General features: G+C 42.7%; 1 protein-coding gene and 2 pseudogenes across 1 annotated transcript; all 3 read right to left on the bottom strand.

Annotated features, from left to right (window-relative positions):
* Nucleotides 1-26,640: 26,640 nt before the first annotated feature.
* On the bottom strand, nucleotides 26,641-28,073 carry LOC143402183 (fos-related antigen 2 pseudogene; annotated as a pseudogene).
* Nucleotides 28,074-30,574: 2,501 nt separating this feature from the next.
* LOC143400872 (short coiled-coil protein pseudogene) lies at nucleotides 30,575-30,808 on the bottom strand (annotated as a pseudogene).
* Nucleotides 30,809-47,027: 16,219 nt separating this feature from the next.
* On the bottom strand, nucleotides 47,028-66,302 carry LOC143402182 (PRAME family member 12-like). The gene is made up of 5 exons (XM_077109742.1): nucleotides 66,016-66,302; nucleotides 65,070-65,387; nucleotides 63,580-63,980; nucleotides 47,325-47,349; nucleotides 47,028-47,268 (listed from the first exon to the last, which is right to left on the bottom strand). Exons 1-5 carry the CDS (start codon nucleotides 66,300-66,302, stop codon nucleotides 47,028-47,030), a joined length of 1,272 nt encoding a protein of 423 aa, XP_076965857.1.
* Between the last annotated feature and the right edge of the window lie 5,787 nt (nucleotides 66,303-72,089).

Here is a 72,089-nt window from a genome sequence, read left to right as displayed (position 1 = left end):
AAAACACACATCCTGGGTTAATTTAAGATAATAAGCCATCACCTACAAGACAGATAGGATAATACAGACCCCAATTAATAAAAAAGATAAATAATTATAAAGTTATAGACATTAAAGCCCAGTACTCTTAATGTAAGGCTGTTAAAATTTATTTACTGGATGTTTAAGATGAAGATTTAAAATTAAAGTTAAATCAAAAGGGCCAAGAAAACCAATATTTGGCTCTTGCCCTCTGAGTCAGTCTGAATCCAGGGAATATGGGACTTCTCTAAAGAGCTTTGCAACTCTGGGCCACATGACCTCTCCATCAGGGAGATTAATGAGTCCACTGGAGAATAGAAAGCCAATCAGTGCATTTGCTATGAAGAAGAGGATCATAAGAGAAGGGAGACATCCCTGATGCTTCCGAGGGAAGACATATGGTGAAGCAAGACCTAGACCCATCCTGGTTCAAATGGCACTAACAGAACTGATAAGCTGCTGTAAAGTTTCCACAGGAATGACTCCCATAAAAACTCAGCTGACTATTAATAATAGATAAAAACAAAAGTCAGTTTGACTGCTTCATCTTAAACACTCAGTAAAGACAGTTAAAACCAAAACACAGCCATTCCTGGGCATTTTAAATAATAATAATAATAATAATAATAATAATAATAATAATAATTTAAGTTATACACCTTATGTTAGCCTGAGATAAGTAAAATAAGTAAGACTGGAGGCTACAAAGAAGGATTCTCAGACAGAAATGTCTGATAACTATAAAAAGAGACTATCAAGAGGAGATGCCAGAGACAGAAGTTTTTAGTTTATGGCCTACAGATATTCCTTTTTTTTTTTTTTTAATTAATTTTTATTGTAGGTTATTCAAAACATTACATAGTTCTTGATATATCATATTTCACACTTTGATTCAAGTGGGATATGCGCTCCCATTTTTACCCCACATACAGATTGCAGAATCACATCAGTTGCACAACCATTGATTTACATATTGCCATTCTGGTGCCTGTTGTATTCTGCTGCCTTTCCTATCCTCTAATATCCCCCCAGATATTCCTAATCTACACAGGTAGGCTTGGTGTTTGCTAGTATGATTATCCAGCACTGAGTAACAGAATTAAAGGTTTCTCTATTAGATGTTAGGGTCTGTAAACAAGCCAGGATAGCGCCTGGCAAATATTAGAGTCTGTAAACAAGTCTGGATGGCTCCTGGCATTTTGCCAGAGGGAGTGGTTTGTGAAGTAACTCCAGTGAGCCATTAAGTGTGGAGATTCCTTATTGGTTGACTGCTATATAGAGTTTATGTTAATTAAGATAAGCTGTGTGGAATCTATATATACCGCTCCTGTCCTACAATAAACGGCTCCCACTCCTGCTGTATCAATGTAAACAAGTTGCTCGTCACCCCCTGGTTATTTTGCTGCAGCCAGACTGCGGCAATTAGACACAAAGGTCATTCCACTTGGTGAGAAAAATGCTGCTGCTGATTTAGCCTCCAAAATGTCTGTCTGCCTTTCCATCTATGGATCCCCAAACTTTACATTCTCAATTTCACCATAATGCCTCTTCTTTAGCTTATCATTGTAAAATTTCTCATGAAGTGGCTTCTCAAATTATTCACGATTTTTCCCACTACTCTGCACAGATACACTCATTTAATTTTGACATTAATTTCAGAGGCCTTTTACCGGGTCATTTATGGCAAATGGATGTTACTCATTAACATTTTTGGCAAATTAGCGTATGTTCATGTGTCTATAGATACTTACTCTCGTTTCATTTGTGCTTCTCCTCATTCAGGGGAAAGGGTCAAAGATGTACTTGCTCACTGTATGAAAGCCTTTTCTATTATGGGTCTCCCTAAACATATTAAAACAGATAATGAACCAACATATACTAGTACATCATTTGCAAGATTTCTTCACATTTATGATGTAAAACACATGAAAGGTATTCCTATAACCCTCAAGGACAAGGTATAGTAGAACGAGCTCATCAAATTCTGAAAGCATATCTGTCAAAAACAAAAGGGGGGAGTAGCGGCAGTCCTCACTCTCATTTAGCGCATGTAATATTTAGTTTAAATTTTTTAACTGTAGACCCAGCTACAAAATTGACAGCTGCGGATCGCTTATGGTATGCTAAGGGACAAACAGCCCATCCACTTGTAAGGTGGAAAGATGTTTTAACAGGACAATGGATGGGTCTTGTTCCTGTATTAATGTGGGGAAAAGGAGCTTCCTGTGTTTTTCCTGCAAAATAATCCCACACCTCGATGGATTCCTTCTCGTTTGATACGGTTTGAATCTTCTAAAACTACATCATGTATGCTCTTACTTCTTTGGTTTGTTTTATATCTTATAGATTCTGTCCCTAAACTTTTTTCTCCTTTTTGGAGCTATGGTAGTTGCCTCTTTCAATCATACCAATGTATGGCTGAGATTGGCTCAATTGGCAGGGACTGATAATATCTGCCTAAAACAAGATGTCCATTTGGGAGCAGTATTGCATTCCTGTTTACTACCTGTCTGTCATCCAGCAGAAGAAATAAAAAATATGACCTTTTTCTCCAATTTTGATAAAACTATTACTTATGCTGATTATTCTAATTGGGGAACCCCTTCTTATCACCTACCCTGAAATTCAGTTCACGTTATAATCACTACTGTTATTGTAACAGATATTGACACCTGCACTGAGCTTCACAATTGTGCAACTAAGTGTAGATCTATGGGACCTTCTTTTGCATGTAATAATTCCTTTCCGGTTCCTTCAAGTTATGGACATGTGCCATTTCCAAAAGGCTGTTTGTTTTTCCTGTGGAACTTATACATTCAACTATATACTGGCAAATATGACTCATGGAACATGTTGCTGTCTTAGTCGTCTCACAGTTTTCCTTGCCTCCATTGATGATTTGCTTCCTGAACATCCTTCTTGTCACTTACGAAGAATGGCTATGCTAACATCAGACTGTAAGGATGATATAAACTTATTATCTAAAGCAGAGTTTGATGCATTGACTTTTTCCCTTGTAGGGATCCTTGGATTGACAGTAGGAGCTTATAAGACAGCTATGAAATTGGCATGTGTAAAGGCAAAAAAAAAATTAATTGTACATCTACTGCTCTAGCCTTGTTGAATAAACAGCAAGGATGTTGCGGTATGGTTCACAACCTAAGACAGGCACAATCGCCGTCATTGTTATTTAAGGGGGGAACTCTGTGCACACGCACACAAAGTGTTAAGTTTTGTGGTGCTTAGCAAAACAAGGAGTTCTGTGAGAAAGTATGAACTCTTTGAACTGTATCCCTGTTGATGTCTTAAGAAGATAAAAGAAAAGAATGTTCTACCAGGTATTCAAAACCATTAATATCAAGTTGACTTTGTAAGATGGTGGTATAAACTGGGGTAAAAAGTCCTATTGTGGGGTGTCCCCCAAACTCTCCACCAACTCCTGTCAGTGAAGATAGCAAATAGACTGTCACCAATTCACCTGCTCACATGCTGGGTGAATAGTCACTAGCTCAGTGACTACTGTCTCACAGCAGTATATTTTTGGTCTATTTTTCTTAATAATAATCTAGACCTAATGTTAGTATTAAATACCCTTGTCATACAATAATGATGATTTTTGTCCCCTGCTGTACTAGGGGTTTCAGGGCCTCTCACATGCTAGTAAGTACTCTGCTACCATCCTGTATCCCCAGCCTCCTTTAAATCTTATTGTGAGATGGGGTTTTCCTACATTGCACAGTTTGGACTCAAAGTTGTAATACTCCTGCCTCAACTTCCTGAGTCACTGAAATTACAGGTATATTCTACCATGTATGGCATGATGAGCCAAATTTATTATGAATGTTCAGTAAAAGCTTGGCAAGTTTTTAAACTTTCTATACTTTACTAAGCATGGAGAAGTGAATATGATCTATAGTCATCATAAAATGATTAGCAACATATCCACAATGCAGATGTAGGAGGCACCTGGGAAATCATATCAGTTAAGCTTGGTTTTTAACACTACTATGTCGTTCAATTGGCCTTTAGTATCATAGTTGCCTTTAGGTTAGACACAAAGATCTGAAAATCATTCAAACATTTCAAAATCTTGAGTATATTCCAAGTGTAAAATGGAAAACAATTATTTTGAGAAGATCAGTTAAAACCATAGGCCACACTACTATACAAATGTAAACTCTAGTTAGGTGAGTATTTCCTTCCAATAATGTCAGGTAGTGAATTACTTCACTATACATCTCTACCCTTCAGCCCTGCCTCTCGTTTTTGTCAAATTTCCTGCTGCTTTCCAATAATGATGAGAAAGGTATGATTACTTTCATAATTTGTAAATTTGAGCCTGTTTTCAGAGTGACTAAAAGTCATATTCCTTTTTTCCTTCAGTGTTATCTGCAATAGAGTAGATTATTTCAAGAAGTCAGTTTATATCTCCCTATGATAATATGGCAGAACACAAACTCAGTTGCATTTAATCTGTGAGACAGCATTCAAACTGAGAGCATGTAGTTTTAAAAGCAAGCTCATACAGTGTTGTTGCATTTTATGTGATCAGGTACTACCAAGATCATAGATTTTTGAATGATAAGTCAATGATTAGGCTTTCATGTTGACATGATAAAGTGTGATGTTGGTTGTCATTTCAGGAGTTCATTCACTGAGCAGGGAGGAGGAAGAGAGTCGAGGCTTTACCAATCAGCATGAAATAAAGTTTGCTGATCATTAAAATCCAATAAAGATTGCTAGGATGTGACTTTCAGAGTGGAGGCTGATAATCTCTTCTCTGTATTGAAATCATCATTTTCACCCTGCCTGCCTCTCAGAGGCCTCCTGTACATATTGGATTAAGGAGGTAAAGTGAATTCAGAAGGTGTGAAGTCCCTGAATGAATTGACAAGACAGTGACAGTGACCATGGGAATGAACATGCAGCCAAATGTTCCCATATGAATAGAACATGGTCCACATCGAAGAGAATGAAAGGCCTCCCACTGGACCTTCTTCAAAAGGATCCCATGGTGCCCTAGCAACACATCAGGTTGTCAATGCTGCCTGGGAGCCACTGCCCATTTCATCTGGGGCAGACGAAGAGTGGTTGAGGGAGATTGAGAAGAGGTGTGAGAGGACGGCAGGAGGTGGATGGGCTCAATAAGCCTTCACATTCCCCTCTCCTCCCTCCAAGAGGACTCCTGCACTTCCCTATCAGAGGCCCAATCATAACTTACAGAGGTGGGATAGCTGGGGTCACAAGCAGTTCAATGGACATTTCTGGTGGGAGCAGCAGTAGCAGTTGGGTGTTAAGGCCTGTAAACAAGTCAGATTGGCACCTGTTATTTTGCCAGAAAAATGTTAGAGTCTGTAAACAAGTCTGCATGGTGCCTAGCAAAATGCCAGAGAGAGTGGTTTGTGAAGTAACAAAAGCAAGCCATTAAGTGTGGAGATTTCTTATTGGTTGACTGCTGTATCTATTTTATGCTAATTAGATAAGCTATATAAAATGTATAAATACCGCTCTTATTCTACAATAAATGGCTCCTACTCCTGCTGTATCAACGTACACAAGTTATTCGTCACCCCCCGGTTATTCTGCTGCAACCGGACTGCGGCAGTTGGGTACCCCACAGGAACACAGACTCCTAGATGTTACTCACAGACAGAGCTCAGATCTTCTGCCCTGTGTGTCCACAGCAGCCAGTGAGGGGGAAGGATCCAGACCCATTATTGTCTGATTGTGAATTCAACTCAGGTCGGCAGCATCCTGGGAGCATCAGATGTGTGTCAGCACCGTGGGGTGCTCGAGGTCAAACTGAGCTGGAAGCAATGTGCAAAGGCAAATTACAGCCTGCCAGAGCCAAGAGGCTTACTGGAGATCATTTTCCCCCAGAGACCCAGTGTTGATGAGAAAGGAGAAGCCCAGAGAAGAAAAGGAATTTTCTCCAGACACATGGTGAACTTTAGATTAGGCCTGGAATCATGCTTCTGATCCTTGCTCAGACCCAGCTTATATCCTAGAAGACTCCCTGGGTGACACCTGCTGGCCAGAAACACTGTAGGTGGTGAAAATCCAGACAGGACTTTCCAGGGGATTTTGGTATACTAACAGCTCCAGAATGGCCTCCAAGGCCACATGGGTATGCCCTATTTCTCTTGCTGAGCACATCTCCAGCTGCTTTTCTCCCTACTGCCCTGCTATTTCACTAGCCACCTTACCACACCTCTGTAATCAGGAATGTGCACATCACAGACTTTGGGACAAATGGGCTTTCCACTGGTATTTTAAGGCCTTCCGTCTCAGATTTTCTACTTAAAATCATGCCCCCCCCAAAAAAAAAACCCACTAAATGATGACAAGAGAAATGATATGAAATTTCTAATTCAGTGTCCTTTAAAAAATCATTGTTGGAGCACATTCATACCTGGTCATTTAGGGGTTGTCAATGTCTCTTTTTCAATGACAGTGACAGAGTTGAGCAGTTGCCACAAAGGGCATATGTCCCTAAAAAGCTGCAGTATTTACTATCTGGCTTTTGAAAAGAAAGAGTTGACCACCTGTTCTCTGGGAAGCCTCTACTTGTTCTCATATCAGGAGCATTGGAATAGCTGCCCTCTGCCTGGGACACTCTTCCTCTGATTGACACATGACCTTTCCCTTACTTCCCATTATCACCTCTTCATAGGATCTATCTCTGTCTACCTCCCTAAACTTCTATGTATCCTATTAGATTATTTACCCCCTTTTCTCACATGGACTCACCCACCTGCCTTTGACTTCCAAAATTTGTAGTAGTCCCACTAATGTCTCAGTTACTTGAGACAAGGAACATCATCATTCCTCAGGAAATTATCCAGAAACTAACATTGAACTTATAAAGAACAAGTGCTCAGTGAATAATTGTTGACCAAATAACTGATGTCACAAGACAAAAGGTGCAGGCCTAGAAGCAAGGAGCCAAAGCCAAATTCAATCTTCACAAAAGAAACCTAACTACACTGTGGTAGTGAAACATATGTATGATGGGAAGAAGTGCTGCCATGAAGAATTCCTCTGTTAACAGGAGACAGTGGGGTGTAGGATGTCAGCATGAGTAGGCACAGCACATAGGATACAGCATCTCAACTCTGAACCCTGCTCATAGGCATCTCCACCACGAAACACAGTGAGATGTTCCAAAGGCACCTGGGAGGTAGAAAGTCACATGAATGCAATCTTACCAATCAGAAGAGACCATCCTCCCAGGACACAACGATTGATTATGGCCTGTGACCAGTCAGGCTACATAGGTTAGGACTCAAGGTGGAACCATCAGGGAAGGTTACAGAGGGAGTTTGTTCATCCTGTCACTATAAAGGCATATTCTTCAAAAAAAATGACACCCAATCAGAAGTCAGCAAGCAGGTCAGGAGAGATCACTCCTGCTGACCTCACCAGCAACCAGATGAGCTTTGCCTCAGGCCATCTGCCACTGGACTTCTTAATTTCTTAGATGATTCTCCATGCATTCTTTGCCTGCTCTGCCATAACAATTTGAACTCATTTCTGTGTCACTGTTCATCCAAAGATTCCTGAGAGTTTCTACCAGCTGTGTAAATTAAGAACTCTGGAACATTAATTACCACCAATAAACCTGAATGGTAGATTCAGCAATTGTCAATGACAAAAACAATCACCATGAACTAGACCTTTCTTTAGTAAAGCAACCTACAAGTGTGTCAACTATATCATCCACAGTAGTAGTGACCGTATTAGCATCAATTGGGGGGCAGTGTTTAAATAACCCCATTAGTGCTGAAGGATGGTAAATATACATTTGATTAGGTAAAAAGAAAACATTTTAGAAGTTATAAAAGAATCTTCAATTTCAAAACATGAACAGAGAATGCAGAAGAGATGCAGCATACACCTTCTGTATGGAAGAAATAGAAGCAGCAAGGTATTGGGAAACAGGGAAAGAACAACAGAATTTGGCACTTAGTAAAAGAAGAGAAAAAGAGAAATAAGAGGAAAAAAAACCAAAGGACACTAGTACAAAACAAAACCAAAATATATAATCCAAAACCCAAACACCAAATAGAGAATGCCAGGAAACAATAGGTACATTTAAAAATGCTAAAAATTAGAGAAGAAATAAGTATATATATATATATATATATATATATATATATATATATATATATATATATATGTCCTTGAACCAATCAGCATAGCCAGAATTCACATGAAAATGCACACACATTCCAACCACTATTTTTTTTTGTCAGAAAAAAATAATGAAAACGTAAAAATAAATGAAAACTTAGGAAACCCAACATCTTAGTGTAGAATGAAGAAACTATCTTCACTGAGGTGGTCAAAAGAGTTATTTGGATTCAGTGGTCACTTTCTATGCCCTAGTGTCTTTCTTTCCATTTATTCTGAGTTAAGTACTGACAGAGCAAGGGGTGGGAGGTGTTAACACCATTCTGTCTTTGTGTTGCTCTGTGAGTTGCCAGTTGGAATGACTTGAGAATGAGGTGTTTGATATAAGACTCAGCTTCCCTTCTCACCAATATGAGGTGGGAGGATTTATGAAGTACTGTGAGTGGTATTTTCTTCATTTACCCCAGTTTTGTACACAGTGGGGTATTCAGTTTGGGTATACTCAGGATACCAGTTCTGCAGCTCTTGGTGAGAGGAGTTCCAGAAGATGGAGCTTAGGTATTTATAATCAGACCTAATGGGCTTTGTTAGGTGGTGCCACCTTGGGATGGATTAGATTGACTAGGACCTAGATTAGACATTAGCCAATCTCTGATGTGGGTCTGGGTCTCCTTTTCTAGGAGACTCCCTAGAAAACCAATTGTGAGGAAGAGGGGCCAATCCTCTACTGACTGATGCCCATGAACACAGAATTCATGGGTTTACCACCTGAGGTGTTCACTCTGCCAATTCAGATTCCCAGCTCACTTTAGCTGGTCACATGAGCCACCAGACACAAAGAAACAATGAGTTGAGCTTCACTTTGCCCTTCTTACTTCAATCACACAGAGTGAAGTCCACTCTGTGCCTATTTCACTCAATCGGCCACTCCTTGATCACTCTACAGGTGTTGGCAGTCATATTGCATCTGTGGTCTTATTTTTTCCCCACATATCCCAGTCACCAGGGCAGTGGTCTCACCCAGAGATGGCCCCTGCTTCTGTTCCCAGAGGCCAGCTGAGATACAGAGCATACTTCTCAACCCCAGCACACACTGAAGTCTCTTCATCAGCTAAGATCAGGCAGCATTTTGAACATCTCAGGCTTTTCTGACCCCAAACTCTGTTACCTCTCCCTCTGTTTGTGGTGAATAAGCACCAGAAACACTCATAGGGCAGCCAGGCCATCACTGATGTAGTCTCTCATTTTTGTTTATTGTACCAAAGTTTCTGAGTCCTTAAGCCACTCTGAGTGTCTAATATGAAATTTTTTGACATCCCTCCTTCACAGACCATGCTGAGGAGCTGTACACCACTACTTTGATCCTAAGGCACATCAGAGCCTGGAATACAGATTTCTTCCATTCCACCATCTTCCATCTCTTAGTCTGTACTCGATATATGTCATTTATCTAAGGTGACCATTGACATGAGTCTCCAGACAACAAACTGCACTCAGACCCATGGTCCCTGAAGAGAAATTGCGGCCTAGCAGGGGAATGCAGAAACCATGGTAGAATGGCAGCCCCAGGTGGGTTAGACACAGTTGGTTAGTGCAGGCATGAGGCACAGTGAGCCATCCCTGCAGGAGTGCCAAGGCACACTGATCTGTCATCTCAGCAAAAACCAACTCCAACTGGCCCAGTGCAGAATCCTGCTTTAGGAAGGGCTGCATCTACAGAACCTAAGAACCCCCTGCTCCACCCACTGAGCCTATGGGATTCACTACATCAACTTCTTGCCAAGAGAAGAGGCCAAGAGAAAATGGAAGCAAGGAAAATGTGAATGGGATTTAGGGCTAAGCAATAGCATTAGTATGTTTCCTAACTCTAATTACCAAAAGTTTGGATCAGCAGAATTGGCAGTTTGTTCAAACCCTAAATGGTATAAGTATGGAACAATAGCATTTACCAAGTGCTGTACACTCCCGCACACTAGCACAGGAGGACGGAAAACCTCTCACTGGTTCCCCTCTCACAAATGGAGAGTATTCTTCCTGTTTCTATTCTTCAATAAATCCTATCTTACTCTCATTCATCCTTGTCTGTGGATGTCATTTCACTGTTCAATTCAGAATAGAAGAATGCAGAAAGCAGTACAAATGGACAGTGTGCTGCTGGAATCTGCTGCAAAAGAGGAGGGCATGGCCCACCATTAAGAGGTACAATACTTTGCAGCTTAGATGCCTGCAGCTTATGCAGACCTCACTTGCAAGCAGAAGTGTAAACATTCCAGTTTCACAGTCACAGCGATAGAAAATTTATTAAGGCAGAAAATAAGAATGTAACTGGAAGACAGAAGAACACCCACATCTCACTCCGTCAAACCACCCTCCCATCCTCAGCCCCTTCCTACCAGAGTTCAAGTTCTATGAGAGTGAGTCCATCAGATAAATTCCATTGAGTAGTTCATCATTTGGGAAACAGCTGAAGATAACAGGCCATCCATGCATGAGATGTACTGGCAAATGCCTAGAGGCAATGCATCTTCAGCCCTGAGTCTCTCAGGCAGATGGAGGCAACAAACCAAGGACCTGGAGGAAGAAGAACAAGGATCAGAATCTGCAGGAGTCAGGGGGAGGAATGTATGGTCTACAGTTTCTTTTTATGTATTGTGAAGTGACACTTCATTTAAGTGGTACCATAAATGGTCACCAAACAGCAGAGTGCAAGTGCCCACACACGTACAGGTTCAGTGGTCTCCATAGTTAGTTTCACACCCAAGATAATACTGTGGCAGAAATAGATCCACTGTTTAGGGCAACCACATCAAAACACAGAGAAGAAAGTTTCCATAGGTGTTTCACAGTCGTCATGGACCTGTGAGATGGCATCTGATTTGGACCTTGCATCTTATTGGGCATGAAACAGTGCTTCTTGCTTATGCACTTAGCAAGGATTCAGATCAAGTATTCAAGCCCAGGTGGTGAGAATGTAATGAGACCTGCCCTTTTCTTTGCTATTCCTTGATCAATATTTATATATGGCACCACTACTCTGGCTTATTAGGGAACCATAAAACAGACACAGATTGTATGCAGTATTCCAACTCTGGTGCGTCACAAAAAAAAAAAAAAAAAAAAAAAAAAAAATCAGAGGTACTGAAAATCTGATGTCCTAAGTGTTCACTGCAACTTTATTACAATGACTCCCAACTGAAAACTACTTAACTTAGAACTTAAAGCCACCACCAGCCACTCATGTGCACTGAGCACTTGACATGTAGCTAGTGTAACATAGAAGGGCAATTTTTAATGTGTTTTAATTTAAACCTACACAGATGCATGTGGCCATTGGCTACCACATAGAAGTCCATCTCTCAAGGACAAGAGCCATCTTCCTTGCTTTGCCAAGGTCCTCAAACTTATTGCATAGCTGGGCTCCTGAACCTGTCTCAAGGCCCACAGAAGACTGCCTCTGCATGGAACTGCTATGGATCTTTTCTGTAAAATAGAAGTTATGCAAGCAACAACCGTTGCTGGCACACTGTAATCTACATAAAGAGAGGGCCAGGTTCTTTTCTTTTTGGTTACCTCAGCTTCCAGAAAAGGGACTAATTCATGGTCAATTCTCATTGCAGTTTTGTGAACTGAAGAGAAAAAGGCTATAAGAAACTCATTAATCAGGGGAATTCAAGTTGAACCCTCCAGTACTGTGGAACTGCATCCTTAGGCCTGACCTTTGTTTTCTGACACTCATCAAAGACATTTCTATGTATCAAAATCCAAGCTAGCAGCACAGCCTTTCTGCTACAGATATTTCAAGGGTGCCTGATCCAATTGCCACATGGTGCCCATGGGCTCACTTACCCTCCAACACCAGGCATCAGAACCATAGTTTCACTGTACCACAAACTTAAAAATGAACCAAATGAGTACCCCCACCATCACCAATATTGAAGACCTTTAAAGCCAGCTTGGAACCTGAATCATCCAGCAGAAATTCACTATTTAGTGTGAACATCATGGTGTGTTCATTCATGTGAATTATGCAACCCACAATGTCACCTGCTTGCCAGGAGTGCTCAGAGTGCTCATTGTCCTGGTGCCACTGCTGGGCCTACAGGGACCGAAGAGTCCTTGTCACAGTAAGCCAGGAAACAGAGTGCACCCACCACTACCTGGAGTGGCTTCAGATGGTCCTGTCTGTGAACACAGCAACAGATGAGCTGCAGCCTCATCAGCAGCCCTCAGCAAGGTTCTGACCCAGGTAGAGATGTCCAAGAATCCAGAGTTTCTGATGTTCACATGGTATGTTATTGAATATTAACAAAAACGCAGTTGCTAGTTCATGCTTTTTGGACTGTATTATTTTAAAAATCTAACTCCACATATTTTCTCTTTTATCTATCTATCTATCTATCTATCTCTCTATCTATCTATTATCTCTCTATTTTTCTATGTATCAATCTATCATCTATCATGTACCATCTATCTATCTATCTCCATTTACTTGTTGATGATTTTTGTTACTGGACAATGACTACTTTCCTAAAAGTGGGTAGTTTTTCTATAATTCCACATATACAAAGAACTATGACCTGGACATCAAGAAGCTGTGAACTTACAATGGAAAATAACATTCTAAATTTTATCCATTTCAAAATAAAATTTCATTTTTTAGAAGCAATGACAATGATAGTTAACAAAATAAAAATTCAGAAATAAAGAAAAAAATTGAATTGAACTTAAAAATATTCTTTTTCCCCAAACCTAATAAATTCTGAAGATATCTGCTAAAATAAGAAGATAAAAATTGAATACAGATATCAATATTTTATATATAAAAGTAAACTCTCAGAAATGCAGTGTAAACAGTTTTGAATTGCGGATCTGCATATGTATTCCATTGTTTTCTACATACTCCATCACTTATACTAATTATTTTATCAGATATTTTAAAATTTTGCTCAGCATCACCTTCACTGTGGGTTGACACAAAATAGGATACAGTCACCAATGTAAAACAGTGATATAATTCTCAATATAGCATATTGTAAACTAAGTATTACATATTCTAAACTAAGTATCAAAAATCATGTAAATTTAGAAGCAATGTATCTAGCTCTGGTGACCTCTTTACATCACCCCACTCTGTCCCCAAAGTAAGAGTACTTTTTTGGCCAGGAGTGAAGGGGTACTTTGACACCCCAGGGGCAGTTTCTGCTGTTACTGACAGCTGATCTTCAGCAGAAATGAAAAAAGGCTAATTTTTTATACCTTACTTTGTTTTAAATAATTTTTCTTTTTGTCAAAAAGGAGGGTGTGGGTAAAATTTTCCATCTGAAAAAAACAAGATTCAAGAAATGAGGTTTCAGAACAAAGTGGACCACCTGTCCTGATTTACAGCTTTGAAACATTGTCCCACAAGGGACATCACACAGCTGAAATATCCAAGTGTTAACTTCTTCATGATTATTTACAATAATTTTCTTTTTAAAATTAAAAATAGTCTCCCTCCAAGTGAAGATAAATACAATTTCACAAAGAACATGTTAAAAAGAATTTTAAAAATCCATAATTTTGTTAATCCAAAGTGACTATATTTATCCTATTGTGCTATAATTATTGACATATTTTAAAGTGTAAAACATTTTATGTGTGTAAGATGATCTTTAAACATGTATTTTTAATAAAATAGGCATGTGATCAGTTTCCACTCAGCTTAAGGAATAAAAATTAAGAATAATGTTGAAAATAAGAACTGTGATTATAAATAACCCCACATGCAGCATTCTTGAGGCCACTATTTTTTTTAACAAAGTAACACATGCATAAAGTTGAATGAATAACTTGGCAAAATTATAAAGTTGGTATGATCCACAATGGCAATGGGATGTTTTAATATATTTCAGTAAATAAAAAAGACAACATTTGTTAGCATACAAATTACTTAAACATATTCAATAAAATATTACTAAGAAACATGTACAGAAATCCTGCTTGAGGGGAGGTTTTTCAACATTTTAATCAAAGAATAAAATAAAACTAAAAGTAAGCAGAATGACCATATTAAGCAGTGAGGAATAGGAAAACACACAGAGTCTTCCATCCAGTCTCCTCAGATAGAAGCAGTTGCAGTCACTGTACATACTCAGCAGTGCATTACCACTGAGCTACAACCTCAGTCCCTCAAGTAGTTGCTTTTTGTTGGCATCACTGTAGTTGCCATACAATCAGAAACAGAGTAACTGGCACTGAAAACACAGATATTCACTATACAAATCAGATCTTATATCAATTTAACCTATAGGGGGAAGTCAGAGACTATTTTCCAGAATGACTGGCTAAATTGGCTGGCTGACATACACATTAGGGTTTTCTGGGAAAATTCCAACTGAGGGATATTTCATGTGGAACTGTTACAAAAATGTATTGAAAACTTCACCTGTGAGAACAGGGAAACCAACCATTTGTTTTTGTTTGTTTGTTTGTTTGTTTTTTAAAGTTGTACATGAACAAAATACCTGTATTTATTTGTTTTCATGTGGTGCTGAGGATTGAACTCAGGGCCTCACATGTACAAGGCAAGTGCTCTACCACTGAGTGACAATCCCAGCTCAAAACCAACTGGTTTTGATAATGGTTTTGATTTGCAAGACAACCAAGCAGAATAATGTGCTGGTAGAAAGTATTCACATTTAAATTTATTTTTTAGCTGACACATATAAAAAATTGTTTATGGGGTACCTCATGACATTTCCTTACAAGTCTACAATGCCATAAATTTGAAGTTTAGTACGCCTAGTGATGAACCCAGTCTAATTCCATTTTAAGATTGGCAGCCATCTCATCACAAAGTCATGAAAAGTTAATTCCTGTTTTACTATAAATAAAAGCGATTTCTAAACTAGTTTGGAATTCTGCTAGTGCCTTGAACTCACCCATGCCTGGTCTTCCCTGAGCAGATAACAAGCCTCTCTAAAACCTTAGTGGCAACTCATAAATTCTGGCTCCCCCTGACCAGATAACAACTCTCTCTGAAATATCAGCAGTGCCTCAAATTCTGATGTAGGGATCTAAATTTATTTCCTGATTTTAAATATTAAGCCATCTAAATCATTAATTTTCTATCTGCCTTTGTATTATGCTTGTCAAAATCCTGTTATCTATAAGTTCTCAAGACATTCCGCTTTGCAACTTTTTGTGCTATAAAACCTTGTTCCTGGACAACTGCGGTGCTGATCTCTAACCTGGGTTGGGAGAGAGATACACAGATCAGCTCTTTTTTGTGTGTGTGTACACAATGCAAGCTTGCTTTAAATTGATTTAAAATTTGCGTTGGTGGTCTTTTCTTTGTGTTGGGGTTCAAACTAGATGCAATTTTCTTAGGCAAACTAGGTTCTGAGAAACAGATCTAAGCCACATGTCATGTTTCTAAAATTTAAACAGAATTATACTGTGCCAACCATAGAATTTTATTTTTCTCTAGGCAATGTATTCGAGATATTTTTTTTGCAGCCTCAGTTAGCTATAATGCATTTGTTTTAACTACTCTATAGTATTCCAATATATACTTCTGAAAATTAGTTTTATATTCATAAGACATTTAAGTTCTTTCCAATTTCCTGCCCCTACAATCTATGCTACAATAAATTGTCTTTGGGGGTTACTTTCTATGCAAAAGCCTCTGTAAAGCTCATGTCTGGATGAGAAATAACTGTATCCTCTGCAGCTTTTTGAGATCAGACTACATTGGTTCTCACAGTAGTTGTACTAATTAATAGTCCCACCAATTTACTAAGTTTTTTGCCAACCTTTTGTGGGTAAAATAGCTTTTCATTGTGATTTTTATCATACACTGTCTTGATATTAGTAAGGCTGAGTGTCTTTCATATTTATTAAATGTGAATTATTTGTACCCTCTGCTAATTATTCTATCAGAACATCTAATTATTTTTAGGAGTCTTGGTGTTGTTCTGCAAGGTTTTTCACTTAGTTTATCAGCTCTTTGATGTACATAAGTTTTTCAGTATAGTCAAATTTATTAGATTTTCTGTTTCTCAAGAGTATCTATGGAGCAACTAATCACAAGCATGGGGTTTTACACAGAAGAAAGCCAGGGTGGAAAATAGTCAAATAAGGATCACCACATCACAAGTATGATTGAAAAGATAAAGCAAGGCAAAGGAAATGACCACACATTACACAGGATATGGAGAAAAGGCCTGTCCAAGAATATTTTGTTGAACTAATTTTTTAAATGAAGTGAAGATGAGTATTTATTCTGCTTTCAAAAATTCTTCCTCACTCCCAGGTCTTGAAGATAGCTTATGATGTTGTCTTCAAAACCTTCTGTCTTATGCAATTGAATCTTCTCCTGAAAATGTCTGTATATGGTTCAAGGGAGAAATCTAGTACTTTTCCCATTTTGAAATCAATGATCTGAGCTCCACTGACTCAGTAGTCCATTATTATCCTACTTACCTGCAAGAGCACCTTCAGTATATAACAAATTTCCACATGTGCCCGTATGTATTTTGTGACTGCCTTTGTATGGTGTCTTGAATTTATATCACCTGGTGAGATGATTTTTCTAACCTCAACATAATATTTTATGTCTGCCTATGTTGGCATGTACAACTATAATTCATTCATTATATTAAGACTATATTGAAAATCATTCATTTTCCTACTGAAGAATATTGCACCCACCCTCAATAATCTGCCTTTATTTATGTATTTATTTATTTATTTTTTGCTAATGCAAATAATATCCATAAGGCAATACTTGAATGTCTGTTGGCACACCCTTTCTCCAGGGCATCTCTCCAAGGGTGGAGCTGCCTGCCAAGAAGGTGTGTGAATGCACAACTTGGTGTGGTGATGAGAAAGTTCTTTAAAATGGTTCTGAAACTCCAACATTTCTGGTTATGCTGACCTGCATCCATGTTGATGCCAGTTACTATCAATTCCCTAACTGTGGCAAATTGAGTAAAAATTTAATGGTGTCTCATAGTGAATTAAGAAATAACACAGACTGCAGATGAGAAGGGTTTTTATTTAATACCACAGGGAGAGGACTGGGCTTCTCTAGAAGACATACTGCAAACACTGTCAGAACTGAGTTAGTTCTTACATAAATATATATTAATCCCTTTGATTCAACAGAAAAGAAAGTCAGACTTTCTATGACAAAAGATAATTATTTTAACTATTTATTTTGAAAGTGAAAGCCAGCTTTTACCAACTAGGTTACATGGGGGGGAAAATCCACTAATGGAATAAGGTAAATTGGACCCCAAGGTTTTAGTGAAATACAAACACACGTAACACACACAGAACAGAATAAAAAATAATTATATTATGCTTGCAAAATAACATGAAATTAATATTTCCATTTTATTTTTCAGGTTAAAGAGAAACATAAATACTTACTTGTTGTGTTTGGGTTTTTATATTTTTAAATCTTTTTAGCACTAATAATGCCTATTTCATATACACTCGAAAAAAATTAAAGAATATAAATGGCTATAATGACAGGATAAGGAATTCCTTTGTAAGTTATGTGGCTTCTAATAATTTTGTTCTTAAAAAATTTAACAAAGACTTGATTGAGTTGTCATAAGAAAGATCATTAAACAGGTGTTTTTGTGATAAACAGTAGCGATTTTTAGTTCAGTGAATAGAATGAGCTTTTTAAGAACAAAAATTGTGTATGTGAACAAACACTATAACTGGACTTGCCATTTGACTCAAAGGCAAAAACCGCAGGACAAAAGAACATCACCCAATGGCATGATCTAGAGTGGGCAAAATAGACTGGAAATACAATTCACAGAAAAATAGACAATGTAAAATTCCTGGTTATCAATGTTTTCGTACGGTTTTTTATTAGATTCTGATAGCAAATAGCTCATCTGTTACCATTAGATACACTAGAAACTGAGCAGAAAGTATCACTTTAAAACATAAATGTATGAAGCATACCATAAAATTACATCTTTGAGACTGTCCACACATTTGCAAACACGTCTAGAACATAAGAATGTGCAAGGTCCTGATACAGCTTCCATCAGCTCTCTCTGGAAGCACTGAGCTTGATGTCTGCAGCATGCTCAGGTAGGCCCTGGTTGGTAACGTTGCTTTTTCAGCAGGTACAACATTTCCTCTTGGGTTTCGTGTTTAGCTGGATGAGCTTGAGGCCTGGGGATACAACAGAGATAGTCGGGGTATACTTTGTTTTCATCTCCATGATATTATTCACCACATTCACACACCTATTACTGATAATGAGTAGTTTTCACCAATAGTACAGAATAAAAGACATAGAAGCAAAGTCACACATCTGCAGAAATCTATCTGATCTTTGACAAAGGCAACAAAACATACATGAGAGAAAAGACAGAATTTTTAAACAAGTGGTTATCCATATGTAGAGAATAAAACAAGACCTTATCTCTCACCCTGAACAAAAATCAACTCAGAATCAATCAAAGCCCTAAGAATTAGAACAGATATTATGCAACTCCTAAAAGAAAACATAGGGTTAGTACTTCAATTTTTAGGCCCAATGACTTTCTCAATAGGACCTCTAAAGCTCAGGAAATAATAGAGTTAATAAAAGGAATGGCATTAAACTAAAAAGCTTCTGCACTCCAAGTGAAAAAATGAAGAAAGTGAAGAGAGAACCTACAAAATGGGAGAAAATCTGCTAGCTACCCTAGCAGATTTCTGATAGAGGATTAATATCTAGAATATATAAAGAACTCAAAAAACTTAACACCAAAAAATCAAATTACACAATTAATAAATGGGCAAATGAATCAAAGAGGCATTTCTCTAAAGAAGAAACAAAAATGACCAAAAAACATGTGAAAAAAATGTTCAACATTATTAGCAACTATGGAAACGCAAATCAACTACACTGAGGATGGAGAATTGGAGGGATGATGCGATATAAATGGGGGGTCATGATCTGAAATTGAATTCCATGCATGTGTAAGTTCGTCAGGATGAATCCAACTACTATGTACAACCATGAAGTTCTAATAAAAAAAGGAAAAAGGAAAACCAAAAAATTTCACCAAGATTTCATTACACACCAGTCAGAATGGTAGTTATCAAGACAGCTAATTATAATAAATGGTAGAGAGGATATAGAGAAAAATAAACACATTTACACTGTTGGTGTAATTGCAAATTAGGACAAGTAAAGAAATCTGTATGGAGGTGCTCCCCAAAAGACTAGGCATGAAACCACCATATGACCCTGTTATACAACTCTTCATTATGGATGGAAGAATTAAAATCATCTTACTACAGTGATACAAGCATACCCATATTTATAGCAAGACAGTACACAACAACTGAGCTATGGAACAGCCTAGGTGTCCATCAATGGATGAATTGATACATAAAATGTGTTATTTATACAGGATTATTATTTCTTTTTGGTACCAGAAGTTGAACTCAGAGGCACTTAATGCTGAGCAAAATCCCCAGCCCTTTATTTTAATATTCTACTAGAGGCAGGGTCTTGCAGAGTTGCTTAGAGCCTGGCTAAGTTGCTGAGACTGGGTTTGAAAGTGTGATTCTCCTGCCTTAGCCTCCAAAGTTGCTGGGACTACAGGCATGCACCACCTTGCTCAGCTATATACACAATTTTAATGTACATTTTTCTTTATGCAGCCATAAAGAAAAAAGAAATAATGTCATTTGCATTAAAATGGATGGAACTAGAGACCATCATTTTAAGTGAACTAAGTCAAACTCAAAAGGTCAAAAGTCATCTGTTTTATTTGATACACAGAAGCTAGAGAGGAAAAAAGAAAATAAAGGTAGGAGTGGATCTCTTGAAAATCAAACTGAGACCTATAAAGGAAAGACACCAAGGGATAGGAAGTGTGGAGGTATGGGGGAAGTGCTGGGGAGTGATATTGGCCAGATGATATTGTTATATTGTGAGCATGTGCAAATAAGTAATAGCAAATCCCATCATTATTTACAAATAAAATGTGCCAATAAAAAATTATGGGAAAAAATAATGTATGGCCTGCAAATAGTGGCTTAAACATTTAAGTAAGAAAAAAATGAGAAAATAATGACATCACAAAATAGCTACCATTCATCATATACCTGCTCATTTAGTATCTAACACTTTCCCATGAAGCAGGTAACTTCAAGGACTGTTAGCAGTGAGCATACAGAAGTTTATAAGGCTAAGCATTGCCACAGGTACACATCACAACACTGCAGGCAGAACCACTCAGCATGTGTCTGCTTGGCTTTCTCATCTTTAAACAGGAATAAAAAAAAAAAAACATACTTTATAATTATTCCTCAAACATGTTTTCTTTATAAAAGTAAATAAAATTATAAACAATTGATAAGAAACAGAAAGTCACATAAAGTCATAAATTTGGATATAAGTGCTCTCATACATACAAACATTAGAAATAAGACTCTTTTTAAAGAGAGAGAGAGAGAAAGAGAGAGAGAGAGTTTTAAAATATTTATTTATTAGTTTTCAGTGGACACAACATCTTTATTTTATTTTTATGTGGTGCTAAGGATCGAACCCAGCACCCTGCACATGCCAAGTGAGCGTACTACTGCTTGAGCCACATCCCCAGCCCAAGACTCTTTTTATAAAACACTCTGAAACACACACTGAGCTTTACTCTTCCTCTCAGCAACCTGAGTCTACTGTCCACCATAGATGTGAAGAAGCACATGTGATTCAGCTCATATGAATTTTTGAATCTGTAGTGCATGGTCAAGTACAAGCAAGACACCCAGGTCTCCCTCAATCTGCAAAGGCCGCACCAACTGCACCCTGCAGGTGGATACAGCCTGTCACTTAAGGGCACAAAAAGGAATAACTGGAAAGTTAAATCTCCCACCAGGTCCTTCTGTTTAGTGCCTTTTCCTTTTCCAGAGGCACCGACTGCTGCTGGTTCTTCTACATTGCTGAACCCCAATGTAAAGAAAAGACTACCAACTCCATTTTTATTTTATTTATTTATTTATTTTTATTTTTTCAATCTTAATTCATTTTATTCTACAAAATGCTACTCAACAGAAAGTGGAAAAGCTAACAACAAAAAATAACCGCAAGGGAAAAAAAGTTGTAATATGTTCTTTCTTTTATAGCAGCAAGGTTTTTCTAACAAGCTTTCTTTAGTGCAAATACTGTAGGCTTGTGTTACATACAGTAAAATAACAGGACAAAATAACAACAACAACGAACACACCAGAGATGCTTCAGAGCACAGATACTCCTCAATTTTCAAAACTATACAGAGATTTTTGAGTTCAGGGTCCTGCCTAGAGAGGTCAATGTACGAGATCCTCCAATGGGGACCATTTCACCATTACTGAAAAAACAGAAAAAGATATCCAGAAAGATCATTAAGTTCCCCCATAGAGTGACAAAAACCTTGTATGACTTGTTTGCCTCCAGGGTCTAGTAGCAGACTTCACTCCACCTCATTGACATATCTCAAATACAGATGCACAGAGCTCATGTGTTTCCACTAAATACCAAAATACTATATATACATCTCCCACTGAAAAAAAAAAAAGACACCCTGATACCTACTCTTTATACACAGTCAAATATTTTTCTCCTCAAAATCAAGTAACCACAAAGTAAAATAAATGGAATAGGTTTTTAATAATACAGAGAAAGTAATTTTGAGGGACAGAGCTAGATCTATCATTGTGTTCTCTTACAATATAGATTTCTTGGCAGCCACTGTCCCAGAGGAATGACAATCCATCTTTAAAAACAGAACCTTTTTATACAGTTTATACAACACAAGTCACAAATCACTTTAGAAACAAAAGGCATCATTATCCTAAGTTAAAAAAAGGCGGGGCGGGGGGAGAGAGAGGAATTGAGTATTTTAATGCTATCCGTTTCTATTCAGGCTTAGTACAACACAAAGAAGATGTAAACATTTAAAATAAATAATAAAATAAGTGTCAATTTCTTCTCCCCCCTCCCTTTCTATGTCCCCACCCCTGTCAAAATTTGACTCAGCCCGCAAATTGTCCAAAAGAGTAAAAAACACTATTTTTACAGGTCTAAGTCAGCCAAGGGATTCTAGATTCTTGAAAAAAACAAACATGAATTTAGAGAAAAAAAATATATCTAGAAAATATTCTTTAAAGATACTAAAAGCAGAATATTTAAAATAAAGTTTAAAGCAGGATCAACTTTATACTCATGTATTCTTTTTTTCTTGAAAGCACCTTCTTTTTTTTTTTTTATTGATTGTTCAAACATTACAGAGCTCATGATATATCTATTGAAGATGATTCTAGACATTGAGACAAGAGCTCCAAAAAGTAAAAATTCATTTTTTTATAAATAATTTTTTAAACACGTATGGATTTATAGTTCTCTATAAGTTGTTAAATTCATTTAGTTTTTAAAGCTTTAAACATTTGTGTAATTTTAAAACTAATGAAGTGTCTCTTAATATACATATAAAATGGCTTCATTTCTACAAATGATCTGTTAAGTATTAATTCTGCTTTCTACATTTAAATATATATTATTTTTGAAAGCACAGTCTCTAGTAAGTGGTTTGTGCGTGTGTGAGTGCATGTGTGTGAATGTATGTGTATGCCAAGAAAAAAAGAGATTATGATTAGTGTCACTTGATTAGACTTTTTATTTGTTCTAAAGGATACTAGGTATCTAAATAATTGAATGAAATAACAAACATTTTGTAAATATCTTAGTACTAAAATAAATGTTGGTTGCTGTTGTTTAAAAAAAAAAAAATTGACTCAGACCCTCTGGAACATGTCGTCAGCTATTAAAACGCTTTGTTGATGCATGGCCAAGACACTCCTGGAAATGTGTACGCACATATGCGTGCACACACACACACAGAGACACTCTCTCTCTCTCTCTCTCTGTCTATCTATCTATCTATCTATCTATCTCTCTCACACGCGCACTCCACAACCTGTCAATAAATAGTGAGATGCTGGCTTTTAAGATGAATGCCAAGAAGAATCAATAAACAGAATGCAGTAAGACCCCTTGACCTAAGTTTCAAAAAGAAAGTTATGCACAGCACATATTCTATGGGCCCACAACTCTTTAGGGACTCGGGTTACCCCTCCAGACATCAGAGGGGTGCAGATGATCACAGGCCAAGGAGAAAGAGGGTCTGGAGGTGGGCAGATGCTCTGGGGGGGTGGGTCTTTGAGAACAAACATCAGACTGAAGCCGATCTTACTCGTTCTTTGGAAACTTCTCACCTCCAACTGTTTCTTTTTAGCCATCATTTGGGGGCCCTTTATATGGGATGCCCTCATTTCAAAGAGGATAAATAGAAAAGTGCCTAACAGTGCCTGGCACATAGTAGGTGTTTATTCTTTCTGTCCCTAAAGGTGCCTGCAGATGTCTGAACAGGGAAGGAAGTTACATGGTGAGATAGCAAGGTTCATTGTGGGTTGGGAGAAAAACCCCCCAATGCTCCAGAGTGGGAAGTCTCCCACTTCCCTGGAGTTCACCAGGAGCAGAGGGAGATTCCTCTCCCCAAAGCTGGAGAGAGAAGCAGCAGCCAGCTCTGATGGCTCTCAGCTCTGAGATGCCTGCGCGACTGTCCTCAGCGGCCCACCTGGCCTCCACACAGAAGGTTCCACTCATTCTGAAAAACCTCCCCAGGGACTTCTCAGTTTGGAGTTGGCTCCAGCAATTCCCTAAGCTTCACCTACCATCTCCTCTTTTCTAGGTCAGCAACTGTCCCCATCAACTCATCCAGGGGCAGGACCATTCCCAGAAAGGCCAACCAGGCAGCCACAAAGACTGTGTGTTTCACACTGGACCCTGAAGGGGTGTCTCCACATGCCATCCCAGTCACCTGCAGACCCACCCAGGTCCATACCAGCTGCCTCCTTGCTGGAGACAAGGGGAGGCACAGCAGTTCCTCTCCTGAGCACAAAGGCATCTCCGCTGCAGCTGTCCCCTTGTGTGGAGCCACGGAGGGAGCAAAGGCTGGGTGTCTGGTGGTTCCAGAGCAAGTGCGTGTGTGTGGCGGGCAGGAGTGAACCTGGAGAGCAAGCCAGAAGGCAGCGACCTAGGACAGGCTCATGACTCAGGAGTGAGTGAATGTTCGGCCTTCCCCAAAAGACCTCTGGCTTTGGGGAAGCCAAACAACCTCCTAAGACACAGCAAGAAAATCGTGAAGGTCACATCTCATAGGCTTCTGAAGTCCCTGGGGCCGTGCCTCCTGCAGGTTCCGATGCCAGCAGAGCTTGAAATCAGAAGCCAAACTCTGGCTCAGGAACGTCCAGCGTGGCTCCAAGTCACAGACCATGACCGGTGTTGGGGCCCATGCTATACAGACTGGGGTCAAAAGGGGATTTTAGAAATAAAAGATCAGAAAGCAGCTTCATTTAAGAAATATCTATATGCACAAAGACAAACAGCTCCCACTTGGCTCCCAAGACCAGTTGAGATGATGAATCCTTTCCAAGTTGAGAGCACCCAGCTTCCTCAGCCATCACCTGCTAGCCTTCCTTCTTTGATTAATTAATCTAAGACCAGAAACACCGCTGCCCTTTCTTCTTAGAAGCACTTTCCCAAAGACCCTGGGAAACCAGAGCGCAGCGTCACTGCCAGGGAACATGGGAAAGAACACGTTTAAAGTGTTTAGAACAAAATCCTTTTCTTTTCATCTCCTCTCTCTGTGGCTGACCCCTGTGCACGTTCCTTCTGGTCCTGCTGGGCTACGGATCTTCAGCCTAAGTCTCTTCCATCCTGCATTCTAGTGCATCAAGGGGGAGTTGGGGGTGAAATTAAATAATGGCCAGCACCTGTGACCTCAGGTATAATAAGAACAGGTCTGTAAAGCTGTTCCTGGTCTCTCCAGAGTCGGACTCAGAAATGTAACTGCCACTGGATTTAAGTAGCATTGACATCATTTTGAATGGATGGACACTGATCTCTCTGGAGCTGAGTCACCAACAGTGAGACTCCCTCAGAGTACCAGCTCCACAGAGGCCAGTTCTGACCAGAAGCCGCTTCCCAGGGACATGTGTCAACATGCTCTGGGGAGAAAAAGCTGAGAGGGGTGGAGGCCAGGGGACCTGTGGTAGGGGGCAGCTATCCTGCGGTGGAAAGCAACACATCCTAGCTCCAATTTCAGCAGCTGGAAAGATTCAACAACCAGAAATGGCACACGAGCCCCAAGCAAAAGCTCATGGGCCAGCTGCTCACAGCTTGTCAACTGGGCCAGAAGAGCACCCTGGGATGGGGCAGGGGAAGCATGAGAGAGAAAGCACTGGAGCCACCAGATGCCAGATGACCACAGAGGGCAGACAGGGCCTATGCTGCAGGGCCACAGCAGGGAAGGTTGGCCACTGGGGCAGTGGCAGCTGCTGCTGCAGAACCTACCCCAGGGACCGCCTTCCTCCTTCCTGCCTGGCTCTTCCATCCTTTGAGGCTTGGAGAGGAGCCTCCCTTGGGGAGGGTCCAGGCCCACGCTCATTAAATCTCCGTGGGTGGCGTCACCCCGAGAGCCAGGGAAGGGTGGAGCCCAGCAGGGCCTTGGAGTGATGTGTGGTTCCTGGGAGGGACACCTCCCTGGTCTGGAGAGAAGGGTCCAGGGGCAGAATAATGAGGCTGTAATTATAGGAGACACCCTGCTCAAGACATCAGGCAAGGGAAGCTGGCTAGGACACCCAGGTGACTTTGTCAGCACTACTCCTGGCCTGATAATTAGTTGTTTGGCAACCCCCACCCTGTGCCCTGGCTGTTTCACACCCACTCTTCTGGTCAGGCTGGTGGTCCCAAGCCACCTCCAAGGGTTCAGAGGAAAGGTCTTTCAAGACTCCCAGTGAGGTTGGCCCCTGCTTGAGAGCCTCTGGAGGCAGTGGTGCACTGGGGAGTACCCCTGGAGGGAAGGTTCTGTATTGCACTTTGTCCCCTTCTGGACAACTCAGCCCCCATGGAAGAGTCACCTGCTGCCATGCCTCCAGAAATGAAGAGCTTTAATATCTAGACCACCCTGATGAAATGTCATGGCAAATTTGATAAAAACCAAGAGGGAGTGAGAATGACACTGTGGGAGGGAAGGGGCACGTCCAGGGAAGGTGAACCAAAAGGCACTGAGCATGCTTGGTGGGGTGGGGAGGATAGCATGGCTCCAGAGACAACAGGTAACAAAGGGGCGGGACCATCTGGGAAGCTCCAGGCTCTTCAGAAGCCAGAGACAGGTCCCCTCTGCCAAACCAAGCTCTCCTTGGCTTTCGAGGAGGAGAATTCTCTGCAAGACGAGCAAGGGAGGAGGTCCCATGGCTTACAAGGAGCAACCCGAGTCTTCTAAAGCTTCACTGCCAAGTCCCACCTAGGTCCCTCAGAGCCCGGAAACTCCCTGGCAGGGCTTCCTCTGGCCCTCAGGGCTCTGGAGCTCTTGAAGGTGCTGGTCCCTGGGAGGAGGCAGTGCCGAGGACCCCTCCAGAGCTGGGGAGGAGAGCACAGGGTTACAGAGCCAGCAGAGTGGGGGAGTTCAAGGAGTCTGACGACTGGTCCCCGCTGCTATTGCTTCTGCGGTGAGCCTTGGAGCAGGACTCGGAGGGTGACGCAGGCGACTCCTGCTCCAGGACACTGGGGTAGGCGAAGATGAGGTTCGAGGTGCCCGGAGTGATGGCAGGCGTGGAGGTCACCACGATGGGGGTGTGCAGAGGCTCCTCCCCATAGAAGCCCCTGGCAAGGCAATGCAGATGGGCTTGATGACGGAGCGCTGGGCCTTGTCCAGCCCTGCTGACGAGGACGAGGGGCTGTCCTCTTCTAAGGGCTCTTGTTTCACTACCACAGCGCCCACCGCACTGCCCCCACTGCGCATGGGTTGCAGCCCGGGGGCTGGAGGAGATCGGCGCTCCTCAGGGCTGATCTTGCACACAGGGCCGTGAGCCACCAACATGAACTCCAGCTTCTCCTTTTCCTTCTGTAGCTCAGCGATCTCCTTCTGCAGGCCTAACGTCTCCTCCTCCAGCTCCTCTGTCTCCGCCTGCAGCTTCTCCGTCAGCTCCTGGCGGCGGTTCCGGCACTTGGCAGCGGCCAGTTTGTTCCTCTCCCGCCGGATCCAATGCTTCTCCTCCTCCTCGGGAGACAGCTGCTCATCTCTCCTCCTGCGGTCCACGGTGGTGCCGATGGTCTTGATTGTGATCAAGATCTTGAGAGGGCCATGTGCGCAGGGACAGAGCCTAGGCCAGGCAGCGGGCTGTAGGGGTGCGAGCGCTGGTAGGGGCTGGACATGGAGGTGATCACTGTGGGCTGCACCATCCACTGCAGATCCTGGCTGGTGGTGATGGTGTTGATGGTGGGGATGAAGGCACTGCCCGAGCCAGGCATATGTACCCGGAACTTCAGGTATGAGGATTCACTTTGAACTAGGTGTCCCTCTTCAGATCCAAAAGACAGCCAGTTTCCATTACATTCTCCAGCTGGATGCGCCCTGGAAGCCCACCCCAGCCCCTGCTGCCTGGATGGCTTCTAGAAGCCAAGACCACCACTTTATGGAGCAACTCTTGCTGTGAACGACTTGGCTAGAGATTTCACAGACGCTGACCAAGGTGGGCTTCAGGTTGCAAGGAAAAGCCTGGATGTTATAACCCGGCAGGCTCAAAGAGACTGAGGGGGTGGGGAGCCGATGCCCAGGGCAGATACCCCATCAGTACCTCTCTGGTATTTATAGGCACAGAAACACAGGCACAATCCCTCCAGAGCAAACCAGTCTGGCTGCTTTAGAAGCAAGTTGTTTTTCTGCTTCCAGAACCACCCAGGAGCCCAAGTGATGTCTCTTTCTCCCACTTTTCTCTGCCAGTCTCCTTGCACCAGGTACCCCAAGACCCTCAAGGAGCTCCTCAGAGGCAGTACAGGCTTCTGCCCCGACCCTTACAGGAAACAACTCCATTTTTAAATCGAACTAAAACAAGCTTCTATTTGAGTACACAAAGAGAGCTGATCAGCAACTTTCTCTCCCAACATGGGCTAGAAATCAGCACCCCACTTTCAGGAAAGATGTTTTGTGACACAAAAATTTGCAGAGTGGGGTGTCTCGGATAACTTACAGCTAACAGGATTTTGATTAGTATAATACAAAAGCAGATAGTTGGTTAGTGATCTGCATAGCTCAATATTTCAAGTGAGGAAATAAGTTCAGATCCCACATCAGAATTTATGAGACACCACTAAGTTTTCAGAGAGGGTTGTTACCTGGTCAGAAAAAGTCAGGCATGGGTGAGTCCAAGGCATGGGCAGGTATTCCAAGCAAATTTAAAACATCAAAATACGGCCAGGCCAAACACAAAACCTTGTATTTACAGAAAACAGATTTATACCTTTTGACGAGATGACTTCTGATCTTAGGAGGGAAAGAGGCTGGGTTTATCAACATGTGCCTGAGGTCTGCACATACTAAAGAAAAATACGTGTGTGTGTGCGCATGCACAGATGTGTGCCATTGGTGGTGTTTCTTCCTTTCCCACAAACAGGAGTATACAAGAGATATTTATCTATAATTTCCTCTTTAGATTTGATAATACAACCTTAATATTACTATCCTTTCTAATAAAGCTGGTTTGTTTTTTAACCTCCCTGAAGTATTCCTTAAGGTGGAAATGTCAAAATGTTTTCCCCCCCTTCGGTAAGAGCTTTTTATTAAACAGCAAAGCTGAACTCTTTTTTTTATATATTTATTTTTTAGTTTTTGGCAGACACAACATCTTTATTTGTATGTGGTGCTGAGGATCGAACCTGGGCTGCACGCATGCCAGGCGAGCACGCTACCACTTGAGCCACATCCCCAGCCCAACAAAGCTGAACTCTTAACACAATTTTAAATATTTGTAAATTAGGTCACAAAAAGGATGCAAAATGTTTGTAGTTTAATTATATATTTATACAAGTAAAGTCACATATCACATCTTATACTAATATATAAGATTATTCCATGATTAAAAGTAGCCCAAATCTAATAACCATAAATTATGTTAGTAGATCTCTTTTCCTCTGATCTTAATATTATTTCCAATACAGATTCCCATATCAAATGGAATCTGAAAAATAAATTTAAAAAAATGTTAAAGAATGAATAAACCTCTGCAAAAAATTCTGGGAGAATAAAGCACTAAAATTCTAAGATTAAAATTCCCATAGTTTTACATTTATGTTCTAAAATGTGTTCACGAATCTGTTACTAAAAAACTCTCCCAAGGAATTTTGCAAGATTTGATCAACTGGGTAAATGTCCTTGAGACCAAATAGTAATTGATCTCTTAAAATGTGGCTTATATAAAGTTATTCAAACTTAATGTACTTTTTTTCTTTTTTTAAATTTTTAAATTTTTTATTAGTTGTTCAAAACATTACAAAGCTCCTGACATATTATATTTCATACATTTGATTCAAGTGGTTTATGAACTCCCATTTTTACCCTGTATACAGATTGCAGAAACACATCGGTTACACATCCACGTTTATACATACTGCCATACTAGTGTCTGTTGTATTTTGCTGCCTTTAATATTTATCTTTTGTCTGACAAAAGTCTGTTCTGCCAGAGAGAACATAAATCTGGAGTGAAAGTATTTGGAGTTGCTTACTTGAATTTACCAGTACTTACTCCAAATGCTTTTCCTGCCCCATTTCTATTTTTTTTCTAAGATTTTCTATCTTGAACACACACATGATAAGAACTCCTATATTTTCAGGTAACAAGTGGGTTATTTTGTGTAAAAGGATGTTTTAAGCAAATATTCCCAGTATGAGACCATTTTTGTAGTTTTAGTCCATCTTTAATTGCTTAAAGAGAAACCAGCAAAATCCTCTCTCATTATTAAATATCACACAAGACAACCCCTAGCTAAAAGAGTATCTTGTTTTGGTTGAGTTTCAACAATTAGAGTCAGGTTACTCTCATAAGTGATTAACTATTAAAATTACTTTTACAAATGTGAAAACTTTTTTTTTCCCTTAGGGGAAGGGAAATGGTAGTCACAAGATGGGGGGCAGAGAACATAAAGCTGTGCATTCAGTACATGATTTTGATCAATTTTTCACAACATGGTGGTTATTTTCTTATATATTTTACTAAGCCTATATAATAAAAGACAGTGCTAAACCTATATATGAAAGCAAATTTGATAAAATATTCATCTTCAAGTCTCATAAATATATGCAGTTCTAATTATAAAGTCTCTACAATATATTTGCACATTTTCATACATTAACATAATACACAAACTCATGGAAGTCTCCTACTATTTAGTTAATTTTGCCTAGATCTGCCATTATCTTCACAAATATTCAATGAAGCCACAAAGAAAGGTACTGTAACTTTTGGAATCTATCCAAGTTTTAAAGGGAAAAAAAAAATCAGCAGAAATTCCATGAAACAGAAGGGAAACCAATCCCTTACTTTCTTTTGCTTTTTGTGTCAGTTGTTTAAAAAACACTAGAAGCAGACATGAGGTTTTCTATATATTGTCCAAGAACTTGGTGTTCTGGTTTAGCTTCAGATTTTATTCTTTAACTGCAACTACTCTTCCAGAGAGATCTTCAAGTGTGTGTTGGAGTTCCAACACTTGATTAATAAAGTTGTGTTTTTTCTTCCAGTTCCACCTGGTTTTCAGTATCAACTGCATCCATGTTTTATTTTCATTATCTTCAAGGTTATCTTCAGACTTCAGCTGTTTTAAACAATGCTGTAATGAATGACCTCTTACAGTGAATACAGGCACCACATCCCATGACCTATCTAACTATCATGTATATGGATGTCTACTTATTCATCTGGACATATATCTTCCTGGATGGATAAATATCAATGGAGGGACTGATAGAGAATATATACGCATTTTTTCTAGTTTTTTTTTTTTTTAGTTGTAGATGGACACAATATCTTTTTTGCTTATTGTTTATGTGGTGCTGATGATTGAACCTAGTGCATTTCACATGCAAGGCTGGTACTCTACCACTGAGCTATAGCCCTAGTACCCAAATGTATTTTCTGAATAAAAAAATGTATCATTTAAAAGAGGACTGAAAACAGAAAAGAAGTAGGGGTTAAAAGGTGATTAGAAAGTCATGAGTGAGGAAAGAGTGTCCAACCAACTCCTGGATACCAGGTTTGTTCTGAGGCATCAGAAAGCAAAACAGAGGGAAACTCAAAGAAGCCTGAGATGGAAAAGGAAAAAAAAATCAATGTTCAGAAAATATTTGCAATATGTGAGCAAGGAGTCATCTGGAGAAATGTGTGGAGAACACCATGCTAGAACTCACATCAGAACTGTGCTTTTGAGCCCCTGCTGTGGACACCAGGTGTTAATAATACATCAATGCAGGTTCATCAGTGAAACAAAGGCAACTCTGTGGATGATAGGGTCTTGAATGGCATGGGGAAACCCCTACCCTGCTCCCCACTTCTTCTGGAAAACTAAAGCTGCTCTAAAAACTTAAAATCATAAAAATAATCCCAGTATCTGCCTCCATGAAATTTGAGTTCCACAGAAAATGCAAATATTAAATAACTTTGTCAAGAAAGATTATGTATTGAAATTAGAGCCTCAAAAATTCTATAAGATTCTGTAAGAGAGGTCAAGAAGTGGTGGGAAAATCCCTACCAAATAAGTGACATAAGTGGAAACAGTGTAAGCATAGAAGTGGCTGATTGAACACTAGGCAGAGAACTTTCTAGTGAAGGGAAAGAGAACAGAAAAGGCAGCAAAAAGTGAACTCACTGGAGGAGGCAAGGTAGCTGGAAGACAGGGAACAAGGGAGAATAAGGCACAGAGATAGAACGGCCTGTAGTTCCTGTGACAGTATGGGGTTCAAGAGCAATGAGAAGCCACTGAAGGGCTTTAAGCAAACTGTGTGGGGACACATATGTGCATGTGTAAATGTGTGATTCCATGTGCAGAATGTAGAGAGAGGGTGGAAGAACTAGTTAGGAGACTGTGCGTGGTTTGGGTGACAGTTGGTGAAAGCCTACATGGGGTAGTGGGGAAAGGGGTACAGATTGGAGCTATACTTTGAGGGACCAACAATGGGCTAGACAGGGTTAAGACAAAAGGAGGTGGCCAGAATGACTCAGGGCTCCTGGCTGTGCAGCCAGATAAGTGGCCCAGTAGCTCAGTTGATAAAGAGCCTTCTGGTGACAATTCTTCATCCGAAGAGAAAATCACTTTCTGAGGTGGGAGAGATCTAGTTTTGAATTAATTTTCAAGTCTGCTCTCCAGAGTGAGCACAAAACACAGAAAAATGAAATCTGAAGCCAGAGCCTCCTGTAAATCAGCCACTAGGGGGCAGGCTTGTTCCAGTGTGTCCCATCTCCCCCAAGCAGTTTTCCACTGCTGGGTCTAGAGCCAGATTTCATTGTGCTCAGTAGAAGGAATGGTCAGCTCATGGGTGGACTCTGCCTCAGGTCTGGGTTGTGCACTTACCCTTAGCTGGTTTATTTTTCTTTCCCTTCTTCTCTTCTTCCTCCTCCTTATTGTCTTTTTGCCACCCTTTCTCCTCCCCCTTCTTTATCTCCTTCTCTCATTGAACTCAGGAGTGCTTAAGCACTGAGCCACATCCCCAGCTCTTTTTATTTTTTATTGAGGCAGGTTCTCACTAAGCTGCTTAGGGCCATGGTAAGTCGCTGAGGCGGGCTTTGAACTCACTGTCCTTCTGCCACAGCCTCTCAAGTCACTGGGATTACAGACACTTGCCACCATATTTGGCTTCCAGCCATATTTTATTTTGAGACAGGATCTCACTAAGCTTTCCAGACTAGCCTCAACCTGATGATCCTCCTGCTCAGCCTCTTGAATAGCTGGATTATAGACAGGTACCCCCATGCTCAGTTTAAATGTAAGCAATGCTAAAAGCCACATATAGTATTTGAGAGCATTTGGAAATAAGAGATGGAAAATTCTAATTCTGAGATGAGGCTCGATTGTCATGTGTACCTTGTACACGTGACAGTGTGCCACTGTGGAGTGAAATCCAGGGAAAGAAATAGATCAGAAGAGTCCAGCCTATTAAAAATATTGTGTAGTACAAGGTTTGGTGACCTGCCCCTGTAATCCTAGCTACTTGGGTAGTTCAAGATGCCCTCTTCCTAGCACCTCCCTCAGCCCTGTTTTGTCAGAGTTTGACACGGAGTGGTGTCATTTTGATGGAAAATTTTTACCATTAGCTCCACTTGTAAGTGTACAGGAGTTCACGGCTGATAGACATCCTCAGCAAGGACACAACCAGAGTTGGTTTCCTTGAGTTGTCTGAAACTGATGGCAGCAGTTTGGAGTGCTTGTGGTTAGGAAAGTGTTTAAAACCCTTTAAAGCCAGGAAGACAAGCATGGGGACTATAAAAAGAATAATTGCCAATGGCCAAGAGATAGGTATGCTCATCCTGCTTGCTTGCCTGATTATTTATTTATTTTTGGTATTAAAGATTGAATCCAGGGACACTATACAAGGGTTAGTAAAAGGGCGGTCTCCCCGATGTCAATCCAATAACCAGGACACAGTTTTCAGAAAAAGGAAAAAGAATGTTTATTTCTTTGCTAGCAAAGGAGAAACACAGGGGACTCCTGTCCCAAAGGCTGTGATTCTGCCCATCAGCAGGAACAGGTTGTTTTTAAAGAGGTGTTTCAGAGAAAATGAGATTAGAGAGGAGAAACCTGGAAGGAGAAGATTAGGGAAAGGAAGTTCAGGGAGGAGAAGATTAGGGAGAAGTTTTTTGGGGAAAGATTGTAAGTTTCAAAGCCACAAGGGATATAGTGAGAAATTGATGTGACTCTATTTTTGAGAAACCAGCCTCTAACTCAGAGCAAAGCCCATCCAAGGAAGGGGGCATGACCCTTGTCCTTGGAAAAACCCACAGAGCACTCCTAGGCACATACCCACCCTGCTGAGGTGTTTATCTACAAATAACAGGAGAGATCTGAGGCACCAGGTGTCCCTGACTCAGTTAGGCTAGGTGAGGACCCATAGCAACCCCCTAGCAACCACCAATCAGCATGAAACAGAAAAAATACCTGGGATGCCAAATGACCCTCCCAGTAGTTTATGGTGGTTGATAACATGTTTGGAAACCATGTAGTTCAGCACATACTCCCCTCATGGCTTAAACCAATCAGTTCAAAGGAATCCCCCTCTTGTACTCACCAATCTCCCCTACCCAACTTGTTCCCACCTGTGAATGTGCTAATCATGTTTTAGATTTGTTTTATGATTTTCCCGCGGTGTGTGATGATTTGCTAAGAGATGCTATGATGTATGGGAAGTCCCTGACTTCCCCAAAGAGTGTATAAATCTGCTCAAACCCTGGGTTCAGGTCCTCTTGGTGTCACCAATTGCTGTGTGCGGAGAGGACCCAGATAACTCGCAATAAACGCCTCTTTGCTGCTTACATCCATCTCAGTCTCTGGTGGTCTTTTGGGGGTCATGAACTGGAGCATTACAATAGTAAAAGAGCATCCAGTGATCCCCTGTTACACATTCCCAACCCCCTCTCTTTTGGAGGAACTGGGGATTGAATGTAGGATTGTTTGATTACTGAGCATATCCCTGGTCCTTTATGTTTTTTATTATGAGACAAAGTCTCACTAACTTGCCCAAGCTGTCCTTAAATTGTAATCCTCCTGCCTCAAATCCTGAATTGGCAGAACTCAGGTGTGTGCCACTGTGTCCACTACAACCACTTTTTCTTTTAAACACCCTCCCCCAAATTTTATTCAGGAAAAAGAAGATAACACAAGTCACTTTTTTTTTAAAGAGAGAGAGAGAGAGAGAGAGAGAGAGAGAGAGAGAGAACTTTTTAATATTTAATTTTAAGTTTTTTGTGGACACAACATCTTTATTTTATTTTTATGTGGTGCTGAGGATCCAACCCAGCGCTCCGCGCATGCCAGGTGAGTGTGCTACCACTTGAGCCACATCCCCAGCCACAAGTCACATTTTTCTTTCTTCTTTTTTATTTTATTTTTTTGGTACCAGGGGTGAACCCAGGGACATTTAACCACGGAACATATTTCTAGTCTTTTTCAATTCAGGAAATACAACCTAATGGAAGAGATTGAAGTGTAAGTTAGAAGTGAAACACGGAGACCAGGCAGAGATACATAAGGGAGTTTACTTTTCAGACTTGACGAGGAAAGGCCATCTCGCTATGGAGAGAGGGCAAAACAGGCTTGAGTTCTGGGTCCTTTATGGGGGAAGCTCAGGAAATCAGAGCTGAGCACGTCCCAATGCTGGGGGTTAAGGATCTGGTTGGTATGAGGGGTGGTGAGCCTTTCTCAGAAACACCTTTGAGTGGGAAAGTGAAGTTTTTTCCTGAAATGGCACCTGGCAGTTAAGATGGCCATGGAGGTGCTAAACAAGGATCTTATATTCCTTTTTGTTTTTTTGTAGGGCTCCATAGGAAACAGGAATATAGGTCAATCTTCTCTAACTTCTTTCTGCTGGGTAGGGGCAATGTTTGAATCATTGGGACAATGATGGAGGTTCAGTGATGCTGTCCCAGGTGTCCCAGTTTGGGTGAGGGATTGGTATTCCTTCAGCAGAGGAGAGCTGTGTTTTCCTATGTTCAAGGTCTTGTTGGAGTTGTTTTATCTTGTCCTTTACTTACCAGATTGATTGCCATGTTATTAACATTTCTCCTGTAGGTTCAGACAAATCCACCTTTCTTGGCCATAAAAAGGTCAAGGCCCCTTGGATTCTGCAGAGCCACAGCAGCTAAAGAATCAAGCTGGCATTGTATAGCTACTATGGTTTGAGCAAGTTGCTGTAAGTCTCCTGAACACTGGAATGGTAATCCCTGGTGGCAGCACCCCTGGAAGGTGAGTGAAGAGTGAGGGAGGAGGGAAAAAATGAAAAGGGGGTCTGGGATGTGGCTCAAGTGGTAGCGTGCTTGCCTGGCATGCGTGCAGCCCGGGTTCGATCCTCAGCACCACATACAAACAAAGATGTTGTGTCCATTGAAAACTAAAAAACTAAAAAAAAAAAGAAAGAAAGAAAAAAATTTAAAAAATTCTCTCTCTCTCTCTCTCTCTCTCTCTGTCTCTCTCTCTCTTTAAAAAAAATGAAAAAGTGAAGGTTGGCACTCATGGTTCTGCAGTGTCCCCATGGTCCTCAGAGACCAAAGGAAGATTGGGGTTTCAACCTTGGAGACACACAGCTTGAGAGGGTCTGTGGGTCTCACTGTATAAGGGGGCAGAGAGGACTGTTTTAAATGGGGGTTAGGAACTCGACATGGGATGCCCTCAAGGTGGGGCACCAAACAAGTGGTAAGAATGACCCAATAGGGTCCAGACCATTTTGCAGAGAATTGATAGGAGGAGGTGGGCTTGTTGGGGGTGGTAAAAGTACCAGGTCACCAGGAGACAGAGTTGGAGAAAGAGAAGAGGCAGAATTGGCTTTGCCAGAACAACATCCCTGTGTTGCCAAATAAGGATCCTAGTGTATGCAGGAAGGAGGCAGAAAAGATGAGGAGCAAGGAGAATCAGAGGGTGGTGAGCTGAGCAGGGAGGTGGGCTGTCCATATAGAAGCTCAAAGGGGAGATGTTGAGTGGCTTCTTTGGGATGGCCTGTGACAGAGGAAGAGCCAAGGAAGGAGTTTAGTTCAGTCTAAATGTAATTCAAGGGGCAGTAGACGTTGAGGGAAGCTTTCTTTGCCAAAGTGAAGGCTCTGATGAGGACAACAAGTTCAGCCTGCTGATATTGGGAGTGGAGGCTCTTATACAACCCAGGCTAGAGAGACTATAGCCAACCTTCCCGTGAATTTCCTCCTGAAGGAAGAAGGAGCCATCTGTGAACCATGTGTATGTTGCCTGGAGTGAGGGGCCTTCCTGTGTGTGGGAGGGGTGGGGAAGAAGCTACTCCAGAGTTTCTAAGCATGAATGGGTAAGAGGAGAATAGGTGGAAGAGTCCTGAGGAGCAAGAATAAGAGTTGCAGGGTTTAAAGGTGAGCAGGTGGGGAAATTAAGAGTAGGATCTTCCACCAGAAAAACCTGTAGAGATTAAAGGTGACAGGAGGGAAAGGAATGTAAGCCATGGTAGGTGGGGAGTTCCTTTAGGTGAGGGGGAGCCAGGATGCTGAGTGGGGCCCCAAAATTGAGTTTCTTTGTATCATTAATGAGTCCAGAGGCTGCTGCCACAAGGGGCCCATCTCCAAACAGTAGGGTCAAGACCCTTCAATAGATAAATGATCCAGGGCAATGGTTGGCCCCAGCATTTGTCCAAGGACCTGTAGAGCAAACCCTTGCTTTTCAACCACATAAAAGTGAAAAGGGCATGTGAGGTCAGGGAGATGGAGAGAAAGTTTTCTTCTGTATTGTAGCCAAGGGAAAAGTTAAATTGACACTTTTTTTTTTTTAAGTCTTAGGCCTCTTATCCAGCCAGTCTGTCCTTTGTATTTCAATGTTAGCTTCAGTGTAGCCTTGGCCAGGGACATTGCTGCCCAGGGCTTTACAATGTTCAATGCCAATAGAAGAAGGGAGGAGGGTTCTGACTTCTTGTTTGTCAAGAAGGTGGGTCTCTGGAGGAGTCCAGAGCTTTAGTGGCAAGTAGAAGCTGGGTGAGAAAGCAAGAGGAGCCCAGGAAGGCTTAGATTGGACAGAGGGATAGAAGTGATTTCCTTCCATTTTCCTGAGTGCTTTTAAAAGTTATAAAGATTCCATAAAGTATTGGGCTCCAAGGTGCCATTAGGTGATCATTGTCCAAGTCATAAAAGGGCCAAGACTGAATGAAAAGTTGAATTATTCAGGAGCCAAATGGAGTGGGGCTACGTGAGTGAGGGGGCAGCGGAGAGGTGAGTCAGATGGGATTCTGGACCGGGAGTTTCCCATGGCAAGTTGGATTGCTGGAGTGGCTACAGGGAGGTGTCCCCAGCTCTAGGACAAATCAGAGTGAGAGAGGGGACAGAATGAAAAGGGGTCACCACCACATAATTCACTGTCCCCGGAGCTGAATCCTTCCTGGGACTGAGAGAAGTGAGTCCTCACCCACTACTTCCCTAGTTCCAGGATTTGCCATAGAGAGTATTGGTGCCTTCCCAGGGCTTTCATGAGCTCTGCAGAGGAGCTGAGAACCAAGACCTGAGAATGAACTCACCCAGGGGAAGGGATGGAAACATCGAGAATCTTGGTGCTGGGCCAAGATCTAAGTTAACTTTTGTCTCCAGAGTGGAAACTTGTCTCTAGAAAGTAAACTTGTGAGAAGGAAGATTGAGGAAGAGCAAAGACACTTCCCCAAGGGAGGCCAGTGTGTGGTAAAGAAGAGTCCTAGGTGAATGGAAGAAGGTGTGTGGTCATTGTCCTGGGCCCTCAGGTCAGGTTCCAAAGCAGCCCAAATACCCGGATGAAAGAGCAAAGCTGTTGGGAGAATGTGATCAAGGCTGCTCTGCAAAGAGAGGGATAGCATCAGCAAGGAGGGAGAGCAAGTGTTGTGATTGGACAGAAAATGGAGGAGGTTTTGACAGATGTGAATGAGCTCATGGTGTGAGGTGATAGAAGAACTGGAAACGTCCACCTCTGAAGCAGGTCATGGGAAGGCACTGGCCAACAGAGTAGGGGATGGTCCTAAGGTAAGGGTGAGGATCAAGGAAGCAACAGGTGAGTCTGCATGGAAGTGACTATGAGGAGAGAAGGAGAGCATAGTCCCCAACTTTGTGAGGTTGTCCCTTCCCATAAGGGGAACAGGACACTGTGGATTGACCAAAAAGGATAGAATAAAAATTAGAGAGCCACAAGCACAAACAAGGCTAGGTGTCTATAAGGGTTGGTAGTTGGCGTCTCCAACACCTTGAGGACTGATTAAGTAGCCCCAGTGTCTAGGAGGAAGGATACAGGTCTACCTGAAATACGCAGAGTTACCTTGAAGTTATTACTTCAACACACAGTAGTTGAAGAGATCCCTGATAACATTGGGATCTAGAGTGCCCTGAGTTTCCGTGGAGTGATGGTAGTGGTTGGGTGATGGGGACTTGGGTCTTGTCAATCCTCTGCAGTCACTCAAAGAGTTGAAAAGGGGAACCAGGAGGGCCAGATGTCCGGGGCTCCTATGGGCTTGGGGACAGTCAATGGCCCAGTGTCCCTCTTGATGGCATTTAGGAACCAACACCCAGAGGCTTATAAGGATTAGGATATGTACAAGCCTAATGACCCATCTGACCACATTTAGAACAGGGTCTGAGCAGACCTGAGGGACACTTCCTTGGACCAGTGGAACCAAGCATAGATGCTGAGGCCAGATAGATTGCTTGAGCAAGCATCTCATATCTCTGCTTTCAGGCCTTCTTGTCCCCCTCATTATACACCTTAAAGGTCACTTCCAGAACCTCACATGGGGAGTTAGGGGCCTCCTCTCAGTGTGCCTTAGTTTGACCTTAATATCAGAGAAAATCTGGGAGAAAAATTATGTCCTTAGTAGTTTTCTCCCATCTGGAACCTCAGGGTTCAGATTAATATATTGTAATAAAGCCTTACTCAGGCGATCTAAAAATGCTGAAGTGTTTTCATTATTATCTTGGAATTCTTCTTGGAGTGTTTCATCATTGATAACCTTATGGGTTGCCTTTCTAAGTCCTGCCATGTGGCAAGTAATGCATTGGTTTCTACTAGTAATTCCTCAGGAAAATTATAATCCCAGCTGGGGTCTCGGTCAGGGACTGCTTCAATGTCAATCAGATGGGCAGAGGAGGTCTGATGTATAATGTATTCAGAATAATTTCTAGCTTGCTCCCAAACTCACCTATGGTCTCAGGCAGGAGGGTGTTAGACAAGATCATATGGACATCATGAAAGGTCAAATTATATGATTGAGTCAGATGTTGAAACTCTTTGATATATGTGGTGGGGCTTGAAGTATGAACCAAGCCACTTTTCTGTCTGGGAAAGATCTGACAAAGAGAAAGGCACATGAACCCTGGTTATACCATCTACCCCAGCCACCTCGTGTATCAGACACAGAGATGTGGGTTGGGCAGTATCAGCCTGTGAGCGCGTTGCAGGAGGAGAGAAGGTGGAGGGGCCGAGGGGACAGTGGTTGTGGTAGGTTCATCAGAAAGAGAACTGTGTCATGGTGCGTGTCTCACCCACTGGGTCAAAGGAGGAGGAGTCCTGGGTAGAATCCTCTGTCCCTTTGGAAGAAGGTGTAGGGGAGGTGAGGGCTGAGAGGACTTGTGTGGGAGAGCAAGAACCAGAGAGAGAGGGATAAGGACATGGAAAGGAGAAGGCCTGAGCATATGACATCTCTTTCCATTTTCCTGAACACTCACAATTGTTGAAGAGATCCCTGATAACATTGGGGTCTAGGGTGCCCTCAAGCAGCAATTAAGGGTCATTATTCAAAGGATATTGAAGCCAGATCTGATTGCACAAGCATATAAGTATTGCAGCATTAAGATCTGGGTTGAGAGAGACCCTAGGTTAGCCAGGAGGCGGCCTAGAGCACTCTGGGGGTGGGGAATGGATGAGGAACCACCCATGAGACATAGGACGTGGGCCATCCCCCAGTCTCGAGTATCACCTAGTTGAGAGCATGTTTATGCTCAAGTGGTTGTCAACCCTGCTGGGTAAGCATAAGACCAGGATCCCATAGAGATACTTGGGAACCAGCCAGGACAATGTAGTAGTGGCAAAAGCCCATATAAGGTATAGATACCCATAGATGGGGGAAAAGTCCATAGAGAATAACCCAAGGCTGAGAGGTAGTCTCACCAGGAACAGCTCCCAATCATCCTTGGTGGTTTTGTCTCAAAACACAGGACCCAAATAAATGACCACTTATACAGTGAGTCGATAGGAGGGATCAGCAGTAGCTGTGAATGTTGTGCCTGGGGGTGCCCCCAACCACATAGAGTGTCAGATGATCAACCATCATTTTCCAGGAACTGTAGGTCCTTTAAGTTGACTGGAGATGAAATGTCTGGTGTTGGGGGCAGAGAGGGCCTTTGGCAGAATGGAAAGCCTGGTCCCATGATGGAATCCAGATTGGGGCCTGGGGAAACTCAGTGAAACTCAAATGGGAGATTGGGCACACCAGGAAACCCGATCTTGGCAGGCTCAGGAATCAGAGCCAGGTGGGTCCTAATATGGGTGGTTAGGGTTGGGTGGGAAAGCAAAAGTCTTTCCTTAAAATGACTGCTGTCACTTAAATTGGCCATCCAGATACTAAGCAAGAATCTTATACTTCTCAAGGCTGTTTGCTGAGCTAATCCCACCAAACACCCTTTACTTTCTAGGGGAACCAAAGACTGCTTCTCTGTCCCTGTCCCCAAGAGTAGTGTAAGGTTTTAGGAGTCTCTTGTGTTTCTAACAACTCCCTTCCAATTTTTCTTTTCTTTTTAGTACATATTGTAATGCCAGATTCATGGAACCCCTATAGATCTCCAGGAGCTGAATCTGATGCAATCACACAAGAGTCTTTATTGCAAGTTTGAGCCTGCACTCACAATCCTTTCTGATGCAGTAGTCCCAGGGAGTGAGTTCTGGCCTTTAGTTCAGTGAGGATTTATAGGTTTTTTTTGGGATACTCTATATATCACAACATCAGACAGCAAATCATTTCACACTGTGGGAAAATTAAAAAAAAAAAAAAAAACTCTTAACATTGATTAGCAGATTCTCTGGTGGGAACAAGTTGGGTAAGCGTAATTGGTTAGTTCAAGAGGTGGGTACATTTGAACTGATTGGTTTAAGCTGCGAGGGGTGTACACGCTAAACTACACGGTTTCGTAACATGTTATCAACCACCAAAACTATTGGGAGTGTCACTTGGCATTTCAGATATGTTCCCTGTCTCACTCTGATTCTGATTGGTTGTTGCTATGGTCTGAAATTAGGTCTCAAGCATTTTTTGGTCTTGCATTGATGAGTCAAGTCTATCTGGTCACTGCAGTTAGGGGTAGCTATGCACCTAGGAACGCTGGATCATCCCCCCCACCCCACCCCTGCTTTGGACAGGCTCTGTTCTGAGGTAGAGGCTGGTTATCTCAAAAATGGAGTCACATCAGTTTCTCACTATAAGGTCCTTGCTTAGCACCTGGGTGGCCATCGTAAATGACACCTGACATATTAAAGAAAACATTTTACTTTCCCACCCAAGGGCATTTCTGACAAAGGCTCACCACACCTTCATACCAACCCAACCCTTAACCATCTGCATGAGGACCCACTGGGCTCTGATTCTTGATCCTCCCCCATAAAAGTCCCAGAACTGAAGCCTGTTCTGCCCCCCTCTTCTATAGAGAGATGGCCTTTACTTGTCAAGTGTGAAAAATCAACTCTCTTGTGTTTCACTGCCTGGTCTCTGTCTTACATTTCTTGCTTATCTATCTGTGTCTCATTTCTCACTTTCCTTTCACCCCTGACCCGGGTTTTCTTTTGTTTTTGGAAAAGAATATTTAAGGACATCAATTTTCAATGCCTGTGCATACCAATTAAAAGATGCATTCGATTGTTTTCATGTGGGTTCTGATTCTTTCTTCTCAAGTACTCCTCACAGATAGACAATTTTCTTCAAATTAAAACTCTACCCTGGAGTCACATCAATATTGTATTTATTTATTCACTTATTTGTTCACATACTTTTGTGGTTCTGGGGATGGAACCCAGGTCCTTCCACATGCTAGGCAAGCGCTCTACCACTGAGCTATGTCCCCAGACCCTCAGTTAATTTTATGAAGTTCACTCATTTCTGTAGAAAAGCATGGGTTCTGGGTTCCTAGATTGTACAGGTGAAATTGGCCAGTGTTACAGAAGGGGATCTAGACTCTTTTGATGTAGATGCACAAAGGAATGTGCATCTTTGAGTAGCACTCCAGGGAGTGGAACCCAGTCCCCTTCAGACCCGGCCACCCTTAAACACCTGGGCCCTGTTTGTCATGACATCCTACAGTCATGTGCTCTCTCACAGCACACATGAACCTAGAGTCAAAAGATGAGGAATTCAAAGAGCAGTCTGGGTGCTTTATCCCCAGAGCTGTGTGGGGACACATGGACCTCGCAGTCCTTATACAATTCAAGGACTCTGGACACACCAGAATATCTTCAAGTCCCTTTTTGGTCATGAAAATCCTTAAAAGAACAAATGATGACAAATCTCATACTGCAGATCTTCCTTGCCTTTATTTGATCCTAAATCCAGCAGCAACGCAGAATGAATGCTGTTGAACTTTCTACCTGCCCCACGTGCAAGCTAGACTTAGAGCCCAAGGAAAGCAAGTGTCATAAAGAGTGATGAAGCACAAAGATTGCTGTGTGGGGGCCAGATGGGCTGGCTGTGCTTTGCTGGGACTCTGCTACCTGTTCCTAGAGGGAGCTGCAATCTGCTTACACATCAAATTGGGTTCCCATTCACTATGTGTAGAGAAGCCTTCAGGTTCAAATTAAAACATATACACAGGCAGCTTTAGGGAACCTCAAATAAAAACTGGGTTAATTCCTTCACCTCAGATGGGAAGCTAAGTCTAAGGTCACTGCACAACCCCACCAGCGTGAGTCCTCAGCAGGAGCTGTCACTTAGGGGATCATGGTCTCAGACCAGGCATCAAGTCAGGGTCATGCATTTCCCCAGAGCTACCCAATCCTTACTCATCCTCTCACCATCTGCTGATTAAAAGAGGCCATCTTGTGTCCCTGGGTAGGGAGGGACTGGAAGTTTTGAGGAAGATCTGTCAGTCATGAGCAGCCCCCAGCTCACCAGAGGTTGTAATTTATTCAGTTTGAGTTAGAAATGTTTGCAAGTGTCATCTGTGTATATGATTCTACTATTTTGCTGAAAGGCAATCTGGATACCTTTATTGGTATACATTGCTGGTTTAATTGAGTAAAGACTACCCAGCAGAATGGCAGGCAAGGTTTGGTGAGGCCCAGAGGCTTTGGCCTGTTGCCAGTGCAGCCAAAGTACAGGACCCAAGGGTTCTGGGTCTACACAGAGACCCACAAGGAGGGGCCAGTGCTGAGTGTCTAGATGGCACTGAAGTCCCCTGAGGAATGGTTTTCTTCCAATTTCACTGAGCACTTAGAATGTTACAGGCCTGCTGTGGGTACCTGTATGCCTTAAACCACAGAGTAGCCACCACATATAATGACCAAATTTTAGTTCGATACCTTAAGTTCCCGGGGCTGAACATCATTGAACACCAAGAACCCAGGGCCATCTTTCTCCATAAGCACCTGGAGAACCCCAAGGTTTAAATTAGAAATCCAGGTAAATCCATCACAGAGGACATGAGAAGACTAACCTTAAGATTCCGTTCATTTCTGACTATTTATTTATGGACCATCCATGAAACAAAATAACTTCTTCATATGTGCATGAAGCCTAAATCCCATTCTAGGAATCCAGGTCCCTAGTTATGACCCTATTAAGACACATATGGCTGTATACAGAGGGTCTAATCTTTAAGGGGTTCATTCCAATGTGTCCCCCTGCTTCTGTTGCCTTTCCCAATCCACATTTCAAGCAGTGTCTGAAATGCTGGGCTCTGAGTTTCCTTCACAATCATACTACATCCTGGTTATACCTCCAATTGCCTAGAAGACAGCTTTTTATACACACCCAACTAGGCAGCTGTTGGACAGGAACAGTGAATGAGGCCCTGGTTGTAGAGGAACATGCTGCCACATTGAGGACATGAGACAGTACAGAACACAAGGACATTTGGCTGCCTAAAGTCCTTCAGTATTGCTGTGAGCCCAGCACAGAGTTGAGAACATCTCCCTGGGTGGATGGCACCCTGGGCATCATAGCTCTCCAGAGGGGGAGGGTAGATTTCTATGCTCAATTGACTCAGCCTGGCAGTGTGAAGAAGCAGATCCCTCAGGACTGACAGGACAGCAGCAGCTCAGGGCAGGCAGGATGGCTTGGAGCTGGGAGTCTGTCATCTCACTGGCTTCCAAGTCCAGGCTCTTCAGGGTGGCTGCAAAAGTCTCCAGAAAAATTTGGAGGGGCACCGAAATGAAATTTGTCAGTTTGATGCCCCTTAGATCCAGGTGTCTGAGCTGGCTGGTCTTTGGGCAGTGGGAAAGATAACTCCAGTCGGAATCTGAGAGCGGGCAGTTCGTTATTGAGAAGGCCTCCAGGGGGGTCTTCAGGTGCCTAAGGAGAAACCCGCAGTGATTTCTGAGGGAGAAAATGAATTGGCCTAAACCCATGGCCATCTGAACATGGTTGACATTTTGCAGAATCTGCCCATTCAGGTCACTGCATTTCAGTCTGAGCCTTTTACCATCAATTTTGTGACCAGGTGGATCCACTATCTCTAAGAACCCCATCCTCAATAACAAGCAGAAAGCCACATCTCTGGTCAGAGGAGGTCAAGGGGAGTCATGTACAAAAGACAAACCAGGAAAGATGTGACAAACCTACTGGGGTTAAAACCCGCAGGGTTACACCCTGTACCCTCAGCAAGGCCTCCATCCCTGCTCCTCACCCTGGACTGCAGAATCACTACCTGGAGCTCAGAACAACCTTCCTTACATGGGCATTAGAGGTGGGTCTCTGTGCTACCAGCTGGAGAGCACAGAGCTTCCCTGTTGGGGGTAGAGGTGTAGGGACTTCCCCTCCTTCCCTGCCCTCTCCTCTACCCTGCTTTGCACCTCTGTTGCTAGACAGGCCTCCCAGAAAGGATCCTCACCCACCCTCACTAGCTCCTGTTCTCCCCACCTGGCTTCCAAGCAGAGTTATGCTTCCCAGACCATCGGCCTGGTTTAGCCCTTTGCTCTAACACAGGTTAGGAGATCGAGCTTCAGGATACAATAGGGATAGATGATGGGTTATTTACCTTCCAGTGCCTTGTTCACCATGAGAGTGTCAGTGGCTGGCACACAGTAGGTGCCCTTTCATATATACTGATACTGGTCTGCAGAGGATGCTCACCCCCCTTACTCACCTCAGCACCTGCTCCAGGTGGCCCTTGAGGAGGAGGACAGCATCCACACAGAACTTCCACAGGTAGTCCATCTTGAGGAACTGCTAGATGAGTTGGGCGAGCAGCCACTTCTGCTCCTCTGGGGAAATGTGGGCAGGCATGTGGACCTGGGAGACAAGCAGCTTCCTCAGGTTCCTCATCTGGCCCAAGAAAGAAGCTCAAGCAGCCAAGGTGGAGGGCACCCAGGTGAAGTGCACTTCCACCTTCTGGACAGAGTCCAGCTGCAGCAGTCTCGGGACCTTCCTGGGGTGGCAGGTGGGTTTCTTAAAGATCTTCAGCCTATTGCGACACAGGTGCACTCTGTCCCTTCTCTGTGTGACCCACAGGAGCAAGTGGGTCAGGAATTCATCCAGGGGCCTTTTTGTGAGGTTCAAGTTTATGAAAACCTTCAAGAGTGGCTTAGCTGCCATTGCTGGAACATGTTTCAGCATTTGATTCTTCTTCATGGCATCTGGTGAGCAGGCATCGACCATGGCTCCTGACCACGTCCTCCAGAAGTTGTGGTGAACATTCTGCAAATCCAGCACCTGAAGTTTCCACCTCCTGCAGGGAGGACAGCAGAGTCTCAGCCCTGAGGCCCCTTCCTTCACCTCTCAGCCTCTGCCCCATGCCCTACCTCTTTATTCTGTCTTGCTTTTCTCCACCCACTTCCCTCCAATACAGGCTGCTGACTTAACCTGTAGCAGCTGAGGGAGGGGCAGATTCAGCCCTCTTCAGTGGTCACCGCAGCTGTCACAAGCACCCTTCATATCTGGGACACGTTCCCAGATGGGGCTCAGCATGGGCAAGGTCTCTACAAAACATCTCTGGTGACACTCTTCAGCACCCAGTCTCCCCACCCACAGCCATCACTTCCTTGGTCCCCAGGGTGCTTCCAGGCCACCTGGGTCCCCCTCACCTGGGGCAATCCTGCTGGGCAAGCAGCATGTCCAGCCCATCCAGTGCTTCTCAAATCATCTCCAGCTGTGGCTTCCTTATCAGGGCCCCCAGGGGCAGGCAGGTAAAGGGCCAGGCCTTTTTCTTCAGGACCTCAGTGTGTCCCCTGCTAAAGGCCTCCACAAAGAGTGGTGGGAAGAGCTCTATGGGCAGGTCCTCCAGATCCAGGATGGCCCTGGACTTGTTGCTCAGCAGGCTTTGCCCTGCCAGCTCCAGCAGCGTGGGTGGGGACTGGGTGCTCATCCTGGGGACTCTGAAAGAAGAAGGATCCTGAAAAATGGTCCAGGGAAAAAGGCCACTATCTCATACATGTGCAGCCACTGGTAATGGGGTACTGGGGAGTCCAAAAGCTCACATCACTCATAATGGGGGAAAGCCTTTGATTATTATTTTGTACTTATAAAATGGGAAATGGAGTGTCATGTGACCTAATGCAGTAGGCTCCTCAGTTTTAACAACTACCAAGACTGCGAAAGGACTAGCCCTCAAATGGATGATGTTACTTATAATTTTTTTAAAAAAATATGCAATTATAAAGCATGTACCCATATTATAAAAGATTGGAAATTACAGCAGAGTCACAAGGATATCTGTTACCCATATGAGATTCTGCCATCTTATGGGGAGTTGAAGAGACAAAATGAATTAGAACAGAGTCTGTGAATTGTTACATAATATGGTTTTAAGACTTTTGTTTAATATGTTTAAACAAATTATAAAATTACAAAACACATATGCCATAAAGTATCATGTTTTGGAGGGATAGTATTGGGGATTGAATTCAGGGCATTCAACCACTTAGCCATTTCTTCAACCCTATTTTGCATTTAGTTGGAGACATGGTCTCACTGCATTGTTTAGCACCTGATGTTGATGTGGCTGGCTTTGAACACTAATCCTCCTGTTTCCTCAATCTCCTAAATTGCTGGGATTATAGGCATGTGCCACCAAGCACAGCAAAAAGTGTAATTTTAAGGATGCATAATATAAATATTTTTATTATCAGAAAATAGAATTCCAGGGCTGGGGATATGGCTCAAGCAGTAGTGCACTTGCCTGGCATGCGTGGGGCACTGGGTTCGATCCTCAACACCATATAAAAATAAAAAAAATAAAGATATTGTGTGTACCTAAATCTAAAAATTAAATATTAAATACAATAAATAAATAAATCTTCCTTAAAGAAATGAAAATAGAATTCTAATCAATTAGAGTGAAACAGGATTGCAATCTACTTAAGTAATTTTAAAGTGGGTGGGACTGGAGCTCAGTGGAAGAGCAGTTGCCTAGGACATGTGAACCACTGGGTTTGACCCTCAGCAGCACATAAAAATTAATCAACGGTGGTCTGGGGATTAGATCAGTTGGTATATGCTTGCCTCATATGCACAAGGCCCTGGTTTCAATCACCAGCACTGCTAAATGAATAGATAGATAAAAGAATGAAGTCCATGTAAACTTTTTTTTTTTTTTTTTTTTTTTTTTAATGTAGGACATGCGTGGACAAGCCTATAATCCCAGGGGCTCTGGAGATTGAGACAGGAGGATCATGCATGCAAAGCCAGCCTCAGCAAGAGCAGTGCTAAGCAATTTAGTGAGATCCTGTCTCTAAATAAAATATGAGGGGCTGGGGATGTGGCTCAAGCGGTAGTGCGCTCGCCTGGGATGAGTGCGGCCCGGGTTCGATCCTCAGCACCACATACAAACAAAGATGTTGTGTCCGCTGAGAACTAAAAAATAAATATTAAAAAATTCTCTCTCTCTCTCCCTCTCTCTTTCTCTCTCTCTCTCTCTCTCATTTCCTCTTAAAAAAAACTTAAGTAAAAGGTCATATAAAGCCACTTAAAAAATAAAAAATAAATAAAATATGAAATAGGGCTGGGGTGTGGCTCAGTGGTTGAGTGTCCCTGAGTTCAATACCTGAACCAAAAAGAAAAAGAAAAGAAAGAAAGAATGAAAATAAACGAGGCATAAACTAAAGTGGAAATCTTAACTTTCAGGATAACGTAAAACCACACTGAGAGGCAAACACTAAGTCCTAAATTGGTTCATGAGTAAAAACAGAAAATTGTTCCTGAATCCGCACAGGTGAGGAGTTGATGCGGTGATGCTCAGGGAGGTGTGGGACTTACAGGATCTGTCCAGGTGTGTGGGGTGCTCGGAGCTTCAGCATGTGGTGATGGTTCTCCTTGGGCTACAGGACTCTTTTTTTTCTCCTCTGGCTTCGCAGAAGTTTTTCTGTACCTCCCAGTCCACGCCCCCACCTCCACCTTTTGACTAGTATCCAATCAGAAAGCAGTATCTAATCATATTCCCCAATCTCCACACAAATTATCCTGATCAGATTTCCTTTCTCCAGATTAATTGATTGAATCCCATGTTTTTGCAGGAGGGCAGAATCAGAATCATGCCTCCATCTATGCACTCCACACGGTGGACTGAATTTTGCCCATATGTGACTCTCCTGTTCCTGCCTGGAAGACAGAAAAGCACTGAATCCCTACAGTAAGAACAAACAAAACCCCCCAAATATCATTGTGATATCTTTGCCATATCCAAAATATTTTTTTAAAAAATATTTCCTAAAGATTCCATAGTAAAAGCAGCTTTTTGAAGATACTAGCATCATCCATGAAGAAAACAGATTGAAACCAGGTGTCCAACAGTCACATAGGTGTGACATTACCTTGCAGTAGATCAGGGCCACTCAGGAGGAAGAATGGACACCAAGGGTGAAATCAGTCTTCTAGACTTGGGGCAAGACTTGTCCTGTTTGCTTGAACTGGGGATTGAACCCATTGGTGCTCTACCACTGAGCCACATCCTAGCCCTTCTCCTTTCTTTTCTTTGGATTTTAAGACAGGGTCTCACAAAATTGCTTAGGTCCTCACTAAGTTTCTGAGGCTGGCCTCAAACTTCCCATCCTCCTGTCTCAGTCTCCAGAGTCACTGGGATCACAGGCATGCGCCACCATGCCCCACCAGATGGAAAAATTGAAATCCACAGAGGGTGGAAACTGTGGGCAACTTGGAATGTTGAACAGAAAGACACAGGTTTGGATACCAGGTGTCCCTGACTTCAGGACAGCCACCACCTGAGAGCCTTCCTTCAGAATCAGGGACCCCCCCAGGGCACATCTCCCAGGCAAACTTGGCCCCAGGCAGTTTCCAGGGCCCTTTGGGCTGTGAGAAGTACACAGACAGAGGAAAATATGAAGAGTCTGAAAAATATAATTCAGGAATTGAGGACAGAGAGACAGAAAGAGAGGGAGTGCTTGGATGATGAGCCTTGTGAGGGGAGGACTTACAGGGAAGATGTAGAAGGAATGGTTTTATTGGCGTCAGTTACAGAATTGCATTTCTGGTTTGTTCTGTCTTTGTGTTAGTCAGCTTTTTCACGCTGTCACTACAACACTCAAGCCCAACAACTACAGAGGAGAAAAAGTTTATTTGGGGACTCATGGTTTCAATGTCTCAATCCAGAGACTGCAGTCCCTTGCTTGTGGCCTCACCTCCTAGGTGAGGCTGAACATCATGGTGGAAGAGTGTGGCAGAGGGAAGTTGCTCACATCATTAGGAAGCAGAGAGAGAGAGAGAGAGAGATGGCCACTTGCCAGATACAAAATATACACCCATATTCACAACCCCCAATGATCAGCTTCCTCCAGCCACACTCTACCCACCCCCACTTATCACTAATCTCATTAGGGATTGATTCACTGAGTAGATTAAGGCTATAAACCAATCATTTCTCCTCAAAAACATTGTCACATGTGAGCTGTTGGAAGACACATCATCTAAACCATTAAGGTCTTTTTGGGTCTCTTGTTGGAAAATATCCCTGCTCACATCACATAATCGTATGTTGGTTGGATATTTACAATTGGCTGAGGTTATCTTTGGTTTCTGTTTTACATAATGACTTACCACAAATGACCCACGTTTAATCTCTTATGTGTGCAGTAAAGTAGGGCTAAGGCTATTTCAGAGACCTCATTGCTTTTTAGGCTCCACAACATTTGAAGTCTAGTCTCCCTGAATTCTAAATTTCTCTGCCATTTGTCTGTGTGTCAGCAGCTGAAAGGGTGACTTCACTCCACAGCCCTGCCTTCTCTTACCACCCTTAACTTGGTGCAGGAAGCAGGTAGATGTTACTGTCAACCTAAGTCACAACAGACAGTGGCTCTCCAAAGAACAACTGTAGTCAGACATAATAGGGCAGGAATGCAGGACACCCAAAGAAAGATGAGTCAGAGCCCCATCCAGGAGGCAAAGGGAGACAGGGTTTCAAAGGCAGCTTTGAATCAATTATCACTGACTCCACAGATTCAGTACCAAGGGTGGCCTCAGTTCAAGGACAACAGGCAACAACTGGCCAGGTGTCCTCCTAGAAAACATGGGGGTACAGGTTGGGGTAGGTTTTATGCATAGCTGAGGTTGTAGCTGACAGGTTTGTGATAGTTGTTGCACGAGGCAGTGCTGCCCACCAACCTTCTCCTCGCAGCACCCTCACTCCCCCTCATCAGGATTTGACACATGTTATTCCCTGTTGATTTGGATGCCACTTATGTTTCCCTCTTGTGATGAAGATCTTTTCTCCTGAAGCATCTTGAATAATCCATTCTTTGGTTAGGGTTTGATTCTCTCTCAGTGCCAGGATGAACTTGTCCAGGTTGGTTCAGTCCCCACTGGGGGAATTAATGGATGACTAGGAATCAATATAGAGACCCATTGAGCCACATTTGAGCAACAGGTGGGATTTGAGGGAGTGGCTCTCAGGCTCCCTCTACCTGGAAGTCTCTGTTAAAATCAATTTTGTCTGTTCAATATGCATTGGTCTCTCATCTCCAGGCTCCAGGCCTCTGATTTTCTGTTGGGAGCTGGACTTTTGCAGAAAGTTTATAGATTAGGTGTTCATTTAAAAAAATATATATTTAGGTGGTGATTTTATTTAGTTTTAGTTTTCTCTAGCAGTGGGGATTAAACCTAGGGAGGGTTTAACACTCAGCTACATCCCCAGCCCATTTATTTATTTATTTATTGAGACAGGTTCTCACTAAATTGCTCAGATTGCGGCCAAATTTGAGATCCTCATGCCTTAGCATCCTAAGTAGATGTGATTACAAGTGTGCACCACCACACCCTATTTTGAATTAAAATTTAAAAAGGTAGAACATTTGCCTAGCATTCAGAAGAACCTGGATTTGCATCCTTGCATGAAAATTATAAATAAATATATGGATAAGTAAATAAGCAAACAAAAAAATCAGAAACTTGTGTTCAAGTACACTATTTAGAGTTATTTTTCTTCATTTAATTTCTTTCTTTTTTAAAAAACTTTTTTTGCATGAAGCTGATTATAGTTACTTTTATGGAAAAAATCCAAATGGTTACACTTTCTGATTAACACTTAGAATACCCATGCTTAAAAATGTGTTGAGAATTTGCTTTAACACGATATTTAAAAGGTGATTTGATTGGCATACATTTTAATATAGTGTCCTGAAGTATGTCTGAAAACATATTAAAATTTTTATAAATTTAGTGGAATTTTGAAGCAAATATTAATAAAAGAGCCAAATAAATGTAACATGAACAAGGTTATATCATGTCTTATTTGACAGGACTTCCCATCTCACAAATTAGGCTAATTGCCTTAATGTCTTTCTTCTAGAATTACCTTGAGAAATTCTGGAACCCTGTGGAACATCCCAATGTTAGCTCAAGGTCAAGTGACAATGTAGAATTTGATCCTAGAGAAGTTAGTCAACAATCTCAAAAGGTTTAAAGCACTTAATGAAAGTAAGGGCCTAGATCATTATAAAAGATAAGTCATTTAGCAAGAGTGATGAAAGATTTTGAAGCTAATATAGAAAGTTGTGTCATAGAAAACAATAATTCAAATTGTAACAGAGATGACTCAGTTTTTCTTTTTCCAAGTAATCTGAGACCTTGTTAAAACCAACCTGAAGTTAGGAAGGCTGAGACAGGAAGACTGAGAGTTCAAAGCCAGCCTCAGCAAAGTCAAGGCACTAAGCAACTCAGTGAGACCTTGTCTCTAAATAAAATACAAAGTAGGGCTGTGGACATGGCTCAGTGGTCAAGTGCCCCTGAGTTCAATTCCTAGGATCAATCAATCAATAAATAATAAAAGGTTACTCCCCACAGCTCTAGGACTGAGCATTGAACCAGGGGCACTCTACCACTAAGCCACCCGCCCAGTCCATTTTGTTTTATTTTGAAACAGGCTTGCCAAATTGCCAATTCTGGCATTAATCTTGCCATCCTCCTGCCTCAGCCTTCTGAGAAGTGGAATTACATGCATGGCTCATCTCACCTGGCTTAAAATGTCCTTGTTAGAGTGTAGCTATTTGGCAGTTGTTCATCTGGAACATTTCACATGAAAGCTATCACCGTTTTGAATTATCTTTGGTATAATTTGTCCACAATTTTCCAAATGTGCTTAAGAATGAACCATAATAATCTCAGTTGGAGTGCAGAAGAAAGGCTCTCCTGGCATTCCTTGGAGTTTGCAGGTCCCATTCTGATTTTTATTAATCTCTTGGGAGCCAAGATAAAATCTTATGATCTTGTTTGGAAAGTCAGGGGTTTGGAAGCAGTGTGTGTGTGTGTGTGTGTGTGTGTGTGTGTGTGTGTGTGTGTTTATGTGGTTTTGGCAGAGTCCTCCTGAAAGTTCCTTTGATCAAAATATCAAGCTTAAGGACCTTCTCTTGCATGGTCCCCTGCCTCCACTTTTGTCAGGTTTTGGTACAAATAAATTCATTTTGTTTCTGCAGAGTTTTACAGTAGTATCATCAGCAGGGACACTGTGGTCATGGAATATCCTCAGCCATTACACGGTCACCGTTGGCTCCCTTGAGTTGTCCTAATCTGATGGCAATCATTTGGCATGCATGTGGCTGCTGGATCATGTGTGTGTGTGTGTGTGTGTGTGTGTGTGTGTTTGTATAGTACTGGGGATTGAACCTGGGAAAATTTACTACTGAGAAATACCCCCAGCCTTTTTTTTTTTTTTTAATTTTGAGGCAGGGTCTCTCTAGGTTGTTCAGACTGGTTTGAAACCTTCAAATCTCCTGTCTCAGCCTCCATGTTGCTGGGATTATAGGTGTGCACCATGGTACCTGGCCATAGAGCATTTAACACCTTTGAGAGATTGCATTGCACCAGGGAGCAAGCACCTTATAATAATAGCCTCAGACTGCAAAATTCCTCTGGATGAAGATTCCCAGGAACAAAGATTTATCCAACTGAATAAGTCAATGGTGGAGCATGTTCTCATCTCATGAAAAGCACCCCTTTCTTCTTTAAAAACTTTTAGGTTTTTATCAGAAACACCACTGTTCACTAATTAGGGCACAAATTCCTTCCTGATGAACAGCAGGACAAAGAGATCACTTCCTCTCTGGAGTCTTCCTGAGGCCAAATCCCTCTCAGACTGCACTGCTAGTAGGCAATTCAAAGGGTTCAAACTGTTTGTAACAGTTGCTAAAATATTATTAAGTGAATTTTCCAATTTAGAGATTCCTACCTGAGGTAAAATTTCTCCTACGAAAGAATCCCTTCAGATGATTGGTACTCTAGTCCATTTTCTGTTACTGTAATGAAATACCTGAGACAGGCTTTTTTTTTTTAAAGAGATTTATTTAGCTCACAGTTCTGAAAGATACAAGACCAAAATCTGGAATTCCCCTTGGCTTGGCCTGTGGGAGCAAGCCAAAGAACAACCCAGGGCTCAGGGTCAGGCTTGTAAACAACTCTCAGAAGAATGGACTCAGCATCCCAGGAGAACCATTCCTTTCTAAGAACACACAAAGCTCCCAATACCTGAAGCTTTGAGGGATAAATTGCACCAAAACATAGCATAGGGATAGAGCTAGACATGATCACAGCCATCTCAGTCATTATGGCCAGTTTGCCCATCAGTTGATCCCAAGCCCTAGAGGCCAACAAAGTTGTTAGCAATCACAGAAACATGTTGTCCCAGTCACTGATACCCAGACCTTTACTTCTCTTTCGACATCTATCTTTTGCTGGGGATTTACCTCCCATAATTTTTTGTTTTGTATTTTAAGCCAGGATCTCCCTGGGTTGCTGAGGGTCTTTATAAGTTCCCAGGCTGGCCTTGAACTTGCCATTCTCATGCCTCAGTCTTCCCAGCTGCTGGGATTACAGGCATGTCCCCACCAGGCCTGGCCTGGCCTGTTTCTTAATATCCACTGACGTGTCAGACACAGTATAGTTTTTTAGAATGTCCTTGTACTGCCCCGGTGGAATTCCACTGTCTTGCTGCTGCTTGAGACACTTCTGCCTTAAGTCTCCAATAAGGGTTTTAAACTGTTTCTGGCATTAGGGAAGGAAAATGGAATTTATCATTCTTAGGGGTTCATTGTCCATGCAAACAAAACAAAAGAAAAACAAACAACATATATATGTTTACTAGATAAAAACCACAGAGATCTAGGTTTCCCACTCCTGTAATTGCAGCAACTCAGGAGGCTGAAGCAAAATGATTGTGCTCTTGAGGCCAGCCTGGGCAGCTTAGCAAGACTGTGTCACAACATAAAAAATGAAAAGGACTGGGCATGGAGCTCAGTGGTAGAGCACTCACCTAGTGATCCTGGGTTCCATGCCCTGTACTGAGACAGGAAGGAAGAAAGGAAAGAAAGATAGACCTGAGTGAACACTAGGAGTGAATGGTGGGATCTTAGGGACATGAGAGATAGAAACAGGGCCAAAGGCATCTGTCCCTGTCTCCATGATGTCTGTCATCTGGAGCCTTTTGAGTTCTTCCCAAAGTGGGATATTTCCCAGGCTGCATCAACCCTAATCAGTTTCTATGTCTCTTGAGCCCATAAGGGAATTCTCTGTAGCATAATGAAAGGAGAGAGTTTGAGTAACAGCCAATCAGGAATTGGGGAGCATCAGAGTTAAAAAGTTGAGCATGTTTATGCAACCTGTCAGACGCAAGTGCCTATGGGAAAATGCAAAAGGAATCTTTGTTGGTGTGTATTGGTGTTGCAGCTCCAGGGATAAAATCCAGGGTGCTGTCCATTGAGCTCTACCCCTAGCCCTTTTTATTTATTCTTATTTTTAGCTTCAGTGAAATTTTATTCTAATTCTTTGAAAATTGATAAACCATATCATATTGTAAAACTCAAATCACCAAAACATTCTTTCCCATTCCCCATATATCCACTCTCTTCGGTCATCTCAGTAAATGATAGTCTCTATAATGAACCTCAAGTAACTAGAACTTTTTTCTTTCATTATCTATCTATCTATCTATCTATCTATCTATCTATCTATCTATCTATCTATCTATTCTAATTAGGCATATATGACAGCATAATGCATTTTGATTCACTGTACACAATTTCAGCACAACTTTTCTTTTCTCTGGTTGTACATGATGTAGCATCACACCATATGTGAAGTCACACATGAATCATCCCTTTATTAAATTTGAGATAGGTCTTGCTATCTTACACAGGCTGGCCTGGAGTTTGTCATCCTCCTGCCTCAGCCTCATGAGTGGCTGTTATTATACCCAGAGAGTTCTTTTTGTTTGTTTTTGTTGGTTTGGGCTGTGCCTTTTTCTTAAGTGTTTAGCAGAAATCACCCATATTTTTTTCACTTATGTTTGCAGTCGAAACAGGCTCAGGATTATTTTTAAGACCTAGATGATGGTTTTAGCTGAGGAATATTTGAAGCCCAGCCTTCAAATTTGACTTGTCTTACCTTTTTCTTGTTTTGGGGCATCTTTTGAGGCAGCTGAGCAAAAGGGTTGAAATGGCAAGGTGTCACTCTCAGTTGCCACCCTTGACTTGGTGCTTGGAACTAGAGACAGGTAGATGTTTCTGCCACACAGGTAACAACAGAGAGTGGCTCTCCAAACACTGACTTTAGAAGGGATAGGGAATGCATGATACTCAAGCAAAGGGAGTCAAGGGGCCCATCCAGGAGGCAAAGGAAGACAGGATTTCAAAGGCCACATAAGGTGTTTTGAAACCATTATCATTGGCTGCAACAATGCAGTAACAAGGGTGGCCTTGGTCCAGGATGACAAGCAGCTGCTGTGAAGGGTGTCTTTTCATAAAAATATAATTTTGTGCAGGACACAGTGGTGCATGTATGTAATTCCAGAGACTCAGGAAGTGGAGGCAGGAGGATTGCAAGTTCAAAGCCAACCTGAGCAACTTATTGAGGCCCTAAGCATCTTAGTGAGACCCTGTTGCAAAATAAAAAATAAGAAAGTGTTGGGGATGTGGTTCAGTGGTATAGGGCCCCAGGGTTCAATCCCTGGTACCTAAAAAATTTTAAAGAAAGAAAAATATTTTTATGCACACTTTGTGGTGAATTTTGCATAAGGCTGTGGTTCTGTGAGTCTTTTGTTATGGCTCTTGTTAGCAGGCAGTTGTGGTCCAGGATGCCCACTTCCTAGCACCCTGCCACCCCTGCTGTGTTGGAGTGGTGTCATTTTGATGGAAAACTTTCACCATTAGCTTCACCTGTAAGTACACAGTTGTTCACAGCTGATCAGCATCCTCAGCAAGGACACAACCAGTGTTGGATTCCTTGAGTTGTCTGAAACTGATGGCAGTAGTTTGGAGTGTGTGGTTGTAGGAATGTGTTTTGATAGTAAAGTGACTACAACACTTGGAGCAACCAGGACATCTTTATTGCAGCAGTGCAACAGAGGAGAAAAGAGAGAAAGAGAAGAAAAATAGAGCAATGGAGAGCAAAAGGAAGAGAAGAAAGAGAGAGCAAGAGCAAGAGAGGAGGGGCCTGGCAGGGATGAAATTTTTAGAGCCCAAATCTAATGGGGTATCTGGGTCTGCAAGCTGCCTTGTTGGCACTAGAGGGGTTGAGTGTTCAGCCTTGAGCAGGAGCTTGGGCATTTGGGCTTGAAGCAAACAGGTGATAAAGAACAATACAGAAGGGTTGGAGTGGCCAGGTCACCCTGCATCTAAATTTGTTTAGCATGCCCTGCAGACAGCTTATTCAGCCTGTCCTGAACCTAACATGTTTAAAACCCTTTAAAGTCAGGAAATCAAGCATGGGGACTATAATAGAAATAATTGCCAATGGCCTAGGGAAAGGTATGCTGATCCTGCTTGCTTGCTTGATTATTTAGTTTTAGTATTGGAGATTGAACCCAAGGGAGCTATACCATGGTTGCTAATAACTCAGTATCCCTGATGCCAACCCTATAAGGAGTACACAGTTTTCAGAAAAAAGAAAAAGAGTGTTTGTTAATTTGCTAGCAAAATAGGAAATGAGGAAACTCCTGTTCCAAAGGCTGTGTTTCTGCCCATCAGCAGGACCAGGTTTTATAAAAGAGCAGTTTCAGAGAAAATGACATTAGAAAGGAGAAAGCAGGAAGGATAAGATCATGGAGGAGAGGTAATGAAGAAGATTTGGGAGAGAAAAATGTAAGTTTCAAAGCTACAAGTGATATGTAAAAGAGCATTAAGTGAGCCCCTATTACACACCAAACTAATTCCTAACTTGCTCTTTTTTGGAGAAACTGGGGATTGAACACAAGGTTGTCTGACCACTGAGCCATGTCCGAGGTCTTTTTTGTTTTTTATCTTGAAACAGAGTCTCCCTAACTTGCCTAGGTTGTACTTGAACTTACAATTATCCTGCCTCAGCTCCTGAGTTGGTGGAATTACAGGTGTGTGCCACTGTGTCCACTACAATCTATTAAAAAAAAACAAACAAACACCTGTGCATCTCACAGTATAAGAGGGCAATAAGGACTGTTTTAAATTAGGGTTAGCAACTTGATATGGGATGCCCTCAAGGTGGACCACCAAACAAGTGATAAGAATGACACCTGATAGGGTCCAGTCAATTTTGCAGACAATTGAGATGAGGCAGCAGGCTTTGGGGAGTGGTAAAAGTACCAAGTCACCAGGGGACAGAGTGGGAAAAAAAGAAGAGGCACAATTGGCTTTGCCAGAACAACATCCCTGTATTACCAAAGAAGGATCCTAGTGTAAGCAAGAAGGGGACAGAAAAGATGAGGAGCAAGGGGTAGTAGAGAATCAGAGGGTGGTGAGCTGAGCAGGGAGGTGGACTATCCATATAGAAGCTCAAAGAGTAGATGTTGAGTGGCTTCTTTGGGATGGTCTGTGACAGAGGATGAGCCAAGGAAGGAGTTTAGTTCAGTCTAAATGTAACTCAAGGGGCAGTAGACATTGAGGGAAGCTCCCTTTGCCAAAGTGAAGGCTCTGATGAGGACAACAAGTTCAGCCTGCTGATATTGGGAGTGGAGGCTCTTACACAATCAAGGCTAGAAAGACTATTGCCTACCCTGCCTGATGAATTCCCTCCTGAAAGAAGAAAGAGTCATCTCTGAACCAAGACTCAGAGTGAACTTGCGAAGGAGAAGGGATGAGAAGGTCAAGAATCTTGGTGCTGGGCCAAGATCTAAGTTAACTTTTGTGTCTCAAGAGGAGACTTGTCACTGCCATCTCTAGGGGGTAGATTGAGAGGAGGAGGGGAGGAGAAGGGTAGAGTCACTTCCCCATGGGACCTGTGTGTGGATAAAGAAGAAGAGCCCTAGGTGAATGGAAAAAGGTATGTGGTCATTGTCCTGGTCCCTCAGTCCAGGGTCCAAACCAGCTCAAATCCTCAGAGGGGAGAGAAAATCTGTTAGCATCATGTCTGCTCTGCAAAGAGAGGGATAGCATCAGCAAGAAGGGAGGGCAAGTGTTGTGATTGGGCAGAAAATGGAGGAGGTTTTGACAGATGTGAATGGGCTCATGGTGTGAGGTGGTAGAAGGACTGGAAACATCCACCTCAGAAGCGAGTCATAAGAAGGTACTGGCCAACAGAATAGGGGATGGTCCTAAGGTAAGGGTGAGGGTCAGGGGAGCAACAGGTGAGTCTTCATGGAAGCATCTATGAGGGGAGAAGCAGAGCATAGTCCCCAATTTTGTGATGATGTCCCTTCTCATAAGGGGAACAGGACACTGTGGAATGACCAAAAAGGAATGAGTAAAAATTAGAGAGCCACAAAAACAAACAAGGCTAGGTGTCTGTAAGGGTTGGTAGTCGGCCCCCAGAACACCTTGGGGACTGAATATGTAGCCCTGGTGTCTAGGAGAAAGGACATGGGCCTACCTGACATATGCAGTGTTACCCTGAGTTTCCATGGAGTGATGGTAGTGGTTGGGTGATGGGGACCTGGACCTTTTCAGTCCTCTGCAGCCAGCCCTAAGAGTTGGAAAGGGGAACCCAAAGGGCCAGGTGGCTGGGGGGACCCCATGTGCTCAGGGAATGTGAACAGTCCAGTGTCCCTCTTGATGACATTTAGGACAAAAATCCAGAAAGTATGAGGCTTGGGACATGTACGAGCCCAGTGACCCATCTGACCACGTTTAAAACAGGGTCTGAGTGGTCCTGAGGGACCATCCCATGGGGCAATGATACCATGGACAGATGGCTTGAGTGAGCATCTGCTATCTCTGCTTTCAGGCCTTCTCACCTCTCTCATCATACACCTTAAAGGACAGTTCCAGACCTCAGCTTTGGGATTTAGAAGCCCATCTCAAAGCATCTGTCACAAGGAGACAAAATTGCAATGTATGTAGTCCAGGGGAGAAATAAAGAATGTCCACGTGCTTCTGCCCCTTTCGGTTCTTTATTCACTCAAAATACTCAATGCAATTTCACTCTATAAGTCCTTTTTTAATATTTATTTTTTAGGTGTAGATGGACACCACACCATTTATTTATTTTATGTGGTGCTGAGGATTGAACCCATGTCCTTCCCATGCTAAGTGAGCACTCTACCACTGAGCCACAATCCCAGCCCTCTAAGGTTCTTAGTCAAGAAAATGACAATCCTTAATGCTAGGCACTGCAATAGACATAATCAATTCACAGCAAACAATTCTAGATTAATTTTAAGCATTGCAAACACACTTAATCATGACAGGCTAATGACAGACATTCCCTCTGCATGCTTATTCTTCTGAAGCCTCCTTGCTGAGCCAATCCCTCCCCCAAACACCCTTTATCTTGTAGGGGAACCAAAGAGTGCTTCTCCCTCCCTGTTCTCAAGGGTAGGTTTTAGGAGTCTCTGCTGTGTCTCTAACAATTAACTTCCAACTGTGTCTTTTCTATTTAATACTTATAAGGTTCTTGGTTAGCACCTGGATGGCCATCTTAAATGACAGCTGCCATTTTAAGGAAAATATTTCACTTTCCTGACCAAGAGTGTTTCTGAGAAAGGCTCACCACCATTCAAATTAAAGAATGCTTTTCATTGTGTTCATATGGGCTCTGGTTCTCCTCACAGTTAAATAATTTTCTTCAAATTAAAACATACCCCTGGAGTCACATCAGTATTGGATTTACTTATTCATTTATTTGTTCACATACATTTGTGGTTCTGGGGATGGAACCCAGGCCCTTCCACATGCTAGGCAAGTGCTTTACCATTGAGCTATGTCCCTAGGCCCTCAGTTATTTTTTATGAAGTTCACTAATTTTTGTAGAAAAGCATGGGTTCTGGGTCCCTAGATTGTACAGGGGAAATTGGCCAGTATTCCAAAAGGGGATCTAGATGCTTTTGATGCAGATGCTCAAAGAAATGTGCACCTTTCAGTAGCACTCCAGAGAGTGGAACCCAGTCCCCTTCTGACCCGGCCACCCTTACACACCCAGTCCTGTTGGTCATGACATCCTACAGTTATGGGCTGTCTCACAGCACACATGAACCTAGAGTCAAAAGATGAGGAATTCAAAGAGCAGTCTGGGTTCTTTATCCCTAGGGCTGTGTGGGGACACATGCAGCTTTCACTCCTTATACAATCCAAGGATTCTGGACACACCAGAACATCTTTAAGTCCCTTTTTGGTCATGAAAACCCTTAAAACAACCAGTGATGACACACTGCATATTGCAGATTTTCCTTGCCTTTATTTGATCCTATAATCCAGCAGCAGAGCAGAATGAATGCTGTTCAGAACTCCCCACCCCACCCGCCACACATGCAAGTTAGACATAGAGCCAGAGGAAAGGAAGTGTCATAAAGAGGGGTGAGGCACACAGATTGCTGTGTGGGGGACAGATGGGCTGGCTGTGTAGGACCTGGACTCTGCTACCTGTTCCAAGAATGAGCTGCAGTCTGTTTACAGATCCAAGTGGATTCTAGTTTACTGTGTATGGAGAAGCCTTCAGGCCCAAATTAGAAAATGTACACAGGCAGGTTTAAGATAACTCAAAAGAAGATTGGGTGGACCTCCTTCTCCTCCTTGGATGGGAAGCTAAGGCTAAGGTCACTGCATAACCCCACAAGCCTGAATTCTCAGTAGGAGTCATCATTTAGGGGATCTTGGCCTAGGACCAGGCAGCACAGGCAGGGCCACCCATTTGCCCACAGCCACCTCATCCTTCCTCATCCTCTGATCATCTGCTGATTGAAAACCTTGTGTCTTTGGGTAGGGAGAGATGGGAAGTATTAGGGGAACATCTGTCAGTTATGAGCAGCCTTCTCCCCCACCAGAAGGTGGTAATTTATTAAGTTTAGTTTAGAAATATTTGCAACTGTTATCTACCTATATAATTCTACTATTTTGATGAAAGCTAATTTGGACGGTTTCATTGGCCATGACTACATTATTTCAGGAAAGACTTGGTAGCAGGATGACAGGCAAGATTTTGTGAGGCCCAGAGACCCTATTTTATTCTCATTGCATCCAAAGACCAAGACACCAAGTTTCTAGGTCTATGTGGAGACCCACAAGGATGGGTGTACCTTGAGTGTCTGGGTGGCATTGAGATCGCCTAAGAAGGGCTTTTTGAAATTTTACTGTCCACTTAGAATGCTCCAGGCCTCCTGTGTTCCCCTACATGGATTATGCCACAGTGTAGCCACAGATAATGACCTGATTTCAGTTTGATGCTTTGAGTTTCTGGGAATGAACCTCATTGATCACCAAGTACTTGGTGGTATTTCTCCGTAAGCCCCTGGAGAATTTCAGTGTCAAAATCGGAAAACTGGGTAAAACCATCATGGAAGATGTCAGAGGACTAATGTTGAGATTCCGTTCATTTCAGACTATTTATTTATGGACTATCCATGAAAAAAAATAGTTTCTTCATAAGTGCATGAAGTCTAATCCCATTCTAAAAATCCAGGCCCCTTGTTATGACTCTATACAATCACATATGGCACTATACAGAATGTCCAATCTTCAGGGATTTCCTTCCAATGTAGCCCCAGCATCTGATTCCTTGCCCCATGGACACTTCTGGCAGTGTCTGAAATGCTGGGCTCTGAGTTTCCTTCATGATCCCTCTACATCCTGGTTATACACCCGATTGCGTAGAGGGCAGCTTTTTATACACACCCAACTAGGCAGCTGTTGGACAGAAACAGTGATTGAGGCCCTGGTTATAGATAAATATGTGGCCACATTGAGGAGAGGGTATAGTATAGAAAATAAGGACCTTTGGCTGCCTAAAGTCCTTCAATAGTGCTGTGAGCTCAGCACAGAGTTGGGAACATCTCTCTCGGTAGATGGCACCCTGAGCATCATAGCTCTCCAGAGGGGTAGGGTATAGCTCTCTGCTCAACTGGCTCAGCCTGGCAGTGTGACAGAGCAGATTTCTGAGGAATGACATGGAGATGTGATTCCAGAAAAAGCACAAGGTCCTGAGCTGAGAGCAACGGCTCAGGGCAGGCAGGATGGCTTGGAGCTGGGAGTCCGCAATCTCACAGGCTTCCATGTCCAACCTGTTCAGGGTGGAGGCGTCAGTCTCCAGCAGAATTTTGAGGGGCTCTGGACTGAAATTGGTCAGTTTGATGTATCTCAGATCCAGGTGTCTTAGCTGGCTGGTGTTTGGGCATTGGGAGAGATTATTCCAGTCAGAATCTGAGAGTGGGCAGTTGGTTATTGAGAGGGCCACCAGGGGGGTCTTCAGGTGCCTAAGGAGGATTCAGGCAGTTAGTTCTGAGGGAGAAGACAAATTGGCCCAAACCCAAGGTCACTGTGACCACCTGACATGGTGGACATTTTGTAGAATCTGCTCATTCAGGTCACCCCATTTCAACCTGAAACTTTCACCACTACTTGTGTGACCAGGTGGGTCCTCCATCTCTGTGAATGTCACCCTCAATGACAAGCAGAAATCCACATATTTAGCCACAGGAAGTCAGGATGAGTCATGTACCAAAGACAAATCCAGGAAAGATTGCCACAGTCTCTGGCTGGGCACAAATCACGAGTCACCACACAGCTTGTAGATTCAAACAGCAATTCTTTATTCTCAAACTCACACCGGCCGTCTACAAACACGTTCTGGGGAAATCCACGTTTTCTGCCTAAATCCACACTCCTGGGCTTCTGTCTCCTAATTATCAACTACAGGGTTTGAGGGCCACTCAGCTGTCTCTATCGGTGGGGCTGTTGGTTGAATTACACCCTCTTGTGATAAAACGGAGTTAGTAACAGCCTCCTGTTGTGGCCTTTTTCCTAACAAAAGATGTTACAAAACACACTGGAGTTAACCTCTGCAGGGCTCACTCCCTGTCCCCTCAGAAAGGACTTACTTCCTGCTCTTCACTCACAACCCCTGAGTCATCACCTGGAGCTCAGACCTGCCTTCCCAGGAGGAAATTAGAAGTGGGCTCCTCTGCTCCCAGAGGGAGGACACAGAGCTTCCTTGTTGAACAGGTACAGGTGTGGGGGCTTCCCTCCTTCAAAGTCCTCACCTCTATCCTACTTTGTACCCCTGTCGCTGTACAGGGCTCCCAGGGAAGGAACCTCACTAGCTCCTGTCTGCATCAGCTTGCTTCCCAGCATGATGTCACTTCCCAGACCATGAACCCTGGTTTAGTCCATTGCTCTAACACAAGTTAGGAGATCGAGCTTTAGGATACAACAGAAACAGATGATGGGGTATTTACCTTCCAGTGCCTTGTTCACCATGAGAGTTTCAGTGGCTGGCACACAGTAGGTGCCCTTTCATATTTACTGATACTGGTCTGCAGAGGATGCTCACCCCCCTTACTCACCTCAACACATGCTCCAGGTGGCCCTCAAGGGGCAGGACAGCATCCACACAGAACTTCCTCAGGCAGTCCATCCTGAGGAACTGTGAGGGGAGCTGGGAGAGCAGCCACTCCTGCTCCTCTGGGGAGGTGTGGGCAGGCATGCGGACCTGGGAGACAAGCAGCTTCCTCAGGTTCCTCATCTGGCCCAAGAAAGGAGCATAAGCAGCCAAGGTGGAGGGCGCCCAAGTGCAGTGCACTTCCACCTTTTGGACAGAGTCCAGCTGCAACAGTCTCAGGACCTTCCTGTTGTGGCCGGTGGGTTTCCCAAAGATCTTCAGCCTATTGCAACACAGGTGCAGCCTGTCCCTTCTCTGTGTGACCCATAGGAACAAGAGAGTCAGGAATTCATCCAGGGGCCCTTCTGTGAGGCACAAGTCTATGAAAATCTTCAAGGGCAGCTTAGCTGCCATTGCTGGACCAAGTTTCAATGTTAGATTCTTCTTAATGTCCTCTTGTGAGCAGGCATCCACCAAGGCTCCAGACCACATCCTCCAGAAGTTCCGTGGAACCCTCCGCAAATCCAGTACCTATAGTTTCCACCTCCTGCGGGGACCACAGCAGAGTCTCAGCCCTGAGGCCCTTTCCTTCACCTCTCAACTAATGCTCCCTGCTCCACCTCTTCCTTCTGTCACACTTTTCTCCAATCCATCCTGGTGCACCCAGTTGTACAGACTGAGGCAGGGGCAGGTACAGCCTCATTCAGGGGTCAGCACAGCTGCCACAAGCACCTCCACATCTGGAAGCCTTTCCCAGATGGGGCTCAGCAGGACCAAGACCTCTCCACCCCTCCTTGCTGGCCGCACAGGAAGCCTGTGGAGCACACTTCAGCAACCACTCTCCCTGCCTATACTCATTCCTTCCCTGGCACAGAGGGTGCTCCCTTCCAGGCCACCTGGGTTCCCCTCACCGGGGGTGATCCTGCTGGGCAAGCAGCATGTCTAGCCCATCCAGTGCCACTCGGAGCATCTCCAACTGTGGCTTCCTCATCAGGGCCCCCAGGGGCAGGCAGGTGAAGGGCCAGGCCTGCACCATTTTCTTCAGGACCTCAGTGTGTCCCCTACTGAAGGCCTCCACAAAGAGTGATGGGAAGAGCTCTGTGAGCAGGTCCTCCAGATCCAGGATGGCCCTGGACTTGTCGCTCAGCAGGATGCATCCTGCCAGCTCCAGCAGCGTGGGTGGGGACTGAATGCTCATCCTGGAGAGTCTGAAAGAAGAAGGATCCTGGAAAATTGTCCATAGAAAAGGCCACTATCCCATTCATTGCCAGCCACTGGGAAGGGGGTACTGGGGAGTCCAAAAACTCACCCCAACCTTAATGGGGGAAAGCCTTTGATTATTATTTTGTCCTTATAAAATGGGAATTGGAGTGTCATCTGACTTAATGCAGTAGGATCCTCAGTTTCAATAATATACAGTGGCTCAGAAAGGAGTTACCCTCACATGAGTGATGTTATTTTCAATTTCATAAAATTAAATGGGCAATTATAAAGCATGTGCCCATATTATAAAACACTTGGAAATTGCAACATTGTCTCATAGATATCTGTTAAACATGTGAGAATCTGCCACCTTAGGGGGGAGTTCAAGAGAACAAACACATCAGAAGAACAGAGTCTGTGAACTGTTGCATGAGATAGTTTGAAACTTTATGTTTGTTTAAACAAATTATAAAATTACAAAACTACATAAGCCTTAAAGTATAATTTGGGGGATGAGGCGATATTGGTGATTGAATTCAGGACACTCAACCAGTAAGCCACTGCCCCCAGCCATATTTTGTATTTTATTTGTAGATAAGATCTCACTGATTTGTTTAGCACCTTTTGTTGCTATGGCTGGCTTTGAACTCTAATTTCTGGCCTCCTCAAACTCTGAAGGTGTAGGGGTTACAGGTGTGTGTCACCATGCCCAGCAAAACAGTATAATTTTAAGGGCACACAAAATAAATATTTCTATTATCAGAAAATAGAATTCCAATCAATTAGAATGAAATAGGATTGCAATCCACTTCCTTGGTTAAGTAATTTTAAATTGGCTTTGCCTGGAGCTCAGTGGAAGAGCACTTTCCTAGGACATGTGAGGCACTGGGCTTGATCCTCAGCAGCAGGTAAAAATTATTAAATGTTGGGCTGGGAAAATACCTCTGTTGATACAGTGCTTGACTCACATGCACAAGGCCCTGGTTCAATCACCATACCACCAAATAAATAAATGGATAAATAAATTATATCGTCCATATAAACTTTAGAAAACAACAATTTAGATAAAGAAAAAATGCAGGGCATGCGTGCACAAGCCTGTAATCCCAGGGTCTCCAGAGACTGAGAGCGGGGGATCATGCGATCACAGTCAGCCTCAGCAAGAGCAGGCGCTAAGCAACTCAGTAAGACCCTGTCTCTAAATATAGCACAAAACATGGTTGGAGATGTGGCTCAGTGTTTGAGTGACCCTGGGTTCAATAGCGCATACCAAAGAAAGAAAGAAAGAAAATTGAAAGTGACATAAGCCAAGGTGGAAATCCTAGTGTTTAGGATCAAGATAAAACTACACTGAGAGGCAAAATCGACGTTGTAAATTGGTTCATGAGAAAAGACAGGAAAAAATTTGTTTCTGAATCTGCACAGGTGAGGCGGAACAGGGTGATTCTCAGGGCAGTGAGGGACTTACTGGATCTGTCCAGGTGTGCAGGGTTCTCGGAGCCTCAGCAGGCCAGGCTGGTTCTCCTTGGGCTCCAGGACTCTTGTGTTTCTCTTCTGGGTCCACAGAAGCTTTTATGGACCTCTCTGACCACGCCCCCAGCTCCATCTGATTGACTGGCATCCAATCAGAAAGCAGTATCTGATCAGGTTCTCCAATCTCCACCCACTTAATCCTGATGGATTTTCTTCCTCCAGATTGACTAATTGAATCCCATGGTAATGAAAGTGCGCAGAATCCGGGAGAGTGTGAGTGTCAGGGGTGCGTCCTTCCATGAACTCCACACCATGGACTCAATTTTGTCAATATGTGATCCTCCTGTTCTTCTCGTGAGACAGAAAAGCACTGAATCCCTAAGAAAAAAACAACACCTGAAAAATATCTTTCAAAGGGTTCTTTGGCCATATCAAAATTATTTGATTTTTTCCCCCGAAAATTCCATAGTAAAAACAGCTTTTTGAAGACGGTAGTGTCATCCACGAAGACCACAGAATGGAAACCATGTTGACAACAGTCACACAAGTGTCGAGTTACCTTGCAGCAAATCTGGGCACACTCAGAGAGAAAGAGCAGACAAGGAGGGTGGAATCAGTCTTCTACACTTAGGGCAAGACTTCTCCTGTTTGTCTGTCTTTACTGGGAATTGAACCCATTGGTTCTCAACCACTGAACCACATCCCCTGCCCTTATTTTTTTGCTTTTATTTGGAGATAGTGTCTCACTGAATTGCTTAGGTCCTCACTAAGTTGCTGAGGCTGGCCTCAAATTTGCCATCCTCCTGCCTCAGTCTCCTGGGTTGCTGTGATTATAGGCATGGGCCAACATTCCCCATTAGACTTGGAAAAGTCTGAAATCCACCAAGGGTGGAAACTATGGGCAACTTGGGAATGGGAGAGAAAGACACAGGGTTGGACAGCAGGTGTTTCTAACATCAGGGAGGCCACCAACTGGAGAGTCTTCCTGCAGAATTAGGGACCCGAAGGTACATCTCTCAGGCAGTCTTTGCTCCAGGCAGTTTCCAGGGCTCTTTAGGCTGTGAGAAGTTCACAGGCAAAGGAAAATTGAAGAGCCTGAGTAAAAAGTAATTCAGGAATTGAGGAAGGAGAGACAGAAAGAGAGGGAGTGCTTGGATGATGAGCCATGTGAGGGGAGGTCTTACAGGAAAGATGTAGAAAAAATGGTTTGATTGGCAGCAGTTACAGAATTGCATTTCTGCTTTGTTGTTCTGTCTTTGTGTAAGTCAGCTTTTTCATGCTCTCACTACAACACCCAAGCCCAACAACTACAGAGGAGAAAAAGTTTATTTGGGGACTCATGGTTTCAGAGGTCTCAATGCACAGCCAACAGATTCCATTTCTTGGGCCCTCACCTTCAAGGTGAGTCTGACCATTATGGTGGGAGATTGTGACAGAGGGAAGGTGCTCACATTATTAGAGAACAGAGAGGGAGAGAGATGGCCCCTTGCCAGCACAAAATATACACACCATATTCACACGCCCATTGATCAGCTTCCTCCAGCCACACCCCAGGTGCCCCCTATTATCACTCAGTTAATCCCATTAGGAATTAACTTATAGACTAGGTTAAGGCTATAAACCAATCATGTCTCCTCCAAAATCATTCTCTCACAGGTGAGCTATTGGGAGACAAAGCATGTAAACCATGATGATCTTCTTGGGTACTTGTTGGAAAATACCCCTGTTCACATCACAGTTTAATACTTACTATGGTTGAGATGATCTTTGGTATCTGTTTCACATAATGACTTGCCACAAATGACCCACATTTAATCTCCTATGTGTTGCAGTGATGTAGCACTAAGGCAATTTCAGAGACCTCATTGCTTTTTAGGCTCCACAACAATTGAAATCTAAACTCTCAACTGAATTCTAAATCTCTCTGCCATTTGTCTGTGTGGAGCCAACTGGAAAGGGTGACTTCATGCCACAGCCCTGCCTTCTCTTACCACCCTTGACTTGGTGCAGGAGGCAGGTAGATGTTTCTGTCAACCTAAGTCACAACAGACAGTGACTCTCCAAAGAACAAATGTAGTCAGACATAATAGGGCAGGAATGCAGGACACCTAAAGAAAGATGAGTCAGAGCCCCATCCAGGAGGCAAAGGGAGACAGGGTTTCAAAGGCAGCTTTGAATCAATTATCACTGACTCCACAGATTCAGTACCAAGGGTGGCCTCAGTTCAAGGACAACAGTCGGCTACTTGTCAGGTGTCCTCCTAGAGTTTGGGGGTGCAGGTTGGGGTGGATTTTATGCACAGCTGAGGTTGGGGCTGACTGGTTTGTGATAGTTCCTGCCATCAGGCAGGGCTGCCCAAGGACCCTCCCTTCACAGCACTCTGCTTCCCTTTCATCAGGATTTGACACAGTTCCTGCCTGTTGATTTGAGCACCATTATGTTTCCCCCTTGGGATGAAGATTTTTTTTTCTCTGTATGCCTCACATAATGGTTAGGGTTTGATTCTCTCTCAGTGCCAGGATGGACTTTTTCTGGTTGGTCCAGTCTCACATTGGAGGGAATTAATAGATGACTAGGAATCAATGTTGAAACTCATTGAGCCACATTTGAACAAGGTGGGTTTGGAGGGAGTGGCTGTCAGTGTCCCTCCACCAGGAAGTCACTGTTTAATTCAATTTTTCCTGTTCATTAGGCCTTGGGGTACCTTATCTTCAATCTGCAGCCTTTATTATTCTATGAAGAATTAGACTTTTGCAGAAATTTTATGAGAACAGGTGTTCATTTTTAAAAATATTTAGGTCCTGAATTTATTTATTTTTATTTTTTATTTTTTGGCATTGGGGATTGAACCCAGGAGAGCTTTACCACTGAGCTACATCCTCAGCTTTTTTAATTTTTTCATTAATTACTTAGTTAATTAATATATTCATTTATTCAGTTTGGGTACAAGGCTTGAACCCAGTGGAACTACACCACTGAGCTATATTCCCAGCCTATTTTTTTTTTTTAATTTTTTTTGAGACAGCTTCTCACTAAATTACTGAGACAGGCCTTGAATTTGAGATCCTTCTGCCTTAGCCTGCTAAGTAGATGGTGTTATGGGGAGTCCCTCCAGAAAGCACTCTAAGTCTGAATTTCAAATCAAAAGAGAGCTTTACTTACCTGATTAGGGACTGTTACCCACCAAAGAGACTCAAGCTCTGTGACATGACAGCACCTCCTATTCCATCCAAAAACTATATAAGCACAAAATCCACAACTCAGTGACTTGCTTATTGTCATGTAAGCTAGCCAATCATAGAAATTAAAACATTAATAAGTGGGGCCTCTGGGCTCTAGGCAGGACCAGAATTTTCCAGTCAGCAAGCCAGCACATTAACTTTGCAGTTTAGTTGACCATGGTCCTGGGTTCAAGCAGGTGCTAGACAGTCACATCCTGAATTTGGGTGGGGGTCAGTGGGGCGAGAATGTACTTCAAAGTCATGTAGACCCACAATAGCATTCAAACCCAGGATGTAGCTCTCCATGACCACCACTGCATCCTGAGTAGTTCACAATTTGTGGGGTACAAAGTACAGAATGGCAATTTCTTTTTTAATATTTATTGTTTAGTTTTTGGCAGACACAATATCTTTGTTTGTATGTGGTGCTGAGGATCAAACCCGGGCTGCACGCATGCCAGGCAAGCACGCTACCCGCTTGAGCCACATCCCCATCCCTGGAATTTTTTTTTTTTTAAATAAGAAAACAGCTTTCATTTCAGTTTCTCAGAAACAGCTCTTGTAACAGTTTTTCATGGGAGGCAGCAAAATGGAGTCTCAGGTGCTGCCTATGACAGTTCTTGCTTTATAATTGTCTTATCTCACTTTTCAAAATTTTATATCCATCATCTGTATTTTTTTTTCTAATCTAGAACCTATAACTGACACACTTATTTATTATATTTATCAGTTCATACCATAGCAGTTGGGATTACAAGTATTCACCACCACATCTTTTTTAAATTATAATTTGAAAGGTAGACAATTTGCCTAGCATGATTGAGGCCCTGGGTTTGATCCTTAGCAATTCTAAATAAACAAATGAATAGATAGATAGATAGATAGATAGATAGATAGATAGATAGATGAGGAACCTGTGTTCAAGGAAACATGTTAGAGGGGTTTTCTTCTTAATCAATTAATTTGACTTTAGTTATGTTCAGGGAATAAATCAAAAAGATAACTCTTGACAAAGATTTAGAATAATCATTATTCATATTTGCTTTATTTTTTAAGAGAGAGAGAGAGAGAGAGAGAGAGAGAGAGAG

The sequence above is a fragment of the Callospermophilus lateralis genome, chromosome 6 (assembly GCF_048772815.1).
Source record: "Callospermophilus lateralis isolate mCalLat2 chromosome 6, mCalLat2.hap1, whole genome shotgun sequence".
NCBI classification, from domain to species: domain Eukaryota; kingdom Metazoa; phylum Chordata; class Mammalia; order Rodentia; family Sciuridae; genus Callospermophilus; species Callospermophilus lateralis.
Note: the sequence above shows the minus strand (reverse complement) of the source record. Positions and strands in the feature narration are given on the sequence as shown.

What these genes read in the sequence shown, in the direction of transcription:
- LOC143402182 (XM_077109742.1), bottom strand. Translation starts at nt 66,302, where the DNA reads ATGAGCATTCAGTCCCCACCCACGCTGCTGGAGCTGGCAGGATGCATC. An exon ending in CACCTGGAGCATGTGTTGAG is followed by an intron (nt 63,981 to 65,069) that starts GTGAGTAAGGGG and finishes AATCCTCCTTAG; the next exon opens with GCACCTGAAGACCCCCCTGG. An exon ending in GGAGAGCTATGATGCTCAGG is followed by an intron (nt 47,350 to 63,579) that starts GTGCCATCTACC and finishes TGGACTCCCCAG; the next exon opens with TACCCCATTACCAGTGGCTG.